We start from the raw sequence: 72,089 nt of genomic DNA, 5'->3' as shown, positions 1-72,089 counted from the left end.
TTTGGAAGGGAATGTGCAAAGGAATGGAATGGAATGTGGAATGGAATGTGGAATAGTATGGAATGGACCTTGGAATGGAATGTGGAATGGAAGGGAATGGAATGTGGAATGGAATTGAACGGAATGGGAATTGGAATGTTGATAGAAGGTGGAATGGACCGTGGAATGGAATGGATTGGAATGGGGAAAGCAATGGAATAGAATGAGGAATGGAATGGAATGGAATGTGTAATTGAATAGAAGAAAAAGTGAAATGGAATGGAATGGAATGTGGAATGGAATGTGGGATGGATTAGAAATTAATGTGGAATGCAATGAGGAATGGAATGGAATGCAGTGGAATGAAATGTGGAATAGAATGGAATGGAATATGGAATGGAAAGGAATGGACTGCAGAATGGAATCGAATGGAATACGGAATGGAAAGGAATGTAAGGTGGAATGAAATTGAATGGAATGAGAAATGGAATATGGAATGGATTGGAATGGAAAGTGGAATGGAATGTGGAATCGAATGGAATGGAAATTGGAATGGAATGTGGAATGGAATGGAATGGAAAGTGGAATGGAATGGCATGGAATGTGAAACGGAAGGGAATGGAATGTGGAACGGAACGTAGAATGGAATGGAATGGAATATAATGCAGACTGGAATGGAATGGAATGGAATGTGCAATAGAATGTGTAATGGAATGGATCATGGAATGGAATCTGGAATGGAAAGGAGTGGAATGTGGAATGGAATGTGGAAGGCAGTGTGGAATGGAATGGAATGGAATGTGGAATGGAATGGAATGTAATGTGGAATGGAATGTGGAATGGAATGGAAATGAATGTGGATTTGAATGTAGAATGGAATGCAGTGGAATGCAATGACTAATGGAATGGAATGCAGTGGAATGCAATGTCTATTGGAATTGAATGGAAAGCGGAACTGAATGGAACGGAATGTGGAATGCAATGGAATCAAATAGAATGCAATGTAATGCAATGTGGAAAGGAGTGGAATGGAATGCAAACTGGAAATTAATGGAATGCAATGTGGAAGGGAATGGAATGGAATGTGGAAGGGAATGTGAAATGTAAAGTGAAATGGAATGGAATGGAATGTGGAATGGAATGTTCAATGGAAAGGAATGGAATGTGGAATGGAATGGATTGGAATGTGGAATGTAATGAGGAATCGAATGGAATGAATAGTGGAATGGAATGTTGAAAGGAATGTTCAACGGAATGTGGAATGGAATGTGGAATGTAATGTCGAATGGAATGTGGAATGGAACGGAATGTAATGTGGAATGGAATGTGGAATGGCATGTGGAAAGGAAAGTGGAATGTAATGGAATGGAATATGGAATGAAACGAGGATTGGAATAGAATGGAAGGTGGAATTTAATGTGGAATGGAACGTGAAATGGAAAGTGTAAAGTAATGTGGAATGAAATGCAATGGAATATGGAATGGAATAGAATGGAATGCGGAAAGGAATGTAGAATGGAATGTTGAATGGAACGGAATGGAATGTGGAATGAAATGCAGAAAGGAATGTGGAACGGAATGTGAAGTTGAATTTGGAATGGAACGCAATGGAACGTCGAAAGGAATGCGGAATAGAATGTGGAAGGGAATTTGAAATGGAATGGAATGCAGTGTGGAATGGTATGTGGAATGGAATGGAGTGGAACATTGAATGGAATGTAGAATGGAATGGAATGGAACGTGCAATGGAATGTGGAAAGGAATGTGAAAAGGAATGGGATGTGGAAAGGAATGGAATGGAATGCAATGGAATGTGGAATGGAATGGAATGGTTTGTGAAATTTAATGTGGAATGGAATGTGGTATGGAATGGAGTGGAAAGTGTAATGGAATGGAATGGAACGTGGAATGGAACGTGGAATGGAATGTGGAATGGAATTGAATGGATTCTGGATTGGAATGTGGAACGGAATGGAATGGAAAGGAATGGAATGTGGAATGGAATGGAATGGAATGGAACGTGGAATGGAAAGTGGAATGGACTGTGGAATGGAAAGGAAGGTTGGATGGAATGGAATGGAATGTGGATTGGAATTGAATGGAATGTGGAATGGAATGTGGAATGGAATATGGAATGGAATGGAATGGTATTTGTAATGGATGGAAAGGAATATGGAATGGAATGGGAATGTAATGGAATAGAAAGTTGAATGGAATTCAGTGGAATGGTATGGAAAGTGGAAAGGAATGGAATGGAATCTCTAACAGAATGTGGAATGGGACGTAGAATGGAACATGGAAAGGAACGTGGAATGGAATCTGGAAGGGAATGGAAAGGGATGTGGAATGGCTTGTGGAATGCAATGGATTGGAATGCGGAACGGAAATTATTGGAACGTGGAAAGGAGTGGGATGCTATGGAATGTGGAATATAATGGAATGGAATTAAATGGAATGTGGAATGGAATGGAATGGAATTTGGAATGGAACAGAATGGAATGTGCAATGGTATGAAATGCAATGTGGAATGGAATTGAATGATATGGAATATGGAATGAATTGGAATGGAATGGAATGGAATGCGGAATGGAATGGAATGAAATATGGAATGCAATGGAATGGAATGGAAAGTGGAATGGAATGGAATGGAATGTGAAATAGAGTGGAATGGAATGTGGATTGGAATCGGGAATGCAATGGTATGGCATGTGGAATGGAATGTGGATTGCAATGGAAAGGAATGTGGAATGCAATCTGTAATGGAAGGTGGAACGGAAAGTAGTGGAATGTGGAATGGAATGTGGAATGCAATGTGGAATTGATAGGAAAGTAATGTGGAATGTAATGTGGAATGGAAAGTGTAATGGATTGAATGGAATGTGGAATGCAATGTGGAATGGAAGGAAATGGAACATGGAATCGAATGTTGATTGGAAAGTGGAACAAAACCTTGAATGGAAATGAATGGAATGGAATGGAATGTGCAATGGAAGGGCATGGAATATGGAATGGAATGTAGAATGGAATGGAATGCAGCGGGATGTGGAATGGAATGGAATGGGATGTGGAATGGAAAGAATGGAATGAGGAATGCAATGGAATTGTAAGGAATGTGGAATGGAATGTAATGATATGGAATATGGGATTGAATGTGATGGAATGTGGAATGGAATGGAATGGAACATGGAATGCAATGGAATGGAAAGTGGAATGGAACGTGGAATGGAATGTGGAGTGAATGTGGAATGAAATGGAATGGAATGTGTAATGGAATGTGGAATGCAATGCAATGGACAGTGGAATGGAATGAGGAATGGAATGGAATGTGGAATGGCATGTGGAATGGAATGTCGAAGGGATTGTGTAATGGAATGGAATGGAATGTGGAATGGAAAGTGGAAAGGAATGTGGAACGTAACGTGGAGTGGAATGGAAAGGAATGTGGAATGGAATGTGGAGTGGAAAGGAATGGAATGTGGAATGGTATGGAAGGGAATGTGGAATGAAATGTGGAGTGGAATGGAATGGAATGTGGAATAGAATAATATGGAATGAGGAATGGAATGTGGAACGCAATGGAATGGAACACGGAATGGAATGTTGAATGGAATGTGGAATGGAATGTAATGGAATATGCAAAGAAAAGTGGAATGGAACGCGGAATGGAACGTGGAATGGAATGTGGAGTGGAATGCAAAGGAATGTGGAATGGAATAAGGAATGAAATGTGGAATGGAATGGAATGCAATATGGAATGGAATGTCGAATGGAATGTGGATTGGAATGTGGAATGGAATGGAATGGAACGTGCATGGAATAGTGGAATAGAACGCGGAATGGAATGTGGAATGCAATGGAATGTGGAATGGAATGGAATGGAATGTGGACTGGAATTGAATGGAGAGTGGAATGCAATGTGGAATGTAATGGAATGGAAAGTGTAATGGAATGGAATGGAATGTGGAATGGAATGTGTACTGGAATGCAATGCAATGAGGAATGGAATGTGGAATGGAATGTGGAATGGAATGGAATGTGGAATGCAATGGAATGGAATGTGGAATGAAATGTGGTCAGGAATGGAATGCAATTTGGAAACTAATGTGGAATGGAATGGAATGGAATGTGGAATTGAATGTCGAAAGGAATGTAATGGAATGTGGAATGGAACGGAATGGAATGTGGAATGCAATGTGAAATGCAATATGGAATGGAAAGTGGAATGCAATGGAATGCAAAGTGGAATGGAACGTGAAATGAAATGGAATGGAACGTGGAGTGGAACTTGGAATAGAATGTGGAATCAACGTGGAATGGAATGTGAAATGAAGCGTGGAATGTAATCTGGAATGCAATGTGGAATGGAACGTGGAACAGAATGGAATGGAACGTGGAATGGAAAGTGGATTGTAATGGAGTGGAACCTGGAATGTAACATGGAATGGGCTGTGGAGGGGAAATTGGAATGGATTCTGGAATGGAATGTGGAATGGACAGGAATGGATAGTGGAATGGAATGGAAAGGAATTTAGAATGGAATTTTGAATGGAATGGAATAGTATGAATTTATAAAATGTGGAATTGAATGGAATGGAATCCAGTATGGAATGGAATGGAGCGGTAAGGAATGAGGAATCGAATGGAATGCAACGTGGAAAGAAACGTGGAATGGAACGTGGAATGGAATGTGGAATGCAAAGTGTAATGGAAATTATAATGGAAGGGAATGGAATGCAGAATGGAATGGAATGGACTGTTGAATGCAATTTGGAATGGAATGGAATGGAATGTTGAATGGAATGGAATGTGGAATGGAATGTGGAATGGACTGTGCAATGAAATGGAATGTGGAATGGAATGTGGAATGGAATGGAATGGAATGTGATATGGAACGTGGAATGGAAGGTGGAGTCAAACGTGGAATGGAATGGAATGGAACGTGGAATGGAATGTGGAATGGAAAGGAATGGAATGTGGAAAAGAATGTAATCGAATGTGGAATGGAACGTGGAATTGAATGGATTGGAATGTGGAATGGAATGTGGAATGGAATGGATTGGAATGTGGAAGGGAATGTGGAATGGAATGTGGAATGTAATGCAGAATGGAATGGAATGAAATGTGGAATGGAATGGAATGGAATGTGGAAAGGAATGTGGAATTCAATGTGGAATAAAAGGTGGAATGGAATGAAATGGAATGTGGAATGGAATGTGGATTGGAACATCGAATGGAATGGAAAGGAACGTGTATTGGAATGTGGAATGGAAGGCAATGGAATGTGGAAGGGAATGTCTAATGGTAGGTGAAATGGAATGGAATGGAATGTGCATTGGAATGTGGAATGGAATGGAATGGAATGTGGCAGGGAATATGTAATGGAAAGCTGAGTAGAATGGAGGGGAATGTGGAATGAAATTTCGAATGTAATGGAATGGAATGTGGTATGAAAAGTGGAATGCAATGGAATGGAAAGTGGTATGGAAAGTGTAATGGAATGCAATGGAAAGTGGAATGCAATGTGGAATTGATTGGAATGGAATGTAGAATGGAATGTGGAATGCAATGGTATGGAATGTGGAAAGCAATGTGGAATGGAATGGAACGTTTAAACGAATGTGGAATGCCATTGAATGGAATGTGGAATGAAATGTGGAATGCCGTGGAATGTTATGTGGAATTGAATGAAAAGGAAAGGGAAATGGAACGTAGAATGGAAGGGAGTGGAACGCGGAATGAAACGTGGAATGGAACGTGGAACGTAATGGGCAATGGAATGTGAAATGCAACATGGAATGGAATGCAATGTAAGGTGGAATGTGATGTGGAAAGAAATGTAAAGGAATGGAATGGAATGTGGAAGGGAAGGTGGAATGGAATGTGGAGTGGAAGAGAATGAAATATGGAATGAAATGTAGAATTGAATTTGCAAAGGAAAGTGGAATGGAGTGGAATGGATTGAGGAATGGAACGTGCAATTGAATGGAATGGAACGTGGAATGGAACGTGGAATGGAATGTGGAATGGAATGTGGAATAGAATGGAGTGGAACGTGGAATGGAACGTGGAATGCAATGTGGAATGGAATGTGGAATAGAATGGAATGGAACGTGGAATGGAACATGGAATGCAATGGAATGGTTCGTGGAAGAGAACGTGGAATGGAACTTGAAATGGAAAGTGGAATGGAACGTGGAATGGAATGGGCAATGGAATGTGGAATGTAATGTGGAATGTAATGGAAAGGAAAGTGGAATGGAATGTGGAATGAAATGGAATGGAACGTGAATGGAACCTGGAATGTAATGTGGAATATAACCTGGAATGAAATGTGGAATTTAACCTGAAATGAAAAGTGGAATGGAATGGAATGGAATGTGGAATGGAATGTGGAATGGAATGGAATGGGATATGGAATGAAATATGGATTGGAATGTGTAAGGGAATGTAATGTAATGTGGAATGGGATGTGGACTGGAACGGAATGCAATGTGGAATGGAATGTGGAATGTAATGGAAAGGAATGTGGAATGGAATGGAATGGAATGTGGAATGGAATGGAATGAAATGTGGAATCGAATGGAATGGAATGTGGAACGGAATGTGTAATAGAATGTGAAATGGAAGGTTGAATTGAATAGATTGGAATGTGGAATGGGATGTGGAATAGAATGTGGAATGGAAGGTGGAACTGAATGGATTGGAATGTGGAATGGAATGGAATGGGATGTGGAAGATAATGTGGAATGGAAGGTGGAACTGAATGGATTGGAATGTGGAATGGAATGTGGAATGGAATGGAATCGAATGCATGAGGAATGCAATGTGGACTGGAATGGAACTGAACTTGGAACGGAACGTGGAATGGAACATGGAATGGAACGTGGAATGGAATGTGGAATGGAATCTGGAATGAAAAGGAATGGAATGTGGTATGAAATGTGGAATGGAATGAAATGGAATTTGAAATGGAATGTGGAATGGAATGCAATGGAATGACACTGGAATGTGAAATGGAATGGAATGGAATGTAATATGGAATGGAATGTGGAATGGAATGTGGAATGGAATGGAATGGAATGTGGAATGGAATGGAATGGAATGTGGAACAGAATGTGTAATAGAATGTGGAATGGAAGGTGGAATTGAATGTATTAGAATGTGGAATGGGATGTGGAATAGAATGTGGAATGGAAGGTGGAACTGAATGGATTGGAATGTGGAACGGAATGGAATGGAACGTGGAATGGAATGGAATCGAATGCAATGTGGAATGCAATGTGGAATGGAATGGAATGGAATGTGGAATGGAATGGAATGGAATGTGGAATGGAATTTGGAATGGAATGAAATGGAATGTGGAATGGAACATGGAGTGGAACATGCAATGGATCGTGGAATGGAAAGTGGAAAGGATCGTGGAATGGAAAGTGGATTGGAATCTGGAATGGATTGTGGAATGGAATATGGTATACGAAATTGAATGGAATGGAATATTGAATGGAAAGTGGAATGGAATGGAATGGAAAGTGGAATGGAATCAAATTGAATGTGGAATGAAATGTGGAATGGAATCGAATGTGGTATGCATTATGAAATGGAATGGAATGGAATGTGGAATGCAATGTGGAATGGAATGGAATGGAATGTGGAATGGAATGGAATGTGGAATGGAATGGAAAGTGGAATAGAAGGGAATTGAAAATGGATTGGAATGGAATGGAATGTGGAATGTAATGGAATGGAAAGGAATGGAATGTAAAATGGAATTCAGAATGGAATTTGAAATGAAATGAAACGGAATGTAGAATGGAATCAAATGGAACGTGGAATGGAATAGAATGTAAAGTGGATAGGAATGTAATGGAATGGGGAATGGTACGTGGAATGTAGCGTGGAATGGAATAGAATGGAATGAGGAATGGCATGGAATGGAATGTGGACTGCAATGGAATGGAATGGAATGTGGAATGCAATGTGGAATGGAATGGAATGGAATGTGGAATGGAATGGAATGGAATGTGGAATGGAATGGAATGGAATGCGGAATGGAATGTAAAGTGGAATGGATTGGAATTGAAATTGGATTGGAATGGAATGGAATGTGGAATGCAATGGAATGGAATGGAATGGAATGTAAAATGGAATTCAGAATTGAATTTGAAATGGAATGAAATGGAATGTGGAATGGAATGAAATAGAACATGGAATGGAATAGAATGTAAAGTGGATAGGAATGAAATGGAATGTGGAATGGTACGTGGAATGTAACGTGGAATAGAATAGAATGGAATGAGGAATGGCATGGAATGGAATGTGGAATGGAATGGAATGGAATGGAATGGAATGGAATGGAATGTGGAATGGAAGGTGGATTGGAACATGGAATGGAATGGAATGGAAGATGGAATGAAATGTGGAATGGAATGTGGAATGGAATGTGGAAAGAAATGGAATGGAACGTGGAATGGAATGTGGAATGGAATGGAATGGAATGGGAAGGGAATGAGGAATGGAATGTGGTATGTAATGGAGAATGGAATGGGATGGAAGGTGCAATGGAATTTGGACTGGAATGGAAAGGAATGTGGAATGGGACATGCAATGGAATGGAATGGAATGTGGAAGATGAATGTTGACAGGAACGGAATGGAATGGAATGTGTACTTGAATTGAATTAAACGGAATACGGAATGGAACGGAATGTGGAATGTAATGTGGAATGCAATGGAATAGAATGAGGAATGGAATGGAATGCAATGGAATGTGGAATGGAATGTAGAATGGAATGGAGTGGAATGTGAAATGGAATGTGTAATGGAATGCAATGGAATATGGGTTTGAATGTGAATTGGAATGGAATGGAAAGTGGAATGGAATGTTGTCGGGAATGGGATGGAATTGAATGTGGAAAGGAATGGAATGCAATGTGGAATGGAATGGAATGCAACGTGGAATGGAACGTGGAATGGAACGTGGAATGGAAAGTGGAATGGAATGTGGAATGGAACGTGGAATGGAACGTGGAATGCAATGTGGAAAGCAACATGGAATAGAACGAGGAAAGGAATGGAATGGAATTGTATGTGGAATAGAATGGAATAGAATTTGGAGTGGAATGTAAAGGAATGTAAAATGGAATGGAATGGAAAGAGGAATGTAATGGAATGGATTGGAATATGGTCTGGAATGGAAAGGAATAGAATGTGAAATGGAATGGAATGGATTGTGACACGGAATGTCGAAAGGAATGGAATGGAATGGAATGTGGAATGGAATGGAATGGAAAGGAATGGAACGTGGAATCGGATGGATGGAAGGTGGAATGGAATGTGAAATAGAATGGGATGGAATGTGGAATGGAATCTGGAATTGAACGTGGAATGGAATGTCGAATGGAAAGCAATGGAATGTGGAATGGAATGTGGAATGAAATGTAGAATGGAATGGAATGGAATGGAAAGGAATGTGAAATGGAATGGAATGGAATGTGGAATGGAATGGAATTGGATTGAAGGGAATCTGGAATGGAGTGGAGTGGAATGGAATGGAATACAATATGGAATGGAATGGAATGGAAAGTGGAATGGAAAGTGGAATGATATGGAATGGAATGTGGAATGGAATGGAATTGGATTGAAGGGAATCTGGAATGGAGTGGAATGGAATGGAATGGAATACAATATGGAATGGAATGGAATGGAAAGTGGAATGGAAAGTGGAATGATATGGAATGGAATGTGGAATGTAATGGAATGGAACTGAATGTGGAATGGAATGGAATGGAACGTGGAATGGAAAAGAATGGAATCTGGAATGGAAGGTGGAATAAAGTATAATGTAAAGTGAAATGGAATGGGATGGAATGTGGATTGGAAGAGAATGTGGAATGCAATGGAATGGAAAGTGGAATGGAAAGTGGAATACAACGTGGAATGGAATTTGGAATGCAAATTGGAATGGAACGTGGCATGGAATTTGGAATGGAACGTGGAATGGAACATGGAATGGATCGAGGAATGGAAAGTGAATTCAAATGTAATGGAACGTGGAATGGAAAGTGTAAAGGAAAGTGGCATGGAACTTGGAATGAAAGGTGGAATAGAATGGAATGGAACGTGGAATGGAAACTAGAATGGAATGTGGAATTTAATGGAATGGAATCTGTAATCACATGGAATGGAAGGTTTATTGGAATGGAATGGAAAGGGGAATGGAAAGTGGAATGGAGCATGGAATGGAACGTGCAATGAAACTTGGAATGGAATGGAATGGAACGTGGAATGGAACGTGGAATGGAATGTTGAATGGAATGGAATGGAATGTTCAATGGAATGGAATGGAATGTTGATAGGAATTGAATGGAATGGAATGTGGAATGGAATAGAATGGAATGGAATGTGGAATGGAATAGAATGGAATGGAATGCAGACTTTAATTGAATGGAATTTAATGGAAGGTGGAACTGAATGGAGCGGAATGTGGAATGGAATGTGGAAGGGAATGGAATGGAATGTTTAATGGAATGGAATGGAATGTGGAATAGAATGTGGCATGGAATGGAATTTTAAATGGAATGTGGAATGGAAACAGGAATAGAAAGTGGAATTGAACGTGAAACGGAATGGAATGGAAGGTGGAAAGGAACGTGGAATGGAATGGAATGGAACTTGGAAAGGAATGGAATGGAATGGAACGGAATGCGGAATGGTATGGAATAGAATGAAATCGAATGAAACATGGAATGGAACGTGGAATGGAATGTGGAATGGAATGGAACGGAATGTGGAATGTAATGTTGAATGTAATGTGGAATGGAACATGAAATGGAACGTGGATTGGAACGTGGAATGGGATGGAATGGAATGTGGAATAGAATGGAATGGAATGTGGAATGGCAAGGAGTGCAAAGTGGAATGGAATGTGGAGAGGAAAGAAATGAAAAGGAACGTGTTATGGAATGGAATGGAACAGAATGGCATGTGGAATGGAACGGAAAGTGGAATGGAATGGAATGGAATGTGAACTGGAATGTGGAATGGAATGGAACGTGAAACGGAATGGATTGTGGAATGGAACAGAATGGAACGTGAAATGGAATGTGGAATGGCATTTAATGGAATGTGAAGAGGAATGGAATGGAATGGGGAAAGCAATGGAATGGAATGTATAATGGAATGTGTAATGGAATGGAATGGAATGTGGAATGGAATGTGCAATGGAATGGAATGAAAAGTCGAATGGAATGTGGAATGACATGGAATGGAATGTGGAATGGAATGGAATGGAATGAAGAATGGAAAGTGGAAAGGAATGGAATGTGGAATGGAATGGAATGTAATGGAATGTGGAATGGAATGGAATGTGGAATGGAATGTGGAATGGATTGTGGAATGGAATGGAATGGAATGGAATGGAATGTGGAATGGAATGCAATGAGGAAGGGAATTTGGAATGGAACGTGGAATGGAATGGAATGGAATGTGTAATGCAATGGAATGCAATGTGGAAAGGAGTGGCGTGGAATGGAATGTGGAATGGCAATGTGAAATGGAATGGAATGGAATGTGAAATGGAATGGAATGGAATGTGGAAAGGAATCGTATGGAATGGGACGTGGAATGGAAACGAAAATAATGGAATGGAAATTGGAATGGAATGGAATGTGGAATGGAATGGAATGGAATGTGGAATGGAATGTAAAGAAATGTGGAATGGAATAGAATTGAACATGGAATGGAATGGAATGGAAAGAGAATGGAATGGATTGTGAAATGGAGTGGAGTTTAAAGTGGAGTGGACTGGAATGGAATGTGGAATATAATTTAATGGAATGTAATGGAATGTGGAATGGAAGGGAATGGAATGGAATGTGGAATGGCATGGAATGGAATGGAATGTTTAATGGAATATAATGGAATGGATTGGAATGTGGAATGGAATGGAATGGAGTGTAATGTGGAATGGGATGGAAAGCCATGTGAAAGGGAAACAGAATAGAATGTGAAATACAAATAGAATGGGATACGGAATGGAATGGAATGGAATGCAGAATGGAATGGAATGGAATGTGGAATGGATCGAGGAATGAAATGGAGTGCAATGTGGAACGGAATGTGAAATTGAATGGAATGGAAGGTGGTATGCAATGGAATGTCGAATGCAATGACTGGAATGGAATGTGGAATGCAATTTAATGGAATGTGGAATGGAATGGAATGCAATGTGGAATGGAAAATGGAACTGAATGGAATGGAAGAGAATGAACTGTGGAATGGAATGTGTAACGCAAGGTTGAATGGAATGGAATGGAACGTGGATTGGAAAGGAATGGAATGGAATGTGGAATGGAATTTGGAATACAACGTTGAACGGAATGGTATATAATGGAACGTGGAATGGAATGGAATAGAAGGTGGAATGCAATGTGGAATGGAACGTGGATTGGAATGGAATGGATCAGAATGGAATGTTGAATGGAACGTGGAATGGAATGGAATGGAATGGAATGGAAAGTGGAATGGAATATAACGGAATGTGCAATGAAATGGAATGGAATGGAAAGGAGTGGAAAGTGGAATGTAACGTTGAATGAAATGGAATGGAAAGTGGAATGGAATGGAATGGAATGTGCAATGGAATGGAATGGAATGTTGAATGGAATGGAATGGAATGGAGTGTGGAATGGAATGGAATGGAGTGTGGAAAGGAATGGAATTGAAAGGAATGGAATGCTGAATGCAATGAGGAAGAGAATGGAATGGGGAATGGACTGGAATACAATGTGGAATCGAATGTGGAATGGAATGGAATGGAATGTCGAATGGAAAGGGGAATGGTATGTGGAATGGAATGGAATTGTATGGAATGAGGAATGGAATGGAATGGAAAGTGGAATGGAATGTGGAATGTAACGTTGAATGGAAAGGAATGGAATGTGGCATGGAATGCAGTGGAATGTGTAATGGAATTGATGGAATGTGGAATGGAACGAGGAATGGAATGGAATGGAATGTGGAAAGGAAAGGAATCGAATCCGGAATGTAATGGAATGGAATGGAATGCAACGCGATATGCAACGTGGAATGGAACGTGGAATGGAATGTGAAATGGAATGGAAAAGAATGAGAAGGTTAGGTAATGGAATGTGGAGTGGAATGTGTAAAGGAATGGAATGCAATGTGTAATGGAATGGAAATAATGTGGAATGGAAGGTCAGGTATGTGGAATGGATTGTGGAATGGAATTGAAAATATGTGGAATGGAAGGTAAAGGAAGTGGAATGGAAGGTAAAGGAAATGGAATGGAAAGTAATGGAACGTGGAATGGAATGGAATGGAATGTAGAATGGAACGTGGAATGGAATATGGAATGGAGCGTAGAATGAAAAGTGGAATGTCATGTGGAATGGAAAGGAATGGAATGTGGAATGGAATGGAATGGAACGTGGAATGGAAAGGAATGCAATGTCGAATATAATTTGGAATGGAATGGAAAGGAATCCAGAATGGAATGGAGTGGAAAGGAAAGAAATGGAACGTGGAATGGAACGTGGAATTGAAGGTGGAATGGAATGTGAAATGGAATGGATGGAATGTGGAATGGAAGCGAATGGAAAGTGGAAAGGAATGTGGAATGTAATCGAATGCAATGGAATGGAATGGAATGTGGAATGGAATGGAATATAATGTCGAATGGAATGTGGAATGGAATGGAACGGTTTGGAATGTGGAATGGAATGGAATGGAATGGAATTGATTGAGGAATGGAATGGAATGGGATGTGGAATGGAATGCAGTAGAAAGTGGAAAGGAATGGAATGAAAAGGGATGCAATGAAATGTGGAATGGAGTGGAATGGAATGGAAAGGAATGTGGAATGGAATGTGGAATGGATTGGCGTGGAATATGGATTGGAATGTGAAATGCAATGGAATGGAATGTGGAATTGAATGTAAAGTTGAGGATCGGAGGGAATGGAAAGGGAAGTGGAATGGAATGTGGAATTGAAAGGAATGGACACTAGAATGGAAAGCGGAATGGAATGGAATGGAATGTGGATTGCAACGTGGAATCGAACATGGAATGGACTGGAATGGAATGTGGAATTGAAAGTGGAATGGAACGAGGAGTAGAAAGTGGCATGGAATGTGGAATGGAATGGAATGTGGAATGGAATGTGGAATGGAATGGAATGGAATATGGAATGGAATGGAATGGAACGTGGAATGGAATGTGGAAAGTAATGTGGAATGGAATGGAATGCAGCGTGGAATCGAATGTGGAATGAATTATGGAATGGAATGGAATGTAAAGTGAAATGGAATTTAATGGAATGTGGAATGGTTTATGGAATGGAATCTGGAATAGAGTGGAATGGAATGGAATGGAATGTGGAATGGAATGTGGAATGGATTGGTGTGGAATATGGAATGGAATGTGGAATGCAATGGAATGGAGTGTGGAATTGAATATAGAGTGGAGGGTCGGATGGAATGGAAAGGGAAGTGGAATGGAACTTGGAATTGAAAGGAATGGACACTAGAAAGGAAAGTGGAATGGAATTGAATGGAATGTGGATTGGAATGTGGAATCGAACATGGAATGGACTGGAATGGAACGTGGAATTGAAAGTGGAATGGAACGAGTAGTAGAAAGTGGAATGGAATGTGGAATGGAATGGAATGTGGAATGGAATGTGGAATGGAATGGAATGGAATGTGGAATGGAATGGAATGGAACGTGGAATGGAATGTGGAAAGGAATGTGGAATGGAATGGAATGCAGCGTGGAATCGAAAGTGGAATGAATTATGGAATGGAATGGAATGTAAAGTGAAATGGAATGGAATGGAATGTGGAATGGATTGTGGAATGGAATCTGGAATGGAATGGAATGGAATGTGGAAAGGAATGAAATCGAATATGGAATTGAATTGAATAGAATGTGGAATGGAATAGAATAGAATGGAGTGGCATGTGAAATGGAATGTGGAATGGAAAGTGGAATGGATTGTGGAAAGGATCGTGGAATGGAATGTGGAAAGGAAAGTGGAATGGAACATGGAATGGAGGGGAATGGAAAGTGGAAAGCAACTTGAAGGGAATGGAACATGGAATGCAATCTGGAATGCAACATGCAATGGAATGTGGAATAGAAATTGGAATGGAATGTTCAACGGAATATGGAATGGAATGTGGAATGGAATGGAATGGAAAGTGGAATCGAACGTGGAATCGAATGCAATGCAACGTGGAATGGAACGTGGAATGGAATGTGGAATGGAACGTAGAATGGAATGTGGAATGGAATGTGGAACGTAAGGTGGAATGGAACGTGGAACGGAATGGAATGGAACTTGGAATGGAACGTGAAATGGAAAGTGAAATGAAATGTGGCATGGGACTTGGAATGGCATGGGCAATGATGTGTGGAATGGAACGTGGAATGTAATGGAATGGAAAGTAGAATGGAACGTGGAATGGAATGGAATGGAAAGAGGGAAGGAATTGTGGAATAGAATATGGAATGGAAAGTGGAATGGAACATGGAATGGAATGTGGAATGGAATGGAATGGAATGTTCAAGGGAATGTGGTATGGAGAAAGGAATCGAATGGAATGGAATTTGGAATCGAATGGAATCGACATTGGAATGGAAGGTGAAATGGAATGTGGATTGTAACGTGGAATGGAAAGGAATGGAATGTGGAATGGAATGGAGTGGAAGGTGGAATGGAATGGCAAGGAATGTGCAATGGAACGTGGAATGGAATTGAATGGAATGTGGAATAGAAAGTGGAATGGAATGGAATGGAATCCGAAATGGAATGGAAGGGAATGGAAGGCAACGAGAAATGGAACGTGGAATGGAACGTGGAATGGAATGGAAAAGAATGTGGAATGAAAGGTAATGGAATGTGGAATGGAATTTGGAATGGAATGGAATGAAATGGAGTGGAATGTCGAATGTTATGGAATGGAACATGGAATGTAACGTGGAATAGAATGGAATGGAAAATGAAATGGAACATGGGATGGAATGTGGAATGCAAAGTGGAGTGGAATGTAATGTGGAACGGAACTTGGAATGGAATGCAACGGAACGTGGAAAGGAACGTGGAATGGAAAGTGGACTGGAATCTGGAATTGAACTTGGAATGTAAAGTACATTGGAATGTGGAATGGAACGTGGAATGGAGTGGAATGGCAAATAGAACGCAACGGGGAATGCATTGGAATGGAAAGTGGAATGGAACGTGGAATGGAATGTGGAGTGGAAAGTGGAATGAAAAGTGGAATGGAATGGAATGGAAAGTGGAATGGAATGGAATGGAAAGTGGAATGGAATGTGGAATGGAATCTGGAAAGGAAAGCGGAATGTTGAATGGAATGTGGAATGCAATGGAATGGAATCTGGAATGGAATGTAGAATGGAATGGAATGGAATGTGGAATGGAATGTGGAACATAATGTGTAATGGCACGTGTAATGGCACGTGTAATGGAACGTAGTGCAATGTGGAATGGAATGTGGAATGGAATCTGAAATGGATCGCGGAAGGGAAAGCAAGTTGGAATGGAACGTGGAATGGCATGGAATGGAACATGGAATGGAACATGGAATGGAACGTGGAATGGAATGTGGAATCAAACGTGGAATGGAATGGAATGGAAAGTGGAATGCAACGTTGAATGGAACGTGGAGTGGAATTTGTAATGGAACATGGAATGGAATGTGCAATGGAATGTGGAATGGAATGTGGAATGGAATGGAATGGAAACTGGAATGGAACGTGGAATGGAATGGAATGGAGTGTGGAATGGTATGTGGAATGAAAGGAGGAAAGGAATGGAATGGAATGCGGAATGGGATGTGGAATGGAATGTGGAATGTATTGTGGAAAGGAATGTGGAATGGAATGTGGAACGGAATGGAATGCAATGGAAAGGATTGTGGAATGGAGAGTGGAAAGGAATGTGGAATGGAACGGAATTGAATAAGGAATCGAATGTGGTAGGGAATGTGGAATGGAACGTGGAAAGGTACGTGGAATGTAATGGAAAGGAATGTTGAATGGAAAGTGGAATGGAATTGAATGGAATTTGGAATAGAACATGGAATGGAACTTGGAATGGAATGTGGTATGGAACGTGGAACGGAATCTACAATGGAATGCGTAAAGGAATGTGTAATGGAAAGGAATGGAAAGTGGACTGGAACATGGAATGGAATGGAATGGAACGTGGAATGGAATGTGGAATTGACAGTGGAATGCAACTTGAAATGGAATGTGGAATGGATTGGAATGAATTGTGGAATGGAATGGGGAATGGAATGTGGAATGGAATGGAATGGAATGTGGAATGGAACGTTATGGAATGTGGAAAGGAAAGTGGAATGGAATGTAATGGAATATGGAATGGAATGGAATGGAATTTGGAATGCAATGTGCAACGGAAGTTGGAATTTAATGGAATGGAATGTGGAATGGAATGGAATGGAATGTTGAATGGAATGTGGATTTGAATGGAATGGAATGTGGAATAGAATGTGGTATCGAATGGAATGGAATGCGGAATATAATAGAATGGAATGGTACGGAATGTGGAATGGAATGGAATGGAGTGTGGAATGGAATAGTATCGAATGTGGAATGGAATGGAATGTAATGGAATGTAGAATGGAATGTAATGGAATATGGAATTGAATGTAAAGGAAAGTGGAATGGAAAGCGGAATGGAATGGAATGGAATGGAATGGAATGGAATGGAATGGAAGAAGGAATGGAATGTGAAATGGAATGTGGAATGGAAAGTGGAATGGAAAGAAATGGAACGTGGAGTGGAATGGAATGGAAATTGTAATGGAATGGAACAGAACGTCGAATGGTATGTGGAATGCAATGGAATAGAACGTGGAAAAGAACATGGAATGGAATGCGGAATGGAACATGGAATGGAATGTGGAATGGAATGCGCAATGTAATGTTGAAGGGAATGGAATGGAATGTGGAATGGAATGGAATGGAATATGGAATGTAACGTGGAATGGAATGGAATGGAAAGTGGAATGTAATGTGGAATGGAAAGTGGAATGTAATGTGGAATGGAACCACTAAAGGAATGTAGAATGGAACGTGGAATGGGATGGAGGGTAAAGTCTAATGGAAAGTAGAATGGAACGTGGAATGGAATGGAATGGAACGTGGAATGGAATGGAATGGAATGTAGATTGGAAATGGGAATGGAACGTAGAATGGAACGTGGAATGGAAGGTGGAGTGGAACGTGGAATGGAAAGAGGAATGTAACGTGGTATGGAAAAGAATTGAATGTGGAATGAAATGGAATGGAATGTGGAATGGAAAGGAACGGAATGTCGCATAAAATTTGGAATGGAATGGAAAGGATTTCAGAATGGAATGGAATGGTGTGGAATGGAATGGAATGGAATGGAATGGAATGGATGGTAGAATGCAACGTCGAATGGAACAGGGAATGGAATATGGAATGGAACTTCCATTGGAATGTACAATTGAATGTGGAAAGGAACGAGCAATGGAATGCAAATGAAAGTGGAATCAAATGTAGAATGGAATGGAATGGAACGTGGAATGGAATGTGGAATGGAACGTGGAATGGAAAGTGGCATGGAGTGGAATGGAATGTGGAATGGAATGTGGAATGGAAGGTGGAATGCAATGAAATAGAATGTGGAATCGAATATGGAATGGAATGTGGAATGGAATGTGGCATTGAGTGTGGAATGGAACGTGGAAAGAAAAGTGGAATTGAATGGAAAGCAATGTGGCATGGAATGTGAAATGGTATGGAATGGAATGTGGAATGCATTGGATGGTGGAATGGAATGTGGAATGTAATTAAATGGAATGTTTAAATGGAATGGAATGGAATGTGGAATGGAATGTGGACTGCAATGGAATGCAAAGTGGAAAGGAATGGAATGGAATGTGGAATGGAATGTTTAATGGAAAGTGGAATGAAATGTGAGGTGGAACATGGAATGGAAAGTGGAATGCAATAGAGTGGATCTTGGAATGGAAAGTGGAATGGAACGAGGTATGGACGTTGGAATGGAGAATTGAATGAAATGGAATGGAAAGTGGAATGGAACGTAGAGTGGAATGTGGAATGGAACAAGGAATGGAATGTACAACGGAATGTGGAATGGAACGTGGAATGGAATGGAATGGAAAGTGGAATGGAACGTGGAATGGAATGGAATGGAAAGTGGAAAGTAACGTGGAATGGATTGTGGTATTGAACGTGCAATGGAACGTGGAATGGAAGGGAATGGAATGTGAAATTCAATGTGGAATGGAATGTGGAATGCAATGGAGTGGAATATGGAATGGAAAGTGGAATGGAATTGAAAGGAACGTGGAATGGAATGTGGAATTGAATGTGGAATGGAACATGGAATGGAAAGTGGAATGGAATGGAACGGAATGTGGAATGCAATGTGGAATGGTAAGGAACTGAATGTGGAATGGAATGTGGAATGGAATGGTGAATGGAATGATGAATGGATTGACGAATCGATTGTAGAATGGAATGGAATGGAATGGAATGCGGAAAGGTATGATATGGAATGTGGAATGGAATGGAATGGAATGGAATGTGGAATTGAATGTGTAATGGAATGTGGAATGGAAAGTGGAATGGAATGTGGAATTGAATGTGGAATGGAATGTGGAATGCATTGGAATGGAAAGTAGAACGGAAAGTGGAATGGAAAGGAATGGAATGTGGAATGGAATGTGCAATTCAATGTGCAATGGAACGTGGAATGGAACGTAGAATGGAATGGAACGGAATGTGGAATGGAATGTGGAATGATATGGAATGGAATGTGGAATGGTATGTAATGGAATGTGGAGTGGAATGTGGAATGGAATGTGGAGTGGAATGATGAATGGAATGTGGAATGGAATGTAGAATGGAATGGAAGGTGGAATGGAATGTGGAGTGGAATGGAATGGAATGTTTACATAGAATGAAAAGGAATGTGGGGTGGAATGTTGAATGGAATGTGGAAAGGAATGGAATGTGGAATGGACGGGAATGAAATGTGGAATGGAATGTGTAATGAAATGGAATGGAAAGGAATAGAATGGAATGGAATAGAATGTGGAATGGAATGTGGAATGGAATCTGGAATTTAATGGTATGTTATGGAATGTGGAATGTAATGGAATGGAATGCAATGAAGTGTGGAATGGAATGGAATGCCATTAGGAAAGGAATGGAATCGAAGGTAGAATGGAATGGAATGGAATGTGGAATGGTATGATATGGAATGTGGAAGGAAATGGAATGGAATGGAAAGGAATGGAATGTGGAATTGAATGGAATGCCAGATGGATTGTAATGCAATGGACTGTGGAATGGAATGGAAGGTGGAAAGGAATGTGAAATGGAATGTGGACGGCAAAGTGGAATGGAATGAAATGGAACATGGAATGGAATGCAATGGGTCGTGGAATGGAATGGAATATAACGTGGAATGCGACATGGAATGGAATGCAATACAACGTGGAATGGTACGTGAAATTGAACGCGGAATGGAATGTGGAAAAGAACGTGGAATGGAATGGAATGGAAAGCTGAATGGAATGGAATGGAATGTTCAATGCAAAGGAATGGATTATGGAATGTAACCTGTAATGCAGTGGAATGGAATGTGTAATGGATCATGGAATGGAAGTTTTAATGGAAGTTAGAGTGGAACGTGGAATAGAACGTAATGGAACGTCTAATGGAAAGTAGAATGGAAAGTGGCATTTAATAGAATGGAACGTGGAATGGAATGGAATAGAACATAGAATGGAAGGTGGAATGAAAAGTAGAATGGAACTTGGAATGGAATGTGGAATGGAAAGTGGAATGCAATGTGGAATGGAAAGAAATGGAATGTGGAATGGAACGGAATGGAATGTGGAATGGAATGAAATGGATCATTGAATGAAGTGGAATGGAATGTCAAACACAATTCGGAATGGAATGGAAAGGAATTCAGAATGGAATGGAATGGAATGGAAAGGAATGTAATGGAATGGAACGTAGCGGAACGTGGAACAGAATGTGTAATGGAATGTGTAATGGAATGCAATGAAATGTGGAATGGAAGGGAATGGATTGTGGAAAGGAAAGTGGAACGTAATTGAATGGAAAGGAATGAAATGTGGAATGAAAAGGAATGGGATGTGGAAAGGAATGTGGAATGGAATGTGGAATGGAATGTAGAAAGAAATGTGAAATGAAATGGAATGGTATGGAAAGTGGTATGGAATGTGGAATTCAATGGAATGTGCAAAGGAATGGAAAAGAATGTGAAATGGAATGGCATGGAATGGAATGTGGAATGGTATCAAATGGAAAGTGGAAAGGAATGGAATGGAATGGAATGTGGAAATGAATGGAATGGAAAGTGGAACGGAATGGAATGGGATGTGGAATGGAATGGAATGGAATTGGAATGGAATGTGAAATGGAATGTGGAATGGAAAGTGGAATAGAAAGAAATGGAAAGTGGCATGGAATGGAATGGAATGTGGAATGGAATGTCGAATGGAAAGGAATGGAATGTAGAATGGAATGCGGAATGGAATGTGGAAGGAAATGGAATGGAATGTTGAATGGAATGTGGAATGGAATGCAATGGAATGTGGAATGGAATGTGGAATGGAATGAGGAATGGAATGTAATGGAATCAAATGGAATGTAGAATAGGAATAGAATACGGAATGGAATGTGGAATGGAATGGAATGGAAAGTGGAATGGAACGCGGAATGGAATGGAATGGAACGTGGAAGGGAAAGTGGAATGGAATGGAATGGAACGTCGAGTGGAATGGAATGGAATGTGGAATACAAAGTGGAATGGAATGGAATGTGGAATGCCATGTGGAATGGAATGGAAATCAACGTGGAATGGAACATGGAATGGGAACTGGAATGGAACTTGTAATGGAACGTGGAAAGGAACGTGGAATGGAACGTGGAATGGATCGTGGAATGGAATGTGGAATGGAATGGAAAGGAATGTGGTTTGAAAGGGAAAGAAATGGAATGGAATGGAATGGAACGTGGAATTGATTGTGGAATGGAAAGTGGCATGGAACAAGGAATGTAATGTGGAATGGAATGGAATGGAAAGTGGAAGGGAATGGAATGGAACACAGCATGGAAAGGAATGGGACGTGGCATGCAATGGAATGGAACAAGGAATGGAATGGAATGTAGAATGGAAAGGAATGTGAAGTAGAATGGAAAGGCATGGAGTGGAGTGTGGAATGGAATGGAACTGATTGTCGAATGGAATGTGCAATGGAACGGAGTAGAATGTTGAATGGAATGTAGAATGATATGGAGTGTAATGTGGAATGCAGTGGAATGGAAAGTGGAATGCAATGGAATGGAAGGTGGAATGGAATGGGAAATTGAAAGGAATGGATTGTGAAATGGACTGTGGAATTGAATGTGGAATGGAATGGAAAGGAACGTGGAATGGAAAGTGGAATAGAACGTGAATTGAAATGTGGCATGGAACGTGGAATGGTATGGGCAATGGAATGTGGAATGGAACGTGGAATGCAAGGCAATGGAAAGTGGAATGGAATGTGGAATTCAATGGAACGGAAGGTGGAATGGAATGTGGAATGGAATGTGGAATGGAACGTGGAATGGAACACGGAATGGAATGCAATGGAATGTGGAATTGAATGGAATGGAATGTGGAACTGAACGTGGAATGGAATGCGGAATGGAAAGTGGAATGGAATGGAATGGAAAGTGGAATGGAATGTGGAATTGAATGCCATGGAATGTGGAACTGAATGTGGAATGGAATGTGGAAAGGAATGGAATGGACTGTGGAATGGAATGAGGTATGGAATGGAAAGGAATGAGGTAAGGAATGGAATGTAATGTGGAATGACACGTGGAACGGAATGTTGAATGGAATGTGGATTGGTATGTGGAATGGAACGGATTGGAATTTGGAATGGAATGTGGAATGGAATGGTATGTGGAATGGAATGTGGAAAGGAATGTGAAATGGAAAGGAATGGAATGTGGAATGGAATGTGAAATGGAATGTGGAATGTAACGTGGAATTGAATGGAATGAGACGGAATGGATTGTGGAATGGAATGTGGAATGGGATATGGAACGGAACGTGGAATGGAAAGGAGTGGAAAGTGGAGTGGAACGTGAAATGGAATTGAATGGAACATGGAATCAAATGTGGTACGGACTGTGGAATTGAACGAGAAATGGAACTTCGAATGGATTGTAATGGAATGTTTAATGGAATGTGGAATGGAATGCAAGGCAATGTGGAATTGAATGAGGAATGGAATCTTAGGAATGAGGAATGGAATGTGGAATGGAATGTGGAATAGAAACTGGAAAAGAATGGAATGGAATGTGCAATGTAACGTGGAATGGAATGGAATGGAACATGGAATGGAACGTGGAATTCAAAGTGGAAAGGAACGTGAAAAGGAATGTGGTATGCAAGCTGGAATGGAATCTGGAAAGATATGTGGAATGGAATGGAATAGAATGTGGAATGGAATGGAATTGTATGTGGAATGGAAACTGGAATGGATTGTAGAATAGAATGTGGAACGGAACGGAGTGGTATGTGGAATGCAATTCGGAATGGAACGTGGAAAGGAATGGAATTGATTGTGGAATGGAACGTGGAATGAAATGGAATGGACATTGTAATGGAACGTGGAATGGAACGTGAATTGAAATGTGGCATGGAACGTGGAATGGCATGGGCAATGGAATGTGGAATGGAACGTGGAATGCAAGGCAATGGAAAGTGGAATGGAATGTGGAATTCAATGGAATGGAATGTGGAATGGAATGTGGAATGGAACGTGGAATGGAACGTGGAATGGAATGCAATGGAATGTGGAATTGAATGGAATGGAATGTGGAACTGAACGTGGAATGGAATGTGGAATGGAAAGTGGAATGGAATGGAATGGAAAGTGGAATGGAATGTGGAATTGAATGGAATAGAATGTGGAACTGAATGTGGAATGGAATGTGGAATGGAATGGAATGGACTGTGGAATGGAATGAGGTATGGAATGGAAAGGAATGAGGTATGGAATGGAATGTAATGTGGAATGACACGTGGAACGGAATGTTGAATGGAATGTGGATTGGTATGTGGAATGGAACGGATTGGAATTTGGAATGGAATGTGGAATGGAATGTGGAATGGAATGGAATGTGGAATGGAATGTGGAAAGGAATGTGAAATGGAAAGGAATGGAATGTGGAATGGAATGTGAAATGGAATGTGGAATGTAACGTGGAATGTAATGGAATGAAACGGAATGGATTGTGGAATGGAATGTGGAATGGGATATGGAACGGAACGTGGAATGGAAAGGAGTGGAAAGTGGAGTGGAACGTGAAATGGAATTGAATGGAACATGGAATCGAATGTGGTACGGACTGTGGAATTGAACGTGAAATGGAACTTGGAATGGATTGTAATGGAATGTGGAATGGAATGTGGAATGGAATGGAAGGATATGTGGAATGGAATGTGGAATGGTATGGAATGGAATGTGGAATGGAATGTGGAATAGAAACTGGAAAGGAATGGAACGGAATGTACAATGGAACGTGGAAAGGAATGGAATGGAACATGGAATGGAACTTGGAATTGAAAGTGGAAAGGAACGTGGAAAGGAATGTGGCATGCAAGCTGGAATGGAATCTGGAAAGGTATGAGGAATGGAATGTAATAGAATGTGGAATGGAATAGTATTGTTTGTGGAATGGAAACTGGAATGGATTGTAGAATACAATGTGGAATGGAACGGAATGGCATGTGGGATGGAATGCGGAATGGAACGTGGAAAGGAATGGAATTGATTGTGGAATGGAACGTGGAATGAAATGGAATGGACCTTGTAATGAAACGTGGAATGGAACGTGAATTGGAAAGTGGCATGGAACGTGGAATGGCATGGAAAATGGAATGTGGAATGGAACGTGGAATGTAAGGCAATGGAAAGTGGATTGGAATGTGGAATGCAATGGAATGGAACGTGGAATTGAATATGGAATGTAATGTGGAATGGAACGTGGAATGGAATGGAATGGAATGTGGAATTGAATGGAATGGAATGTGGAACAGAACGTAGAATGGAATGTGGAATGGAAAGTGGAATGGAATGGAATGGAACTTAGAATGGAAAGTGGAACATAACCTGGAATTAATGGAATGGAAGGTGGAGTGGAATGGAATTGAATGTGGAATGGAATGTGGAACGGAATGGAAGGCAATGCAATGTAAAATGGAATGTGGAATGGAATGTGGAATGGAAAGCGGAATGGAATGTTATGTGCAATTCAACGTGGGACAGAATGTGGAATGGAATGACATGGAAAGTGGAATGCAATGTGGAATGGAATGTGGAATGGAACGTGGAATGGAAAGCGATATGGAATGGAATGGAATGTGGAAAGGAATGGATTGGAATGTGGACTAGAATGGCATTGAATGTGGTATGGAATGTGGACTGCAATGGAATGCAATGTGGAATGGAATGTGGAAAGGAATGGAATGGAATGTGGAATTGATTCTGGAAAGGAATGTGGAATGGAACTTGGAATGGAATGGAATGGAAGGTGGAAGGGAATGTGAAATGCAATGTGGAATGCAATGTGGAATTTAATGGAATGGAAAGTAGAATGGAATGGCATGTCGATTAGAATGTGGACTGGAATGAAATGGAATGTGGAATGGAATGTGGAATGGAAACGAATGGAATGTGGAATGCAATGTGGAATGGAATGGAGTGGAATGTGGAATGGATTGTGGAATGCAATGTGGAATAGAACGGAATGGAATGCGGAATGGAATGTGGGAGGGAAAGTGGAATGCATCATGGAGTGGAACGTGGAATGGAATAGAATGGAACGTGGAATGGAACTTGGAATGGAATCTGGAATGGAACGTGGAATGCAATGTGGAATGGAGCGTAGAATGGAAAGCGTAATGGAATGTGGAAACAAACGTGGAATGGAACGGAATGTAATGTAGTCTGGAACGTGAAATGGAATGAAATGGAAAGTGGACTGGAATTTGGAATGGAACATGGAATGCAAAGTGGAACGGAAAGGAATCTCTCCTGGAATGGAATGTTGAATGAAATATGCAAGGCAAAGAATTGCAATGTGGAATGGAATGGAATGGAATGTGGAATGGAATGTGGAATGGAAAGTGGAATTGAGTGTGGAAAGGAACGTGGAATGGAATGGAATGGAATGTTTAATGGAATTTAATGGAAATTGAAATGGAATTTGGAATGGAATGAAATGGAATGGAATGGAATGTGGAATAGGATATGGAAAGGAATGTGGAATGAAATGTGGAATGGAATGGAATGAAATGTGGAATGGAATGTGGAGTGGAATGGAATGGAAAATGGAATGGAATTTAATGGAAATTGGAATGGAATGTGGAAAGCAATGGAATGGAATGGAATGGAACGGAATGTGGAATGGAATGTGGAAAGGAATGGAATGAATTGTGGAATTGAATGTGTATTGGAATGGAGTGAAATGTGGAATGGAATGGAATGGACTGCGGAATGTGGAATGGAACGTAGAACGGAATATGGAATGGAATGTGGAATGGAATGAAATGGTAAGTGGAGTGGAATGCGGAATGGAATGTGCAATGAAATGCAGAATGTAATCGAATTTCATGTGGAATGGAATGTGTAATGGAATGCACTGGAATGTGGAATGCAGTGTGGAATGGAATGTGCAATGGAATGGAATGCAAAGGAATGGCATGGAATGCAGAATGGAATGTGGAAAGGAATGTAATGGAACGTGGAATGGGAAGTGAAATGGAATGTGGAATGAAATGTGGAATGGAATGGAATGGAATGTGGAAAGGAATGTGGAATGTAATGGATTGGAATGTGGATTGGAATGTGGAATGGAATGTGGAAAGAAAGGTGGAATGGAACGGAATGTAACGTGGAATAGAATGTGGAATGGAATGTGGAATGGAATGTGTAATGGAATTTGCAGTGGAAGGGAATGGAATGTGGAAACGAATGGAATAGAATTTGGAAAGGAATGTGGAGTGGAATGGAATGGAATGTTTAACGGAATAGAATAGAAAGTGGAATGAAATGTGGAATGGAACGGAATGTAATTTAGAATGGAATGTGCAATGGAATGTTGAATGGAAAGTTGAACGGAATGGAATGAAAGTTTAATGAAATGGAATGGAATGAAAGTTTAATGGAATGGAATGGAATGTAAAATGGAACGTGGATTGGAACGGAATGGAATGCGGAATGGAATGTGGAATTGAGTGTGGAATGGAACGTGGAATGGAATGGAATGGAATGTGGAATGGAAAGGGGAATGGAACGTCGAATGGAATGCAATGGAACGTTGAATGAAAAGTAGAATGGAATGGAATGGATTGTGGAATGAAATGGAATGGAATGGAATTTGGAATTGAATGTGTAATGGAAAGTAGAATGGAAAGTGAAACGGAATGTGAAATGGAATGGAATGGAATGTGGAATGGAATGTGGAATGAACTTTAATGGAATGCAGAATGGAAAGAGGAATGGAATGTGGAATGGATTGTGGAATGGAATGTGGAATGGAACGGAAGGCAATTGGAATGGAAGGGGGAATGGAGTGTGGAATGGAACTTGGAATGGAAAGCAATGGAATGTGCAATGCAACGTGGAATTTCATGGACTGGAACGTGAAAGGTAACATGGAATGGAACGTGTAATGGAATGTAGTGGAACGCGGAATGGAACGTGGAATGTAAATTGGAATGTTATGGAAGGTGGAATGGAACGCGAAATGCAATGGAATGGAATGAGGAATGTAACATGGAGTGGAACGTGGAATAGAATGTGGAATTGAACGTGGCATGGAATGTGGAATGGAAAGGAATGGAATGTGGAATGGAACGTGGAATTGTGTGAAGAATGGAAAGTGGAATGGAAGGGAATGTGGAATGGAACGTGGAATGGAACATGAATGGAATTGAATTGAATATTGAATGGAATGTGGAATGCAAAGGAATGGAATGGAAAGGAATGTGGAATGGAATGGAATGGAATGGGGAATGGAATGAGGAATGGAATTGAATGGAATGTGGAAGGGAATGTGGAATGGAATGTGGAATGTAATGTTGAATGGAATGGAATGAAATGTGGAATGAAATGTGGATTGGAAAGGAATGGAACGTGGAATATAATTTAATGGAAAGTGGAATGGAACGTGGAATGGAATGGAATGGAATGGAACATGGGATGGAATGTGGAATGGAATAGGGAATGGAATGTGGAATGGAATAGGGAATGGAATGTGGAATGGAATGTAATGAAATGAGGAATGGAATGTGGAATCAAAAGCGGAATGGAATTTAGAATGGTATGTGGAATGGAACAGAATGGAATGTGGAATTGAATGTGGAATGGAAAGGAATGGAATGTGGAATGGAAAGTGGAATGGAACGTGGAATGGAATGAAATGAAATGCGGAATGGAACATAGAATGGAATGCAATGGAATGGATTGGAAAGGAATGTGGAATGGATTGGAATGGAATGTGGAAAGGAATGTGGAATGGAATGGAATGTAACGTGGTAGGAAATGTGGAATGGAATGTGGACTGTAATGAGGAATGGAATGGAATGAAAAGTGGAATGAAATGTGGATTGGAATGTAGTGTAATGTGGAATGGAATGGACTGAAATGTGGAACAGAAGGTGGAAAAGTATTTAATGCAAATTTGAGTGGAATGTGGAATGGAATGGAACGCAATGGAATGGAATGTGGAATAAAATGGAATTGAATGCAGAATGGAATGGAATGGAATGTGGACTTTAATGTTGATTGGAATGCAATGGAATGTGGAATGCAATGGAATGGACTTCCGAATGGAATGTGAAATGGAATGTGGATTATAATTGAATGGAACTTGTAATAGATTGTGAAATGGCATGTGCATTGGAATGCAATGGAATGTGGAATGGAATGTGGAATGAAATGCAATGGAATGAAAATTTAATGTGGAATGGAATGTGGAATGCAAAGTACAATGGACTGTGGAATGGAATGTGGAATGGAATGTGGCATGGAATGAGGAATGGAATGGAATGGAATGGAAACTCTAATGGAATGTGGAAAGGAATGTGGAATGGAATGTGGAATAGAACGGAATGGAATGTAGAAAGGAATGTGAAATGGAAAGTGGAATGGACTGCAATGCAATGTGGAATGGAACATGAAAGGAATGTGTAATGGAATGTGTAATGGAATGTGGATTGTATTGTGGAATGGAAAGTGTAAAGGAGTGGAAAGGAATGCGGAATGGAACGTGGAATGGAATGGAATTGAACGTGGAGTGGTACTTGTAATGAAACGTGGAATGGAACTTGGAATGGAAAGTAGAATTGACTGTGGAATGTAATGTGGATTGGAAAGTGGAATGGAATGGAATGGAACGTGGAATGGAACAGATAATGTAATGTAATGGGACGTGCAGTGGAATGTGGAATGGATCGTGGAATGCAAAGTGGAATGTAATGGAATGGAATGTGGATTGGAATGTGGAAGGAAATGTGGAATAGGAAGTGGAAAGTAATGTGGAATGGAATGTGTAATGGAAAGGAATGGAAAGTGGAGCGGAATGGAACATTATGTGGAATGAAATGGAATGGAATGTGGAATGGAATGAAATGGAATGTGGAATTTAACAGAATGCAATGTGGCATGGAACGTGGAATGGAATGGATTGGAAAGTGGAGAAGAAAATGGAATGGAATGGAATGAATTGCGGAATGGAATGGAATGCAATTTAAGGGATATGGAATGGAATGAAATGGAACCTGGAATGAAATGTGGAAAGGAATGCGGAAGGGAACGTGGAGGGGAATGGAACGTGGCATGGAATGGAATGGAAAGTGGAATGGAACGTAAAATGTAGTGGGGAATGGAACGTGGAATGGAATATGGAATGGAATGTGCAATGGAAATGAATGGAATGTGCAATGGAATGAAATGGAATGTAGAATGGTATGGACAAGAATTTGGAATTGAATGTGGAATGGAACGGAATGGAATGAGGAATAGAATGTGGAATGCAATGAAATGGAATGCAGAATGGAGTGTGGATTTGACCGTGGAATGGAACGTGGAATGGAAATGAATGGAATGTGTAATGGAAAGTGGAATGGAACGTGGGATGGAATGGAATGGAATGCGGAATGAAACGTGGAATGGAATGCAATGGAATAGAATGGAATGTGGAATGGAATGGAATGGAATGTGGAAAGGAATGTGTTAAAGAAAGGAATGGAATGTGGAAGGGAATGTGGAATGGAATGTGGAATGTAAGGAGGAATGGAATTGAATGGAAGGTGGAATGAAATGTGGATTGGAATGGAATGCAATGTGGAATGGATTGGACCGGAGTGTGGAATGGAATGTCTAATAGAATTTAATGGAAAGTGGAATGGAACGTGGAATGGAATGCAATGGAATGAAATGGAATGTGGAATGGAAAAGAATGGAATGTTGAATGCAATGTGGAATGGAATCGAATGAAATGTGGAAAGGAATGCTGATTGGAATGGAATGGAAAGGGGAATGGAATGCAATGGTCTGCGGAATGGAAAGTGGAATGGATTGTGGAATATATTGGAATGGAACTTGGAATAAAAAGTGAAACGGCCTGTGAATTGGAATGCAATGGAATTTGGAATTTAATGTGGAATGAAAAGCAATGAAATGAGAATTTAATGTGGAATGGAATGTGGAAAGTAATATAGAATGGAATGCAGAATGGAATTTGGAATGAAATGTGGCATGGAATGTGGAATGGAATGGAATGGCATGGTTTCTGTAAAGGAATGTTTAAAAGAATGTGGAATGGAATCTGGAATAGAACTGAATGGAATGTGGATTGGAACGTGAAATGGAATGTGGAAAGGACTGTAATGGAATATGGAATGGAATGCGAAATGGAATGTGTAATGGAATGTGGAATGGAATGTGGAATAGATTGTGGAATGGAAAGTGTAATGGAATAGAAAGGATTGTGGAATGGAAAGTGGAATGGATAGGAATGGCACGTGGAATGCAACTTGTAATGAAACGTGGAATGGAACGTGTAATGGAAAGTGGAATGCAATGTGGAATGGAATGTAGATTCCAACGTGGAATAGAATGGAATGGAACGTGGAATGGAACATGGAATGGAATGGAAAGGGACGTGGAGTGCAATGTGGAATGGATCGTGGAACGGAAAGTGGAATGAAATGTAGTGGAACGTGGATTGGAATGTGGAACGAAATGTGGAATAGGAAGTGGAAAGGAATGTGGAATGGAATGTGTAATGGAAAGGAATGGAATGTGGAATGGAATGGAATGTTATGTGGAATGGAATGGAATGGAATGTGGAATGGAATGAAATGGAATGTGGAATGGAATGGAATGGAATGTGGCATGGTATGTGGAATGGAATGCAGTGGAATGTGGAGAAGAAAGTGGAATGGAATGGAAAGGAATACAGAATGGAATGGAATGGAATGTGGAAAGTAATGTGGAATGGATTGTGGAATGGAATGTGGAATGCAAGGTGTAATGGAATGGAATGGAAAGTGGAATGGAATATGGAATGGAATGTGGAATAAAACTTGGATTGGAATGTGGAATGGAGTGTAGAATGGAAATGAATGGAAAGTGCAATGGAATGGAATGGAATGTGGAATGGATTGGAAAGGAATGTGGAATTGAATGTGGAATGGAATGGAATGGAATGAGGAATAGCATGTAGAATGCAAGGAAATGGAATGCAGAATGGAGTGGAACGGAATGGAACGTGGAATGCAATGCGGAACTGAGTGTGGAATGGAACGTGGAATGGAAAGGAGTGGAATGCAACGTGGAATCGAAAGTGGAATTGAATGGAATGGAATGCGGAATAGAACGTGGAATGGAATGCAATGGAATGGAATGGAATGTGGAATGGAACGGAAAGTGGAATTGAATGTGGAATGGAAAGGAATGGAATATGGAAGGGAATGCGGAATGTAATGTGGAATGTACTGTGGAATAGTATTGAATGAAATGTGGAATGAAATGTGGATTGGAATGTAATGGAACGTAATGGAATGTGGAATGGAATGGAATGGAATGTGGAATGCAATAAGGAATGGAATGTGTAATGGAATGTGGAAGGAAACGTAACGGAATGTGAAATGGAATGTGGATTGGAATGTGGAATGGAAAGTGTAATGGAATGGTAAGTAATGTGGAATGGAACGCAGAATGGAATGGAATGGAACTTCGAATGGAACTTGTAATGAATCGTGGAATGGATCATGGAATGGAAAGTGGAATGGAATGTGAAAAGGAATGTGGAATGGAACGTGGAATGGAATGGAATGGAACGTGGAATGCAACATGGAATGGAATGGAATGGAATGGAATGTGCAGTGGAATGTGGAATGGATCGGGGAATGGAAAGTGGAATAGATTTCATTGGAATCTGGCATGGAATGTGGAATAGAATGGAGTGGAATGTGGAGTAGAATTTGGAATGGAATGGAATGGAATGCGGAATGGAATGGAATGCAATGGTAACGAATATGCAATGGAATGGAATGGAACATGGAATGGAATGTGAAATGGAACGTGGAATGAAGGTGGAATTGAATGGAATGGAAAGTGGGATGGAATGTGGAATGGAATGTGGAAAGGAACGTGGAATGGAATGTGGAATGTAATGTGGAATGGAAATGAATGGAATGTAAAATGGAATGCAATGGAAAGTGTATTTGAACGAGGAATGGAATGGAATGGAAGAGGAATAGAATGTGGAATTCAATGGAATGGAATGTGGAATGGAATAGAATGGAATGGAAGGTGGAATGGAATGGAATGGAATGTGTAATTGAATGTGGAATGGAGTGGAGAGGAATCTGGAATAGAATACGGAATGGAATGGAATGGAATGCGAAATGGACCGAAATGGAATGGAATGCAGAATGGAACGAAATAGAATGCTATGGAATGTGGAATGGAATGGAATGCAATGTGGAATGGAACATGGAATGGAACGTGTAACGGAAAGGAATGGAATGTGGAATGGAAAGGAACGGAACATGGAATAGTATGTGGAATGCACAGGAATAGAATGGAATGGAATGCAGAATGGAATGTGCAATGGAATGGGATGGAATGTGGAATGAAATGAGGAATGGATTGGAATGGAATGTGGAATGGAATGTAGAATGGAATGGATTGGAATGTGGAATGAAGTGTGGAATGGAATGGAATGAAATGCAATGGAATGGAATGCGGAATGGAATGTGGAATGGAATGGAGTAGAATGTGGAATGGAATGTGGAAAGAAATGTGGAATTAAATGTTTAATGGAATATAATGGAATGTGGAAAGAATGTGGAATGTAATGGATTGGAATGTGGAATGGAGTGTGGAATGGAATCTGCAATGGAACGCAATGGAATGTGGAATGGAATGTGGAAGGCAATGTGGAATGAAACGTGGAAAAGATCCTGGAATTGAAGGGAATGGAACGTGGAAGTGAATGTGGAATGGAATGGAAGGGAATGTGGAACGGAATGTGGAGTGGAATGGAATGGAATGTGGAATGGAATGGAATGGAATGTGGAACGGAATGAAATGAAATGTGGAATGGAATACGGAAAAGAATGTGGAATGGAATGGAATTTGATGTGGAATGGAATGTGGATAGGAACGGAACATATTGTGGAATGGAATGTGGAATTGAGTGAGGAAAGGAACGTGGAATGGAAAGGAATGGAATGTGGAATGGAAAGTGGAATGGAATGTGGAATGGAATGCAATGGAATGTGGAATGGAAAGTGGAATGGAATGGAATGAAATGGAATGGAATGTGGAATGAAATGGAATGGAATGTGGAATGGTATGTCCAATGGAAAGTGGAATTGAAAGTGAAATGGAATTTTGAAAGAAATGGAATGGAACGTGGAATGGAATGTGGAATGGAGTGTGGAATGCAATGGAATAGATTGTGGAATGGAATGTGGAATGGACTTTAATGGAATGTGGAATGGAATGTGGAACGGATTGTGGAATGGAATGTGGAATTAACGGAGTGGAATTTGGAATGGAATGTGGAATGGAGTCTGGAATGGAACTAGGAATGGAATGCAATGGAATGTGGAATGCAACGTGGAATGGCATGGAATTTAACTTGGAATGGAACGTGGAATGGTACTTGGAATGGAATGGTGTGGAAAGTGGAATGGAATGTGGAATGGAACTTGGAATGGAATGGAATGGATCGTTTATTGTAACGTGTAATGGAACGTGGAATGGAATGTGGAATTGAACGTAGCATGCAACGTGGAATGTAATGTGGAATGGAACGTGGAATGCAATGGAGTGGAAAGTGGAATAGAACTTAGAATGGAACGTCTATTGGACAGGAATGGAACGAGGAATGGATCGTGGGATGGAATGGAATGGAATGGAATGGAATGTGGAATGGAATGGAATTTTGAATGGAATGTGGGATGGATTGGAATGGAATGTGGAAGGTAATGTGGAAGGTAATGTGGAATGGAATGTGGAATGGAATGGAATGAATTGTGGAATGAAACGTGCATTGGAATGCAATGTAATGTGGAATGGAATGGACGGGAATGTGGAATGGAATGTGGAATGGAATGGAAAGAAACGTGGAATGAAACGTGCATTGGAATACAAAGTAATGTGGAATGGAATGGACTGGAATGTGGAATGGAATGTGGAAGGAATTTACTGGAAAGTGGCATGGAACATAGAATGGAATGGACTGGAATGCAATGGAAAGTGGAATCGAATGGAATGGAATGTGGTATGCAATGTGGAATGGAATGGATGGAAATGTGGAATGGAATGTTGATTGGAATGGAATGGAATGCGGAATGGAGTGGAATGGACTGCGAATGGAATGTATAATGGAATGCGGTATGGAATGTGGAATGTAATGGGATGGAACATGGAATAGAAGGTGGAATGGCATGTGAATTTTAATGCATTGGAATGTGGAAAGGAATGTGGAACGAAATAAAATGGAATGAACATGGAATGTGGAATGGAATATGGAATGGAATGTGGAATGGACTGCGGCATGGGATGCAGCATGGAATGTGGAATGGAATGGAATTGAATGGAATGTATAATGGAATGTGAATTGGAATGCCTTGGAATGTGGAATGGAATGTGGAATAAATTGCAATGGTATGAGAATGGAATGTGGAATGGAATGTGGAACAGGATGGAATGGAATGAGGAATGGAATGTGGAATGGAAAGAGGAATGGAATGAAATGGAATGTGGAATGCAATGTGGAATGGAATATGTAATGGAATGGAAGGGAATGTGGAATGGAATGTTGAATGGATTGTTTAATGGAATGGAATTGAATGTGGAATAGAATGGAATGGAATGGAATGTGGAATGGAATGTGGGAAGTAATGCGAAATGGAATGGAATGGAATGGAATGGAAAGTGAAATAGAAAGTGGAACGGAATGTGAAATGGAATGTGGAATGGAATGTGGAACGGAATGGAATGGATGGTGGAATGGAACGGAATGGAACGTGGAATGGAACGTAGAATGGAACGTGGAATGGAACGTGGAATGGATCATGGAATGGAAAGTGGAATGGAATGTGGAATGGAAGGTGGAATGCAAAGGAATGCAATGTGGTATGAAATGCGAAATGTAATGGAATGGAATGTGGAATGGAATGTGGAATGTAATGCAATGGAATGAGAATGGAATGCGGAACGGAATGAAATTGAATATAGAATGGTAAGTGGAATGGACTGGATTGGAATGGGGAATGGAATGTGGAATGGAATGTGGAATGGAATGCGGAATGGAAGGGAATGGAATATGGAATTCAATGTGGAATGGAAAGTGGTATGAAACATGGAATTGAATGTGAAATTGAATAGAATGGAACATGGAATAGAATGTGGAATGGAATGGAATGGAATGTGGAATGGAATGTGGAATGCAACGGAATGCAATGTGGTATGAAATGCGAAATGGAATGGAATGGAATGTGGAATGGAATGTGGAATTTAATGCAATAGAATGAGAATGGAATGCGGAATGGAATGAAATTTAATATGGAATGGAAAGTGGAATGGACGCGATTGGAATGTGGCATCGAATGTGTAATGGAATGCGGAATGTAAAGGAATGGAATATGGAATTCAATGTAGAATGGGAAGTGGAAAGATACATAGAATGGAACGTGAAATTGAATAGAATGGAACTTGGAATAGAATGTGGAATGGAATGGAATGGAATGTGGAATGAAATGTGCAGTGTAATCGAATGGAATGTGCAGCGGAATGGAATGGAATGAGGAATGGAATGTAGAATGGAAAGGAATGTAATGTGGAATGGACTTTAATGGAATGTTTAATGGAAAGTGGAATGGAATATGGAATGGATTGCGGAATGGAATGTGGAATGGAATGGAATGCAAGGTGGAATGGAATGTGGAATGCAGTGTGGAATGGAACATGGAAAGGAATGTAATGGAATGTCGAATGGAACGTGGAATGAAACGGAATAGAAGGTGGAATGGAATGTGGAATGGAGTGTGGATTGAAACTTGGAAAGGAATGCAATGGAATGTCGAATGGAATGTGGAATGGAACGGAATGGAAAGTTGAATGGAACGTGGAGTGGAAAGTGGAATGAAATGGAATGGAATGTGGAATGGAACGTGGAATGGAACGTGGAAAGGAATGTGGAATTGAACGTTGCATGGTATGTGGAATTGAATGTGGAATGTAACTTGTAATGGAATGGAATGGAATGTGGAAAGGAACGTGAAATGCAACGGAATTGAACGTGGAATGTAACATTGAACGGAACATGCAATGGAATGTGTAATTATTCGTGGGATAGAATGTGGAATGAAATGTGGAATGGAACGGAATTGAATGTGGAATGGAACGTGGAATTGATTGTGGAATGGAACGTGTAATGGAATGCAATGGAATGTGGAATGGAACGTGGAATGGAATGGAATGGAATGGAATGGAATGGAATGGAATGGAATGTGGAATGTGATGGAATGGAATGAGGAATGGAATGTGGAATGGAATGGAATAAAATGCGAAATGAAACGTGGATTGGAATGGAATGGAATGGAATGGAATGTGGAATGGAAATTAATGGAAAGTGGAAAGGAATGTTTATTGGAATGGAATGGAAAGTGGAATGGAATGGAATGGACTGCAGAATGGAATGTGGAATGGAATGTGTGATGGAATGTGGAATGGAATGGAATGTGGAATGGCATGTGAATTGGAATGGAATGGATTGTGGAATGGCATTTGAATTGGAATGAAATGGATTGTGGAACGGAATGTGGAACGAAATGCAATGGAATGACAATGGAAAGTAGAATGGAATGTGCAATGGAATCTGGAATGGACTGCGGAATGGACAGCTGAATAGAATGTGGAATGGAATGTGGAATGGAATGGAATGGAGTGGAATGTGGAAAGGAATCTGAATTGGAATGCAATGGAATGAGGAATGGGATGTGGAGTGAAATGCAATGGAATGAGAATGGAATGTTGAATGGAATGTGGAATTTAATGGAATGGAGACTGGAATGGAATCTGGAATTGAATGGAATGGAATGTGGAATGGAATGGAATGGAATGTGGAAAGGAATGCGGAAATGAATGTGGAACACAATGTGGAAAGGAATTTTATGGGATGCGGAATAAAATGTGGAATGGAATGTGTAATGGAATTGAAAGGAATGTGGAATGGAATGTGGAAGAGAAAGGAATGGAATTTGGAATGGAATGTGGAATGGAATGTGGAATGGAGCACAATGGAATGTGGAATAGAATGTGGAATGGAATATGGAAAGGAACAGAATGGAATGTGGAGTGGAATGCGTAGTGTATTGTGGAAAGTAATGTGGAATGTATTGGAATGGAATGTGGAATGAAACGAGGGACCGAATGGAATGGAAGGTGGAACGGAATGTGGAATGTAACGTGGAATGGAATGTGGAATGGAATGTAATGGAATCTGGAATGCAAAGTGGAAAAGAATGTGTAGTGGAATGTGGAAGAGAATGTGGAATGGAATGGAATTGAATGTGCAATGAAATGTGGAATGGAAAGTGGAATGAACTGTTGAATGGAATGTTGAGTGGAGTGTGGAATGCAATGTGTAATATCATACAATGGAAAGTCTAATGGAATGTGGAATGGAATGTGGAAGCGAACTTGAAATGGAATGGAATGGATTTTGGAATTGAAAGTGGAATTGAATGGAGTAGAACATGGAATAGAAGGTGGAGTGGACCGTGGAATGGAATGGAATGGAAAATGGAACATAATGTGGAATGGAATGTGGAACGGAATGGAATGTGGAAAGGAATGGAATGGAATGTGCAATGAAATACAGTGGAATGTGGAATGGAATGGAATGGTATGTGAAATGATACTTGGAAAGGAATGTGGAATTGAATGGAAGGGAAAGTGGAATGGAATGGAATGGAAAGTGGAATGGAATGTGGAATGGAATGGAATGGAATGTGGAATGCAATCTGGAAAGGAAAGTGGAAATGTAAGTGGAATGGAATGGAATGGAACGTGAAATGGAACGTGGAATTCAATGGGATGGAATGTGGAATGGAATGGAATGGCATCTGGAATGTAATGTGTAATGTTATGAAATGGAATGTGGAATGGAATGTGGAATGGAAAGGAATGGAATGTGGAAAGGAACCTGGAATGGAATGGATTGGAAAGTGGAATGGAATGTGGAGTAGAATGTGGAATGCAACGTGTAATAGAATGGAAAGGAAAGTGGAATGGAATGGAGGAGAATGTGGACAGGAATATGGAATGGAAAGCAATGGAATGAGGAATGGAACGGAATGGAATATGGAATGGAATGTGGAATGGAATGTGGAATGAAATGTGGAATGGAACGGAATGGAATGTCAAATGGAGTGTGGAATGGAATTGAATGGAATGTGGAAAGGAATGGAATGGAAAGTAGAAAGTAATGTGGAGTGGAATGGAATGGAACGTGGAATGGAATGAAATGGATTGAGGAATGGAAAGTGGAACGGAATGGAATGCAATGTGAAATGGAATGGTGAAAGGATTGTGGAATGGAATGTGGAATAGAATGTGAAAAGGAATGTGGAATGGAAAGTGGAATGGAATGGATTGGAATGTGCATTGAAAGGTGGAATGGAACGTGGAATGGAACGTGGAATGGAATGGAATGGAATGTGGGATGGAATGGAATGGAATGGAATGGAAAGTGAAATGGAATGTGGAATGGAATTTGAAACGGAATGAAAAGGAACACAGAAAGAAATGAGATGGAACATGGAATGCAACGGAACGGAAAGTGGAATGGAACGTGGAATGGAAATTTGAATGTGGAATGTGGAATGGAAGGTGGAATGGAAAGTGGAATGGAATGGATTGGAATGTGCATTGAAAAGTGGAATGGAACGCGGAATGTAACATGGAATGAAAAGTGGAATGGAACGTGGAATGGAATATGGAGGAAAAGTGGAATGGAAAGTAATGGAATGTGGAATGGAATGGACTGTGGAATGGAATGAGGTATGGAATGGAATGGAATGAGGTACAGAATGGAATGAAATGTGGAATGGCATGTGGAATGGAATGTGGAATGGAATGTGGAATAGAATGGAATGGAATGTGGAATGGAACGTGGAAGGGAATGCGGAATGGAATGCAATGGAATGTGCAATGGAATTTTGAATGGAATGTGGAATGGAGTCGAATGCAATGTGCTATGGAATGTGGAGTTGAATGGAATGGAATGTGGAATGGAATGAAATGGAATGAGGAATGGAATGTGGAACGGAATGCAATGGAATGTGGAATGGAATTTTGAATAGAAAGTGGAATGGAATGGAATGGAATGTGGAATGGAATGGAATGGAATATGGAATGGAATGGAATGGAATATGCAATGGAATGCGGAATGAAAGGCAATGTGGAATGTAACGTGGAATGGAATGTGGAATGGAATAGAATGGAATGTGGAATGGAATGGAATGCAGAGTGGAATGCCATGTGGACTGGAGTGGAATACAAAGTGGAATGGAATGGGAATGGAATGTGGAATGGTGTGGAAGGTGGAATGGAATGGAATGGAATGTGCATTGGAATAGAACGCAATGTGGAATGAAATGAAGAACGGAATGCAATGGAATGTGGAATTCAATCTGGAATGGAAAGTGGAATGGAATGCAATGGAATGTGGAATGGAATGTGGAATGGAAAGTGGAATGGAATGTGGAATGGAACGGAATGCATTGTTTAAAGCAATGTGGAATAAAATGTGGAATTGAAAGTGGAATGGAATGGAATGCAATGTGGAGTGGTACATGCAATGGAATGGAATGGAACGTAGAATGAAACTTGGAATACAACATGGAATGGAACGTGGAATGCAATGTGGAATGGAGTGTGGAATGGAATGTGAAATGGAATGTGGAATGGAACGTGGAATGGAATGGAATGGAACGTGGAGTGGAACGTGGAAAGGAATGGAATGAAACAGGGAATGAAATCTGGAAAGGATTGTGGATTGGAACGTGGAATGGAAGGTGGATTGGAATGGAATGGAATATGGAATAGATCATGGAATGGGATGTGGAGTGGAAAGTGGAATGGAATGTGGAATGGACAGGAATGTAATGTGGAATGGACAGGAATGTAATGTGGAATGGAATGCAATGGAATGTGCAATGGAATGTGGAATGGAATGGAATTGTATGATTAATATAATGTGGAATGGAATGGAATGGAATAAAGTATAGAATGGAATGGAATGGTAAGGAATGACGAACCGAATGGAATGCAATTTAAAGCTATGGAATGAGGAATCGAATGGAATAGAACATAGAATATAACATGGAATGGAACGTGGAATGGAATGTGGATTGGGATGTGTAATGCAATTTGGAATGGAATGGAATAGAATGTGGAGTGGAATGGAAAGTGGAATGGAACGTGGAATGGAATATGGAATGGAATGTGCAATGGAATGTATTGTGGAATGGAATGGAATGTGTATTGGAATGTTAAATGGAATGTGGAATTGAATGGACTGGAATGTGGTATGGAATGAGAAATTGAATGGAATGAAATGTGGAATGGAATGGATTGGAATGTGGAATGGTAAGTGGAATGGAATGGAATGGAATGGAATGTGGAATGGAATGGAATGCAATCTGGAATTCAGTGGAATGGAATGGAATGCGGAATGCAATGGAAACGATTGTGGAACAGAATATGGAATGGAATGGGATGCAATGTGGAATGCAATGTGGAATGGAATGGAATGGAATATGGAATGGAATGTGGAATGGAAAGAGAAATTGAATGGAATAGAAAGCCGAATGAAACGTGGAATGGAATGGATTGGAATGTGGAATGGAATGTGGAATGGAATGGAAGGGAATTGAAAGTGGAACGGAATGTGGAATTCAATGGAATGGAATGGAATATGAAATGGAATGGAATGGAATAGAACATGGAATGGTAGGGAAAGGATTGTGGAATGCAATATGGAATGGAATGGAATGTGGAATGGAATGTGGAAAGGAATGGAATAGAATGTGGAATGGATTGTTGAATGGAATGGAACGGAATGTGGTATGGAATGTGAAGTGAAATGGAATGTGGAATGCAATGGAATTGACTGTGGAATGGAATGGAATGGAATGGAATTTAATGTGGAATGTGATGTCAAATGGAATAGAATGGAAATTGGAATGGAATGGAATGGAATGTAGAATGGAATGGAATGGAATATGGAATGGAATGGAATATGGAATGGAATGCGGAATGGAATGCAACAGAATGCGGAATGCAATGTTGAATAAATTGGAATGGAATGATTAATGGAATGCCATGGAACGTGGAAAGGAATTGATAGGAATATGTAATGGAATGGAGTGGAATGTGGAATGGCAGGCAATGGAATTAAATGGAATGTGTAATAGAAAGTGGAGCAGAATGGAATGGAATGTGGAATGGAATGGAATGGAATGTGAAATGCAATGAAATGGAATGTGATGGAATGTGGAATGGAACGGAATGGAATGCAGAATAAATTTGAATGGAATGTTGATTGGAATGGAATGCAATGTGTTATGGAATGGAACGGTATATGGAATTAAATGAGGAATGAAATGGAATGGAATGGAATGGAATGTGGAATGGAATGGAATGGAATGCAATGTGGAATGGAATGGAATGGAAAGGAATATGGAATGCAATGGAATCGAAAGTGGAATGGAATGGAATCGAGTGGAATGAAATATGGAATGGAATGGAATGGAATGTGGGATGGAATTGTTTGTGGAATGGAAAGGAATGGAATGTGGAATGGAATGGAATGAAATGTGTAATGGAATGTAATGAAATTTGGAATGGAATGGAATGTGGCCTCTAAAGGAATGGAATGTGAAATGGAATGGAGTGGAATCTGGCATGTAATGGAAAGGAGTGTGGAATTTAATGCAATGGAATGTGGAATGGAATGGAATAGAATGTGGAATAGAATGGAATGGTATGTGTAATGGAACGTGAAATGGAATGGAATGGGTAAAGCAATGCAATTGAATGGAAAGTGGAATGAAATGGAATGTGAAATGGAATGGAATGGGATGGAATGTGGAATGGAAAGAAATGGAATGTGGATAGGAATGGAATGTAATTTGGAATGGAAGGGAATGGGATGTGGAATGGAATGTAATGGAATGTGGAATGGAATGGAATGTCGAATGGAATGGATTGGAAAGGAATGGAATGCATAATGGAATCGAATGAAATGTTGAATGGAATGGAATGGAATGTGGAATGCAATGTGGAATGAAACGTGGAATGAGATGGAATGGAACTTGGGAAGGAACGTGGAATGGAAAGTGGAATGGAACATGGAATGGAATGTGGAATGTGGAATGGAAAGGAATGGAATGGGGATTGGAATGGAATTGAATGTGGAATGGAATGGAATGCAATGGAATACGGAATGGCATGGAATGAAATGTGAAATGGAATGGAATGGAATGGAAAGTGGAATGGAATGGAATGGAAAGTGGAATAGAATGTGGAATGTAATGTGCAATGGAATGAAATGGAATATGGAATGGAATGTTGAATGAAATGACGAATGGGATATGGAATGGAATGTGGAATGGAAGGTGAAATGGAATGGAAAGGAATTTAGAATGGAAGGTGGAGTGGAACGTGGAATGAAACGTCGAATGGAACTTGGAATGGAACGTGGAATGGAACGTGGAATGTGGAATGCAGTGGAATGGAATGTGGAAAGGAATGGAATGGAATGTGAAATGGAATGTGGAATGGAATTTGGAATGGAATGTGGAATGGAATGGAATGGAATGTGGAATGGAATGGAATGGAATGTGGAATGGAATGGAATGGAATGTGGAATGGAATGGAATAGAAAGTGTAATAGAGGAATGGAAAGGAATAAAAAGTGGAATGGAACGGAAAGCGCAATATATTCGAATGGAACGTGTAAAGGAAAGTGGAATGGAATGGAATGCAATGTGGAATGGAATGACTTGGAATATGGATTGTAATGGAATGCAAGGTGGAATGGAATGGAATTCAACCTGTAATGGAATGGAATGGAATGCGGAATGGAATGGAATAGAACGGAATGTGGAAGGGTAAGTGTAATGGAATGTGTAATGGAATGTGTAGTGGAATGCAATGGAATATGGAATGGATTGTGGAAAGGAATGGAATGGTATGTGCAATGGAAAGGAATGGAATGTGGAATGGAATGGAATTGAATGTGAAATTGAGGAATTGAATGGAATACAAAGTGGAATGGAAAAGAATGGGGAATGGAAAGGGATGTGGAATGCAATGTGGAAATGTAAGGAATGGAATGGGATCTGGAATGGAATGCAATGGAATGTGCAATGGAATGGAATGGAATGTGGAACGAAATGTGGAACAGAAAGGAATGGAATATGCAATGGAATGTGGAATAGAATGGAATACGGAATGGGAAGTGGAATGAAATGGAAAGGAAAGTGGCATGGAATGGAATGCTTTGTGGAATGGAAAGGAATGGAGTGTAATGGAATGTGGAACGGAATGTAATGGAATATGGAATAGAATGTGAAATTCAAAGTGTAATGAAATGTGGAATGGAATATAATGGACTGTGGAATGGAATGTGGATTGGAATGTGGAATGGAAAGTGGAAAGGAATGTAATGGAACCTGGAATGGAACTTGTAATGAAATGTGGAATGGAACGTAGAATGGAAAGTGGAATGGAATGTGTAATGGAAGGTGGAATGGAACGTGGAATTGAACGGAACAGAATGTGGAATGCATTATGGAATGGAATGAAATGGAACGTGCAGTGAAATGTTAAATGGATCATGCAATGGAAAGTGGAATGGAATGGAATGGAATGTAACATGGAATGTGGAATGGAATGGAGTTGAATATGGATTAGAATGTCGAATGGAATGGAATGGAATGCGGTATGGAAAGGAATGCAATGGTAAGGAATATGGAATGGAATGGAACTGAACGTGGAATGGAATGTGGAAAGGAATGTGGAATGGAACATGGAATGGAAGGAGGAGTGGAATGGAATGGAAAGTGGAATGAAATGTGGAATGGAATGTGGAAAGGAACATGGAATGGAATGTGGAATGGAATGTGCAACGGAAGTGAATGAAATGTGCAATGGAAAGGAATGGAATGTGGAATGGAACGGAATGGAATGAGGATTAGACTGTTGAATCAAATTGCATGGAATGCGGAATGGAATGGTAAGATATGGAATGTGGAATAGAATGGAATGGAATGTGGAATTGAATGTGGAATGGAATGGAATGGAATCTGGAATAGAATACGGAATGGAATGTAATGGAATGCGGAATGGAACGGAATGGAATGCTATGGAATGTGGAATGGAATGGAATGCAATGTGGAATGGAACGTGGAATGGAATGTGGAATGGAAAGGAAAGGAATGTGGAAAGGACTGCGGAATGGACAGGAATGGAATGGAATGGAATGCAGAATGGAATGTGGAATGGATTGGAATGTGAAATGGAATGTGGAATGGAATGGAATGGAATGTGAAATGTAATGTGGAATGGAATTGAAAGGAATGTGGAATGAAATGTTGAATGGTACGGATTGGAATGTGGAATGCAGTGTGGAATGGAAAGTGGGATGGAATGGAATGAAATGGAACGGAATGGAATGCGGAATGGAATGTGGAATGGAATGTGGAATTAAATGTTGAATGGAATGGAATGTAATGTGGAAAGAATGTGGAATGCAATGGATTGGAATGTAGAATGGAATGCGGAATGGAATGTGCAATGGAACGCAAAGGAATGTAGAATGGAATGTGGAATGAAACGTGTAATGGATCATGGAATTGAATTGAATGCAATGTGGAAGAGAATGTGCAATGGACTGGAAGGGAATGTAGAATGGAATGTGGTGTGGAATGGAATGGAATGTGGAACAGATTGGAATGGAATGTGGAACAGAAAAGAATGTAATGCCTAATGGAATGTGGAATGGAATGTGGAATGGTACGTGGAATGGAACGGAATGGAAAGTGGAATGAAAGGTGGATTGGAACAGAATGGAATGTGGAATGGAATGCGGAATGGACTGTGGAATGGAACTTGGAATGTAATGCAATGGAATGTCGAATGGAACGTGGAATGCAATGGAAAGGAATTTGGAATGGAACATGGAATGTAACGTGGAAATGAATGTGGAAATGAAGGCGGTATGGAAAGTGGAATGCAATGCGCAAAGGAACGGAATGTAATGTGGAATTGAATGTGGAATTCAGTGTGGAAAGAAAAGTGGAATGAAATAAAATGGAATGTTGAATGCAACATGGAATGGAATGGAATGGAATGTGCAATGGAATGGACTGGAATGTGGAATGGAATGTGGAATAGAATTTAATGGAAAGTGCAATGGAAGTATGAATGGAATGGAATGGAATGGAATGGAATGTGCAATGGAATGGAATGAAATGTACAATGGAATGTTGAATGGTATGTGTAATTTAATGGAACGGACTGCGGAATGGAATGTGGAATATAATGGAATGGACTGTGGAATGGAATGTGGAATGGAATGGAACGGAAAGTGGAATGGAATGTGGAATGAAATGGAATGGAATGTGGAATGGATTGTGGAATGGAATGGAATGGAATGTGGAAAGGAATGTGGAATGAAATGTGGAATGGAATGGAATGGTCTGTGGAATGAAATGTGCAATGGAATGCGTAATGGATTTGGATGGAATGTGGAAAGGAATGGAAAGGAACGTGGAATGGTATGTGGACACAAGTGGAATGTGGTAAGTAATGGAATGGAACGTGGAATGGGATGTGGACTCGAATGGAATGCAATGTAGAATGGAACATGGAATGGAATGAGATGGAATGTGAAATGCAATGTTTAATAGAATGGAATGGAATGTGGAATGGAATGTGTCATGGAATGTAAAGGAATGTAGAATGCAATGTGGAATGGAAAGTGGAATTCAGCGCAATGCAACGTGCAATGGAATGTGGAATAGAATATGGAATGGAACGGAATTGAATTTCTAATAGAATGTGGAATGGAATGCGGAATGGAACGTGGAATGTAATGGAATGCAAAGTGGAATGGAACGTGGAATGGAATGGAATGGAAAGTGTAATGGAATGTGGAATGGAAAGGAACGGAATGCGGAATGGAATGATTAATGGAATGTCGAATGGAATGGAGTGGAATGTGGAAAGTAATGCCGAATCGAATGGAATGGAATGTGGAAGCCAATTGTGAATGGAATCTGCAACGGAATGTTCAATGGAATGGAATGAAATGGAATGTGCAACGGAATGTGGAATGGAATGGAATGTAACGTGCAATAGAGTGTGGAATGGAATGTGGAAAGGAAAATGGAATGTAATGGAATGGAATGTGGAATGAAACGAGGAATGGAAGGGAATGGAAGATGAAATGGAATGTGGAATTGAACGTGCAATGGAATATGGAATGGAATGTGGAATGGAATGGAATGGAATCTGGAATGGAATGTGTAATGGAATGCGTAATGGAATGTGGAATAGAATGTGGAATGGAATGGAATTGAAGGTGGAATGAAATGTGGAATGGAATGTGGAATGGAATATGGGTTGGAATATCGAGTGGAGTGTGGAATGCAAAGTGTAATGGAACGCAATGGAAATCATATTGGAATGTCGAATGGAATGTTGAAGGGAACTTGGAATGGAATGGAATGTGGAATGGAACGTGGAATGGAATGGAGTAGAACATGGTATGGAATGTGGAATGGAATGGGGAATGTAGTGGAATGCAACATGCAACATAATATGGAATGGAATGTGGAAAGAAATGGAAAGTGGAAAGGAATGGAATGGAATGTGGAATGGAATGCAATGGAAGGTGGAATGGAATGGAATGGTATGTGAAATGGAAAGTGGAAAGGAATGTGGAATGCAATGGAATTTAAAGTGGAATGGAATGGTATGGAAAGTGGAATGGAATGTGGAATGGAATAGAGTGGAATGTGGAAAGAAATGTGGAATGGAATGTGGAATGGAATATGGAATGGGAAGTGGAATGGAACGGAATGTAATGTGGAATTGAATTTGGAATGGAATGAGGAAATGTATGTGGAATTGAATGTAATAGAACATGGAATGGAACGTGAATTAGAATGTGGAATGGAATGCAATGGAATGTGGAATGGAATGTGGAACGGAATGGAATTCAATGTGGAAAGGAACCTGGAATGGAATGGAATGCAAGGTGGAATGGAATGAGGAATAGAATGTGCAATGTAATGTGAAATGGAATGGAAAGGAACGTGGAAAGGAATGGAGTAGAATATGGAAAGAAATGTGAAATGGAATGCAATGGAATGAAAAATGTAACGGAATGGAATGTGGAATGGAATGTGGAATGGAACGGAATGAAATGTCGAATGGAGTGTGGAATGCAATGGAATGGAATCTGGAGTGGAATGGAATGGAATGTGGAATAGAATGGAAAGGAACGTGGAATGGAAAGGAGTAGAATGTGCAAAGGAATGCGGAATGCAGTGGAACGGAATGAGTAATGGACCGGAATGCAACGTGGAATGGAATGTGCAATGGAACGGAATGGAACGTGGAATGGAGTGTGGAATGGAATGGAATGGAATGTGGAATGGAATGAAATGGAATGTGGAATGGAACATGGAATGCAATGTAGAATGGAAAGGAATGTAATGTGGTATGGAATGTGGAAAGTAAAGTGGAATAGAATGGAATGAAATGTGGAAAGGAATGTGGAATGGATTGGAATGGAATGCACAATGGAATGTGGAAAGGAATGTGGAAAGGAATGTGGAATTGAGTGGAATGGTTTGTGGAATGGAATGGAATGGCATGTGAAATGAAATGGAATGGAGGGTGGGATAGAATGTGGAATGGAATGTAGCATATAACGTGGAATGGAATGGAATATGGAATGGAATGGAATGGAATGGAATTGGAATGGAATGGAATGGAATGGAATTGGAATGGAATGGAATGGAATGGAATTGGAATGGAATGGAATGGAAAGTGGAATTCAATGGGATAGAAAGAAGTAAGCAATTGAAAGGAATGCAATGTGGAATGAAATGGAAGGAAATATGAATGGAATGTGGAATGGAATGGAATGGAATGTGGCATGCAATGTAGAATGGAATGGAATTTGGAATGGAAAGTGCAATGCAATGGAACGGAATATGGAATGGAATGTGGAATTGGAGGTGGAATGGAATGGAATTGAATGTGAAATTTAGTGTGGAATGGAACAGAAGGGAATGAAAAGTGGAAATGAACGTGGAATGGAGTGGAATGGAGAGTGGAAAGGAAAGTGCAATGGAATGTGGAATGGTACCTTGAATGGAACTTGTTATGGAATATAATGGAATGTGGAATGGAAAGTGGAGTGGAATGGAATGGAATATGGAATGGAATGCAATGAAAGATTGAATGGATTGTGGAATGGAATGGAATGGAATGTGGAATGGAATGTGTAATGGAAAGTGCAATAGAAAGTGGGATGGAATGGAAAGGAATGTGGAATGGAACGTGTAATGGAATGGAATGGAAAGTGGAATGCAATGTGTAATTCAACGAGGAATGGAATGGAACTGAATGTGGAATTTAGCGTGGAATGGAATGGAATGGAATGAAAAGTGGAATGGAACGTGGAATGGAGTGGAATGGATAGTGGAATGGATCGTGGAATGGAATGAGGAATGAAATGTGGAATTGAAAGTGGAATGGAATGTGGAATGGAATGTGGAAAGGAAAGTGCAATAGAATGTGGAATGGTACGTGGAATGGAATATGGAATGGAATGTGGAAAGGAAAGTGCAATGGACTGTGGAATGGTACGTGGAATGGAATTTCTTATGGAATGTAATGGAATGTGGAATGGAAAGTGGAGTGGAATGGAATGAAATATGGAATGGAATTCAATGGAAGTTTGAATGTAATTTGGAATAGAATGGAATGGATTGTGGAATGGAATGTGGAATTAAAGAAGAAAGGAATGTGGAATGGAATGTGGAATGGAAAGAAATGTAATGTGGAAAGGAATGTGGAATGGAAAGTGCAATAGAAAGTGGAATGGAATGGAAAGCAATGTGGAATGGAACGTGTAATGGAATGGAATGGAATGTGGAATGGAATGGAATGGAATGGAATGGAATGTGGAATTGAATGGAATGTGGAATGGAATGGAATGGAATCGAATGTGGAATAGAATGTGGATGGAATGAAATGGAAGGGGAATAGAATGGAATGGAATGCAATGTGGAATGCAATGTGTAATGGATTGTGGAATGGAACGGAAAGTGGAAGGAAATGGAATGGAATGTGGATGGAATGGAAAGGAATGTGTAATGGAATGGAATGTTTAATGGAATGGAATGGAATGTGGAATGGAATGGAAGGGAATGTGGAAAGGAATGGAATGGAACGTGGAATGGAATGTGGAATGGAATCTGAAATGTAATGTGCAATGGAATGTGGAATGCAATGTGGAGTGGAAAAAAATGGAATATGGAACAGAACGGAATGGGTAGTGCAAAGGAATGTGGAATGGAATGTGCAATGGAAAGTAAAATGGAATGGAATGAAATGTGGAATGGAAAATGGAATGGAATGTGGAAAATTTTGGAATGTGGAAAGGAGTGGAATGGAATGTGGAATGGAATGGAATGGAATGTTGAATGGAATGGGATGGAATGTGCAATGGAATCTGGAATGGAATGTGCAATGTAATGTGGAATGGAATGGAATGAAATGTGCAATGGAATGTGGAAAGGAATGGAATGAAATGTGGAAAGGAATGTGCAATGGAATGGAATTGAATGCGGATTGCAACGTGGAATGGAACATCAAATGGAATGGAATGGAATATGGAATGGAATATAATGGAATGTGGAAGGAAATAGTATGGAATGGAATGTGGTATTGAATGGAATGGAACGTGGAATGGGATGTGAAATGCAATGTGGAATTTAATGTGGAATGGAATGTGAAATAGAATGTCGAATGTAATGTGGAATGGAATGGAAAGGAATGTGGAATGGAATGTGGAATGGAATGTAATGGAATGTGGAATGGTAGGTGAAATGGAATGTGGAATGGAATGTGGAGTGGAAGGTGGAATGGAATGTGGAATGGAATGTGGAATATAATGTAATGGAGTGGAATTTAATGAGGAATGGAATGAGGAATGGAAAGCGGAAAGCAAAGCATTAGAATGTGGAGTGGAATTTGGAATGGTAGGGAATAGAATGCGCAATGGAACATGGAATGACAAGTGGAAAGGAACAAGGAATGGAATGTGGAAGGGAGTATGGAATGGAAAGTGGAATGGAATGGAATGGAACGTGGGATGATATGGGATGGAATGTGGAATGGAATGGAATGGAATGTGGAAGGGAATGGAAAGAATGTGGAAGGGAATGGAATGGAACGTGTAATGGAATGTGGAAAGGAATGTGTAATGGAATCTGGAATGTAATTTAATGGAATATGGAATGGTATGGAATGGGATGTGGAATAGAATGGGTTGGAATGGAATGTGGAATAGAATGGAATGGAATCGAATGTGGAATAAAATTGAATGGAATGGAATTTAATGCGGAATGTAATGGAATGGAATGTGGAATGCAATATAGAGGAATTGAATGCGGAATTGAATGGAATGTTTTGTGGAACGGAATTGAATGGAATGTGGAAAGTAATGGAATGCAATGTGGAATGGAATGGAATGGAATGTGTAATGGAATGGAATGGAATCTGCAATAGAATGTGTAATGGAATGGAATGGAATGTGGAATAGAATGTGGAAAGGAAGGGAATGTAATGTGGAATGGAATGAAATGGAATGGTTTGGAAAGTGGAATATAATGGAATGGAATGTGGAATGGAAAGTGGAATGGAATTTAATGGAAAGTGAACTGGAATGTGGAATGGAATGTTGAATGAAACGTGGAATAGAACGTGAAATGGAATGGAATGGAATGTGGAATGTAATGTAATGGAATGTGGAATGGAATGTCTAATGAAACATGGAATGGAATGGATTGGAATGGAACGTGGAATGCAATGGAAAGGAATGTGGAATTAAATGGAATGGAATGGAATGTCGAATGGAATGGAAATGAATATCGAATGGAATGGATTGGAATGGAATGTGGAATGGAATGGAAAGGATAGTGGAATGGAATAAGGAATTGAATGGGATGCAACGTGGAAAGGAGTGTGGAATGGAATGGAATGGAATGTGGAATGGAATGGACTGGAACGTGGAACGGGTTGCAATGAAATGGAATGTGGAATGGAATTGAATGGAAAGGAACGGAATGTGGAATGTAAAGGAGTGGAACGTGGAACGGATTGCAATGGAATGGAATGTGGAAAGTAATGGAATGGAATAGAATGGAATGTGGAATGTAATGTGGAAGGGAATGGAATAGAATCTTGAATGGAAGGGAAAGGAGTGGAGTGTGGAATGGATTGAAACGGAACGTGGAATGGAATGGAATGGAATGTGGAATGGAATGTGAAATAGAATGTCAAATGTAATGTGGAATGGAATGGAAAGGAAGGTGGAATGGAATGTGGAATGGAATCGAATGGAGTGTGGAATGGAATGTGGAAACGAAAGTGGACTAGAAAGTGGAATGGAATGGAACGGAAGGGAATGTGGAGTGGAAAGTGGAATCTAATGAAGTGGCATGAGAAATGGAATGTGGAGTGGAAAGGAAAGGAATGGAATGTGGGATGGAATGTAGAATGGAATGGAATGGAGTGTGGAAAGGAACTTGGAAAGGAAAGTGGGCTAGAACGTGGAGTGGAACGTGGAATGGAATGGAATTGAAGGGAATGTGGAATGGAAAGTGGAATGGAATGTAGTGGTATGAGAAATGGAATGTGTAATGGAATGGAATGTGGAATGGAATTTAAAGGAATGGTATGTGGAATGGAATTTAATGGAATGGAATATGGAATGGAATGTGGAATGGAATGGAATGGAATATGGAATGGAATGTGGAATGAAATGGAAATGAATGTGGAAAGGAATGTGGAAGTAGTTGAATGCAATGTGGAATGGAGTGGAATGGATGCTGGAATGGAAAGTGGAACGGAACGTGGAATGGAATTGAATGAAATGTGGAGCGGTATGTGGAATGGAATTGAATGAAATGTGGAATAGAAAGTGGAAGGGAATTGAATCTGCAATGGAATGGAATGGAATGTGGAATGGAATGTGGAACGGATTGGAATGGAATGTGGCATGGAATTTGGAATGGAATATGGAATAGAATGTGGAATGGAATGGAATGGAATGTGGAATGGTATGTGAAATGGAATGTGGAATGGAATGGAATAGAGTATGTAATGGAAGGGAAAGGAATGTCGAATGGAATGTAGAATAGAATGGAATGTAATGTGGAATCGAACGGAATGGAATGTGGAATGGAAAGTGTAACGGAAGGGAATGGAATGGTATGGAATGTGGAATGGAATGGAATGTAACATGGAATGAATGTGGAATGAAATGCAAAGGAACATGGAATGACAAATGGAATGGAACATGGAATGTAACGTGGAATGGAATGAGTAATGTAATGGAATGGAATGGAAAGGAAAGTGGAATGAATCATGGAATGGAACGTGGAATATAACGTGGAATGGAATGACTAATGGAATGGAATGGAATGTGGAATGGAAGGGAATACAATGAGGAATGGAATGTGAAATGGAATGTGGAAAGGAATGGAATGGAATGTGGAATGAAATGGAATGGAACGTGGAATGGAATGGAATGAAACGTGAAAACGAATGGAATGGAATGTGGAAAGGAAAGGACTGGAATGCAGAAAGGAATGTGGAACGGAATACGGAATGGAAAGTGGAATGGAATAGAATGGAACGTGGAATGGAATGGAATGGAAGGTGGAATGGAATGTGGAATGGAATGGAATGGAATGGAATGTGGAATGGATCGGAAAGGAATGTGGAATTCAATGGAATGGAATGGAATGTTGAATGGAATGGAATTGAATGGAATTTGGAATGGAATGTAAATGATAGTGGAATGGAAGAGAATGGAGAGGAGTGTGAAATGGAATGGAATGGAACGTGGAATGGAAAGGAATGGAACGCGGAATGGAATTTAATGGAATGGAATGTGGAATGGATTGTAACTTGGAATGGAATTGAATAGAACGTGGAATGGAAAGGAAGGGAATGTGCAATGGAATGCAACGTAACGTGGAATGGAATGGTTGGTGGCATGGAATGGAATGGAAAGCGGAATGGAATGGAATGGAATGTGGAATGGAATGGAATGGAATGTGGAATGGAATGTGGAATGCAATTTGAAATGGAATGTTGAATGAAATGGAATGGAATGTCGAGTTGAATGTAGAATGGAATGGAATGGATTGTGCAATAGAATCTGGAAGGGAATGGATAGGAACACGCAATGGAATGGAAAGGTGTGGAATGTGGAATGGAATGGAATGGAATCTGGAATGGAATGTGCAATGGAATGGAATGGAAAATGAAATGGACCATGGAATGGAATGTGGAATGGAATGCGGAAGGGAATGGAATGTAATCTGGAATGGAAGAGAATGTATGTGGAATGGAATGTGGAATGGAAAGGAATGCAATGTGGAATGAAATTCAATGGAATGTGGACTGGAAAGGAATGGAAAGTGGAATCTAATTGAATGGAATGTGGAATGAAATTGTATTGAATGTGGAATGGAAAGGAATGGAATGTGGAATGCAATAGAATGCAATGGAACATGGAATGGAATGGAATTGAATGTGGAATGGAATCAAATGGAATTTGGAATGGAATGTGGAATGCAATGGAATGGAATGTGGAATGGAATGTTGAATGCAATGGAATGGAAAGTGGAGTGGAATGTGGAATGCAATGGAATGGAATGGAACTTGGAATGGACTGTGGAATGCAATGTGGAATGCAATGGAAAGTAAAGTGGAATGGAATGTGGAATGGAAAGTGTAATGGAATGGAATGGAATGTGGAATGGAAGGTGCAATGGAATGGAATGTAAAGTGGAATGGAACGTGGAATGGAAAGTGGAAGTCAAGGTGGAATACAACATGGAATGAACCTGAAATGGAAAGGAATGGTATGGAATGGAATTTGGAATTGAAGGGAAAGGAATATGTAATGGAATGTGGAATGGAATGCAATGCAATGGAAAGTGGAAAGGAATGGAAACGAATGCGGAATTGAAAGAATGGAATATGGAATGGAATGGAATGTTATGGAATGTGGAATGGAAATTTATGGAATGTGGAATGGAAAAGAATGGAATGGAATGGAATGTGGAATGGAATGGAATGGAATGTGGAGTGGAATGGAATGCTATGGAATGTGCAATGGACTGTGCAATGGAATGTGAAACGGAATGGAATGGAACATGGAATTTAATTGAATGGAACATAGAATGTGATGTGGAAGGAGAGTGGAATGGAATGGAATGGAATGTGGAATGGAATGTGGAATGGAATGAAATGGAATGAGGAATGGAATGTGGTATGGAATGGAATGGAAAGTAGGATGGAATGTTGAATAGAATGCGGAATGGAATGTGGAATGGAGAGTAATGGAAGATGGAAGGGAATGTTAAATGGAAAGCGCAATGGATTGTAATGGAAAGTGGAATGGAAAGTGGAATGGAATGGAATGGAAAGTGTAATGGAAAGATGAATGGGAAGAGGAATGTAAGGTGGAACGGAATGTGGAATGGAATCGAATGGAATATGGAATGGAATTGAATGGAAAGTGGAATGGAAATTGGAATAGAATGGAATGGAATGGGGAATGGACTGTGGAATGGAATGGGGAGTGGAAGCTGGAGCGCAATGCAATGCAAAGCGGATTGGAATGTGGAATGTAATGGGGAATGGAATTTGGAATTGAATGGAATGGAATGTGGAATGGAATGTGGCATGGAATGGAAAGTAGAATGGAATTTAATGGAATGTAATGTGGAATAGAATGGAGTGGAATGGAATGGAATGTTGAAAGGAAAGTGGAATGGAATTTGGATATCAATGGTTTGGAAAGGAATGGAATGTGGAATAGAATGGAAAGTGGAATGGATTGGAATGTGGAATGGAAAGAAATAGAATGTAGAATGGAATGTGGAAAGGAATGTGCAATGGAATGGAATGGGATGGAATGAAATGTGGAATGCAATGGAATTGAAAGCAATGTGGAACGGAATGGAATACAATGTGGATTAGAACGGAATGGAATGCAATTTGGAATGGAATGAAATGAAATGCAATGTGGAAAGTAATGGAATGGAATGTGGATTAGAACAGAATGGAATGCAAATTGGAATGGAATGGAATGAAATGCAATGTGGAAAGTAATGGAATGGAATGTGGATTAGAACAGAATGGAATGCAAATTGGAATGGAATGGAATGAAATGCAATGCGGAAAGTAATGGAATGGAATGTGGAATGGAATGGAATGGAACTTGGAACGGAATGTGTAATAGAATGGAATGGAATGTGAAATGGAATGTGGTATGGAAACGAATTGAATATGGAATGGAATTGAGTGGATTGCATTGGAGTGTGGAATGGAATGGACTTTAATGTGGAATGGAATGGAATGCAATGTGGAATGGAATGGAAAGAATATAATGTGGAATGGAGTCGAATGGAATGTTGAATGGATTGGAATGGAATGGAATGTGGAATGGAATGTAATGGAATGGAATGTGGAATGGAATGTAATGGAATGGAATGTGGAACGGAATGGAATGGAAAGTGGATTGGAATGGAATGTGTAATGGATTGGAATGGAATGGAATGTGGAATTGAATTGAATGGAATGTGGAATGGATTGTGTATTGGAATGTAATTGTATGTGGCATGGAATGTGGAATGGAATGGATCGTGGATTGGAATGTGGAATGGAATGGGGTGGAATTTGTAATGGAATGTGGCATGGAATGGATTGGGATGTGCAATGGAATGTGGAATGGAATGGAATGGAATGGAATTGGGAATGGAATGTGGAATGGAATATGGCATAGAAAGGAAATGAATGTGGAATGGAATGTGGAATGGAATGGAATGGAAAGCAATGTGGAAAGGAATGGAATGGAATTTGGAAGGGAATGGAGAACGGAACTTGGAGTTGAATGGAATGGAATGCGGAAAGGAATGTGGAATGAAATGGAAAGTGGAATGGAATTTAATGCAATGGAAAGTGGAATGGAATGGAAAGGAATATAGAATGGAATGTTAAATGGAATTTGGAATTCAATGGCAAGGAATAGAAAGGAATGTGGAATGGAATGGAAACTGGAATGTAATGAAATGTGTAGTGGAATGGAATGGAATGTAGAATGTAATGTAACGGCATATGGAATGGAATGTGCATTGGAATGGAATGGGATGGAATGAAATACGGAATGGAATGGAATTGAAAGCAATGTGGAATGGAAAGGAAAGTAATGTAGAATGGAATGGAATGGAATGAGGAATGAAGTGGAATGGAATGAAAGGTGGAATGGGATCGAATGGAATGCAAAGTGGAATGGAATCGAATGGAAAGTGGAATGGAATGCAATGGAATGTGGAATGGAACGGAATGGAATTAGGAATGGAATGTGGAATGGAATGGAATGGAATGGAATGGAATGGAAAGGAATGTGTGATGTAATGGAATGGAATGGAATGGAATGTGGGATGGAATGGATAGGAAGATGGAAAGGAATGGAATGGAATGGAATGGAATGGAATGGGATGTGGAATGGAATGGAATATAATGTGGAATGGAATGTAATGGAATGGGGAATGAATCCTGGAATGTAACGGAGAATGGAAAGTGGAATGGAATGTGGAATGGAATGCAGAATGGAATGTGGAAGGGAACACGCAATGGAACGTGAAATGGAATGTGGAATGGAGCGAGCAATGTAACGTGGAATGGAACGGAATGGAAAGTGGAATGAGATGAGGAATGGAATGTAAATTGTAATGGAATTGAAACGAATGCTTAAAGGAATGCAAAGGAAGGCAATGTGGAAATGAATGAAATTGAATGTGGAATGGAATGAAAGGAATGTGGAATAGAATGGAATGGAATGTGGTATGGATTCTGGAATGGAAAGAAATGGAATGGAAAGGAATGTGGAATGGAATGGAATGGAATATGGAATGGAATGGAATGGAAAGCAATGTGGAATAGAATGGAATTGAATGGAATTGAATGCAATGTGGAATGGAAAGGAATGCGAAGTGGAATACAATGGAATGCAATATGGAATGGAATGGAATGGAATGCGGAATTGAAAGGAATGTAACGAAGTGTGGAATGTAATGGAATGTAATACAATGTGTAATGGAATGGAATGGAATGCTGAATTGAATGAAATGGAACGTGGAATGCAATGGAATGGAATGTGGAATGGAACTTGGATTTGAATGGAAAGGAATGGAATGGAATATATAACGGAAAGGAATGGAATGTGGAATAGAATTGAATAGAATGTGGAACGGAATGGAATGGAATGTGGTATTGAATGTAATGAAATATGAAATGGAATGTGCAATGGAATTGAATTGATTGGAATCGAATGTGGAATGCAATGCAATGGAATTCACTGTGGAATGGAATGCAATGTAATATTGTAAGGAATGTCAAGGAATGCAATGTGTAATGGAATGGAATGAAAGGCAATGTGGAATGGAATGTAGTGGAATATGGAACGGAAGGGAATGGAATGTGGAATGGAATGTGGAATTCGATGGAATGGGATGGAATGGAATGTGGAATGCAATGTAATGGAATATGGAAAGGAATGGAATGGAGTGAAATGTGGAATGGAATGGAACTGAATGCGGAATGGAATGGAATAGAATGTGGAATGGAATGGAATGGAATTTGGAATGGAATGGAGTGGAATATGGAATGGAATGGAGTGGTAAGGAAAGTGGAATGGAATGGAATTGAATGTGGATTGGAATGGAATGGAAATGTGAATGGAATTTGGAATTGAATGGAAAGGAATGGAATGGAATGTGAAACATAATGGAATTTGGAAAGGAACGGAATGTGGAATGGAATGAAATGTGGAACGGAATGGAATGTGGAATGGAAAGGAATGGAATTTGGAAGGGAATGGAATGCAAGTTTGGATGGAATTTGGAATTGAATGGAAATGAATGGAATGGAAGATGAAATATAATGCAATGTGGAATGGAACGGAATGTAGAATGGAACAGAGTGGAATGTGGAATGGAATGGAATGGAAGGTGGAATGGATTGTGGAAAAGAGATCAGTGGAATGGAATGGAATGTGGAATGGAATGGAATGGAATGGAATGGAATGTGGAATTGAATGGAATGGAATGGAATTCAATGTGGAATGGAATGGAATGGAATGTGGAATGGAATGGAATGGAATGTGGAATGGAATGGAATGTGGAATGGGATGGAATGGAATGTGGAATGGAATGTTGAATGGAATTCAATGGAATGGAATGAAATGTGGAATGGAATGGAATGGAATGCAAAATGTAATAGAACGGACTGAAATTTGGCATGGAACGGAATGGAATGTGGAATGGAATTGAATGGAATACAATGTGGAATGGAATGAAATGGAATGGAATGCAATGTGGAAAGGAATGGAATGCAAGGCAATGTGGAATTTAATAGAAAGAAATGTGGAGAGGAATGTAATTGAACGTGGAATGGAATTCAAGGTGGAATGGAGTGGAATCGAATGGAATGTGAAATGGAATAGAATGGAATGCGGAATGGAATGACAAATGTAATGGAATGCAATGGAATGGAATGCAGAATGGAAAGGAATGGAATATGGACAGGAATTTAGAATGGAATAGAATACAAAGTGGAATAGAATGGAATGGAATATAGAAAGGAATGGAAAGGATTGTCAAATGAAAGGAAAAGGAATATGTAATGGAATGTGGAATGCAATGTGGAATGGAATCGAAAGGAATGTGGAATGGAATGGAATGCAATGTGTAATGGAATGGAATGGAATGTGGAATGGAATGGAATGGAATGTGGAATGGAATGGAATGGAATGTGGAATAGAATGCAATGGAATGCAAAGTGGAATGGAAAGGAAAGGAAAGTGGAATGGAAAGGAATGGAATATGGAAAGGAATGGAGTGGAATGCAATGTGGAATGGAATGGAATGGAATGTGGAATGGAATTGAATGCAATGGATTGGGGAAAGGAATGGAATCGAATGTGGAATGGAATGGAATGGAACGTGTAATTCAATGGAAAGAATCATGGAATGGAACGTGGAATGGAACGTGGAATGGAATTGAATGGAACTAGGAAAGGAACGTGGAATGGAAAGTGGAATGGAATGGAATGGAATGGAATGGAATATGGGGTGGAATGGAATGGAACCTGGAATGAAATTTGGAATGGAGTGGAATGCAATGAATAGGAATGTGGAATGGAATGGAATGGAATGGAATGGAATTCACTGTGGAATGGAATGCAATGGAATATTGTAAGGAATGTCATGGAATTGAACATGTAATGGAATGGAATGAAATGCAATGTGGAATGGAATGCAATGGAATATGTAATGGAAGGGAATGGAATGTGGAAATCAATGGAATGGGATGGAATGGAATGTGGAATGCAATGGAATGGAATATGGAATGGAATGTGGACTAGAGTGGAAAGGGATGGAATGGAATGTCCTATGGAATATGGAATGGAATGGAATAGAACGGAATGTGGAATGGAATGGACTTGAATGTGGAAAGGAATGGTATGGAAAATGGAATGAAATGGATGGAATGTGGAAATGAATGGAATGCGGAATGGAATGTGGAATGCAATTGAACGGAATGGAATGTGGAATGCAGTGTAATGGAATATGGAAAGGAATGAAATGGAGTGAAATGTGGAATGGAATGGAATTGAATGCAGTATGGAATAGAATGGAATGTGGAATGGAATGGAATGGAATTTGGAATGGAATGGAGTGGAATACGGAATTTAATGGAGTGGTATGCAACGTGTAATTGAATGGAATTGAATGTGGAGTGGAATGGAATGGAATTTGGAATGGAATGGAATGGAAATTTGAGTGGGATTTGGAATTGAATGGAAAGGAGTGGAATGGAATGTGAAATATAATGGAATGTGGAATGGAACGGAATGTTGAATGGAATAGAATGGAATGTGGAATGGAATGGAATGGAATATTGAATGGAATGGATTGGAAATTTGAATGGAATTTGGAATTGAATGGAAAGGAACGTGGAATTGAATAGAATGGAATGTGGAATGGAATGGAATGGAATGTGAAATGGAATGCAATGAAATGTGGAATGGAATGTGTAATGGTATGCGGAAAGTACTATGGAATGGAATGTAATGGAATGTGGAATGCAAAGGAATGGAATGTGGGATGGAATGTAACGTGGAATGGAAAGGAATGGAAGGTGGATTGGAATGGAATGGAATGTGGATTGTAATGGAATGTAATGGTATGGAATATGAAATAGGATGTGACTTGGACTTTGGAATGGAATGTGAAACGCAAAGTGGAATTCATTGAGGAACGGATTGAAATGCAATGTGGAATGGAATGGAATGCAACGTGTAATGGAACATAGAAACGAAAGAGGAATTGATTGGAATGGAATGTGGTGTGGAATGCGGAATGCAATGGATTGGAAAGTGGATTGGAATGTGGAATGGAATGGAATGGAATAGAATGTCAAATGGAATGTGGAAAGGAATGTGAAGTGGAATGTGAAATGTAATGTGGAATGGAATGTGAAGTGGAATGTGGAATTCAAGCGGAATTTAATGATATGGAAAGAGGAATGGCATGGAACGGAATGCAATGTAACGTGGAATGGAACGTCGAATTTAATGGATTGGAATGAGGAATGGAATGTGGAATGTAAAGGAAAGGAATGTGGAATGGAATGGAATGGAATGGAATTGAATGTGGAATGGAATTTAAAGGAATGTGGAATGAAAATGAATGGAATGGAATGGAATGTGGAATGGAAATGTGGAATGGAATCAAATGGAATGTGGAGTGGAATGGAAAGAATGTGCAATGGAATGGAACGGAAAGGAATTCAATATGGAATGGAATTTAATGGAATGGAATGTGAAATGAAATAGAATAGAGTTCAATGGAATGGAAAGTGGAATGGAATGGAATGTAACTTGGAATGGATTGCAATAGAATGGAACGTGAAATGGAATGATAGGGAATGTGGAATGAAATGAAATGGAATGAGGAATAAAACGGAATGTGTAATGGAATTGAATGGAATGTGGCGTGGAATGGAATGGAATTTGGAAGGCAATGGAAAGGAATATGAAATGGAATGGGATGGAGTGTGGAATGGAATGGAATGCAATGTGGAATGAAACGTGGAGTGGAATGTAACGGAAGGTGGAATGGAACCTGGAACGGAATGGAATGGAATGGAATGTGGAATGTTACGGAATGTAATGTGGAATGGAATGTGGATTGGAATGTGGAATTTAATTTGTAATGGAATGTGGAATGGAATGGAATGGAATGTGGAATGGAATGGAATGGAATTGTATAGAATGTGGAAAGGAATAGAATGGAATGTGGAATGGAATGGAATGGAATGTGGAATGGAATGAGGAATGGAATGCAGAATGGAATGTGGAAAGGAAAGTGGAATGGATTGTGGAATGGAATGTGGAATGGAACGTGGAATGGAAATAATTGGAATGTGTAATAGAATATGGAATGGAATGAAATGTGGAATGGAGTGGAATGGAAAGTGGAATGGAACGGGATGGAATGTGGAATGTAATGTGGAATGGAATGGAGTGAAATCTGGAATGGAATGTCGAATGAAATGTGGAATGCAATGTGAAATGCACTCAAATGTGATATGGAATGTGGAATGAAATGTGGAATGTAATGTGGAATGGAATGGGCTAGAAGGTGGAATTGAAATTGGAATGGAATGTGGAATGGAATGGAATGATATTGTAAGGAATGCAGAAAGGAATAGAATGCAAAGTGGAATGGAATGGAATTGAATGTGGAATTGAATGAGGAATGGAATGTGGAAAGGAATGAGGAAAGGAATGGAATGGAATGTGGAATGGATTGGAAAGGAATGGAATGGAATGTGGAATGGTATGTGGAATGGAATGTGGAATGGAATGTGGAATACAATGGAATGGAGAGTGGAATGGAACGTGGCATGGAACGTGGAAAGGAACGTGGTATGGAGCGTACAATGGAACGTAGAATGTAATGTGGAAGGGAATTCAGAATGGAATGTGGAATGGAAAGTGGAATGGATTGGGGAATGGAATGGAATGATGAATGGATAGTGCAATGCAAACGAATGGAATGTGGAATGGAATAGAGTGGAATGTGGAATGGAATGGAAAGCAACGTGGAATGGAATGGAATAGAAAGGAATAGATTGTGGAATGCAACGGAATGGAATATAGAATGGAATGGAATGGAATGGATTGTAGAATGGAATTGAACGGAATTGAATTTAATGGAAAGTGGAATGGAATGGAATGCAATGGAATGTCTAATGGAATGTGGAGTGGAAAGTTGTTTATAATGTGGAATAGAATGGAATGGAATAAAATGTGAAAAGGAATGTAGAATGGAATGTAATGGAAGGTGGACTGGAACGTTGAATGGTACGTGGAATGGAACGTGGAATGGCACCTGTTATGGAATGGAATGGAATGTGGAGTGGGAGGGAATGGAATGTTGAATGGAATGGAATGGAATGTGGAATGGAATGGAATGTGAAATGGAATGGAATGAAATGTGGAATGGAATGGAATGGAATGTGAAATTTAATATGGAAAGGAAAGTGGAATGGAATATGGAACGGATTGTTGAATGGAATGGAATGGAATGGAATCTCCACTGGAAAGTGGAATGAAACGTGGCATAGAATGGAAAGTGGAATGCAATGGAACGGAATATGGAATTGAATGGAATGGAATGGAATGGAATGTGGAATCCAATAGAATGGAATGGAATGTGGAATGGAATGTGGAATGCAATGCCGAATGGAATGTGAAATGGAATGGAAGGGAATGTGGAATGGAATGCATTTGAATGTGGAATGGAATGTGGAATGGAATGGAATGGAATGGAATGTGGAATGGAATGTAACGGAATGTGAAATGGAATATGGAATGAAATGGGATGCAATGTGGAATGGAATGAGGAATAGAATGGAATGGAATGTAGAAACCAATGTGAAATGGAATGCAATGTGGATTGGAATGGAAAGAATGTGGAATGCAATGCAATGGAATCGAATGTGGACTGGAATAGAATGGAATGGAGTGGAATGTGGAATGGAATGGAAGGGAATGGTATGGAATGTGGAGTGGAACATGGAACGGATTGGAAAGGAATGGTATGGAATGTGGAATGGAATGGAATGGAATGGAGTTTGGAATGGAATGTGGATTGGAATGGAATGGAATGTGGAATGGACTGTGGAATGCAATGGAATGGAATGAGGAATGGAAAGGAATGGAATGCGGAATGGAATTGAATGGACTTGAATGTGGGATTGAGTGGAATGGAAAGTGGAATGGAACTGGATGGAATGTGGAATGTAATGTTTAATGGAATGGAATGAAAGCTGGAATGGAATGTGGAATGATATGTGGAATGCAATGTGAAATGCAATGAAATGTGTTATGGAAGGTGGAATGAAATGTGGAATGGAATGGGCTAGAAAGTGGAATGGAAATTGGAATGGAAGGTGCAATCGAATGGAATGGAATGTGGAAGGGAATAGAATGGAATGTGGTATCGAATGGAATGCAATGTGGAATTCAATGGATGGGAATAGAATAAGGAATGCAATGGCATGCAATGGCATGGAATGGAATGTGGAATGGAAAGGAACGGAATGTGGAATGCAATATGGAATCTAATGGGATGCAATGTGGAATGGAATGTGGAATAGAAAGGAATGGAATGTGGAATTGAATGTGGAATTTAACGCAATGTGGAGTGGAATGGAATGGAATGTGGAATGGAATGGAATGGAATGGAATATGGAATGGAATATAATGGAATACAGTGGAATGTGGAGTGGAATGGAATGGAATGGTATGGAATGTGAAATGGAATGTGGATTGGAATGGAATGGAATGTGGAATGGAATGTGGAATGGAATGGAATGGAATGGAATGGATTGGAATGTGGAATGGAAGGAAATATGGATTGGAATGGGCAATGGAATGGAATGGGGAATTGAATTGAATATGGAATAGAATATGAAATGGAACGTGGAATGGAAAGTGGAATCGAATGGAATGGAACGTTGAATGGAATGTGTAATGGAATGTAGAATGGAAAGTGGAATGGATTGGAATGGAAAGTGGAATGGAATGTGGAATGGAATGAAATGGAACGTGGAATGGAATGGAATGGAATGTGGTAAGCAACGTGGAATGGAATGGAATGGAACGGGGAATGGAAAGTGGAATGGAAAGTCCAATGGAAAGTGCAATAAAACCTGGAATGGAATGGAATGCCACGTGGAATGGAATGTTGAATGGAATGTGGAATGCAATGAAATGGATTGAGGAATGGAAGGGAATGGAATGTGGTTTGGAATGTGGAATAGAAAGTGGAAAGGAAGGAAATGGAATGTGGAAGGGGATGTTAAATGGAATATGGGATGGAATATGGAATGGAATGTGGAATGAAATGTGGAATGGAAACGAATTGAATGTGGAATAGAATGGAATAGAAATTAGAATGGAATGGAAAGGAATGTGGAATAGAAAGTGGAGTTTAATTGAATGGAATCCAGAATGGAATGGAATACAATGGTATGGAATGTGAAATGCAATGGACTGGATCGTGGAATGGAACGTGGAAAGGAAACTGGAATGGAATGAAGAATGGAATGGAATGGAATGTGGAATGGAATGGAATGGAATGTGGTAGTGAATGTGGAATGGAATGGAATTGACAGTGGATTGAATGTGGAATGGAATGGAATGGAATGTGGAATGGAAAGGAAAGGAATGTGTTACGGAATTTGGAATGGAATGTAATGGACAGAGGATGGAATGTGGAATGGAATGGAATGGAATGTGCAACGGAATGGAATGGAATGTGGAAAGGAATGTGAAATGGAATTAAACGGAATGTGGAATGGATTGTGGTGTGGAATATGGTATCGAATGGAAAGAAATGGAATGTAGAATGGAATGTGGATTGGAATGGAAAGGAAAGGAACGTGGAATGGAAGGGAATGGAATGCGCAACGGAATGGAATGCTGTATGGAATGCATTCAAGTGGAATGGAATTTGGAATGGAAGGGAATGGAACGTGGAATTTAATGTGCAATAGAATGCAATGCATTGCGGCATGGAATGTGCTTTGGAATGGAATGGAATGGAAAGGAATGTGGAATGGCATGGAATGGAAAGTGAAATGAAATGAAATGGAATGTGAAATTGAATTTAATGTGGAGTGGAATGGAATGGTAGGTGGAATGGAATGGAATGGAATGTGGAATGGAATGGAATGGAATGTGGAATGGAATGCGGAAAGGAATGGAATGTGCAAAGGAATGTGGAATGTAATGGAATGGAATTACAAAAGGAATCTGGAATGGAATGTGGAATGGAATGTAGAATGGAATGGAATGGAATGTGGAATGGAACGTAGAATGTGGAGTGGAATTGAATGGAATGTTTTATGGAATGGAATGGAATGGAATGTGGAATGGAATGTTGAATGGAATGTGGAATAGATTGGAATGGAACATGAAACGGAACATTGAACAGAACGTGGAACTCAATGTGGAAAGGAATGTAATGGAATGTGGAATGGAATGCAATGGATCATGGAGTGGAAAGTGGAATGGAATGTGGAATGCAATGTGGAATGGAATGGAATGGATAGTGTAATGGAATGGAATGGAATGTGGAATAGAATCGAAAGGAATTGAATGTGGAATAGAATGGAATTGAATGGAAGGGAATGTGGAATGGAATTTAACGGAATGCGGACTGGATTAGAATGGAAGGTTTAATGGAATGGAATGGAATGTGGAATGGAATGGAAGGAAATGTGGAATGGAATCTGGAATGGAATGGAATGGAATGGAATGCGAAATGGAATGTGGAATGTATTGGAAAGGAATGTGGAATTGAATTTAATGGAATGGAAGGTGGAATAGAATGTGGAATGGAAAGGAATGGAATGTGGAATGAAATGGAATGGAATTGAATGTGGAATGCAATGGAATGGAATCTGGAATGGAATGGAACGTGGAATGGAATGGAATAGAATGTGGAATGCAGTGGAATGGAGTGGAATGAAATTTGAAATGGAAAGCGGAATGGAATTTGAAAATGAATGAAATGGAACGTGGTATGGATTGAAATGGAAAGTGGAATGGAAAGGAATGGAACGTGGATAGGAATGTAAAGGAATGCGGAATGGTATGAGGAAACTAACGTGGAATGGAACAGAAAGAAACGTGGAATGGATTGGAATGGAAAGTGGACTGGAAGGGAATGGAATGGAACGGAAAGGAATGTGGAATGGAAGGTGGAATGGCCGGTGGAATGTAATGGAATGGAACGTGGAACAGAACGTGGAATGGAACCTGGAATGGAAGGTGGAATGGAAGATGTAATGGAACGGAATGGAATGTGGAAAGGAATGTAATCAAATGTGGGGTGCAATGTGGAATGGAATGGATTGGAATGTGGAATGGAATGTGGAATGGAATGGAATGGAATGTGGAAGGGACGAAGGAAGGGAACGTGGAAGGTAATGTGGAATGGAATGGAATGGAATGGGGAATGGAATGTGGAATGGAATGGAATGGAATGTGGAAGAGAATGTGGAATGGAATGTGGAATGCAATGGAAAGGAAAGTGGAATGGAATTGAATGGAAAGTTGAATGGAAGTTGGAACGGAAATGAATGGAATGGGGAATGAAATGTGGAATGGAATGGGGAGTGGAATTTGCAAAGCAATGCTGTGGAAAGGGGAATGGAATGCGGAATGGAGTGGGGAATGGAATGTGGAATGGAATTGAAAGCGGAATGGAAATTAATGGAATGGAATACGGAATGGAATGGAGTGCAATGGAATGGAATGTTGAATGGAATGTGGAATGGTATTTCAAAACCAATGGAATGGAATGGAATGGAATGTGGAATGGAATGGAAAGTGGAATTGAACGGAATGTGGAATGGAATGAAATAGAATCTAGAATGGAATCTGGAAAGGAATGTGCAATGGAATGGAATGGGATGGAATGAAATGTGGAAAGGAATGGAATTGAATGCAATGTGGAATGGAATGCAATGTAATGTGGAATAGAAAAGAATGGAATGTGGATTAGAACGGAATGGAATGCAATGTGCAATGCAATGGAATGAAATGCAATGTGGAATGGAATTAAATGCAATGTGGAATGGAATGTAATTGAATGTGGAATGGAATGGAATGGAATGTGGAATGGAATGTGGAATGGAATGGAATGGAATATGGAACGGAAAGTGGAATGGAATGCAATGGAATGTGAAATGAAATGTGGTATGGAAACGAATATAATATGGAATGGAATTCAATGGAATGGAATAGAGTGTGGAATGGAATGGAAATTAATATGGAATGGAATGGAATGCAATGTGGAATGGAATGGAATGGAATATAATGTGCAAAGGAATCAAATGGAACGTTGAATGGATTGGAATTGAATGGAATGTGGAATGGAATGTAATGGAATGGAATGTGGAACGGAATGCAATAGAATTTGAAATGGAATGGAATGGAATGTGGAATGGAATGGAACGGATTGGAATGTGGAATGGAATGGAATGGAATGTGGAATGGAATGTGGAATGGAATGGAATGGTATGTGGAATGGAATGTGGAATGGAATGGAACATGGAATGGAATGTGGAAAGGAATGGGGTGGAATTTGGAATGGAATGTGGCATGGAATGGATTGCAAGGTGCAATGGAATGGGGAATGGAATGGAATGGAATTGAATGTGGAATGGAATATGGAATCAAACGGAAATGAATGTGGAATGGAATGTGCAATGGAATGGAATGGAAAGCAATGTGTAATGGAATGGAATGGAATGTGGAATGTAATGGGGAATGGAATTTGGAATTGAATGGAATGGAATGTGGAAAGGAATGTGGAATGGAATGGAAAGTGGAATGGAATTTAATGTAATGGAATGTGGAACGGAATGTAATGGAATGTAGAATGGAATGTGGTATTGAATTTGAAATTCATTGGAAAGGAATGGAAAGGAATGTGGAATGGAATGGAAAGTGGAATAGAAAAGAATGTGTAGTGGAATGGAATGGAATGTAGAATGGAATGGAATTGAATGTGGAATGGAATGTACAACAGCATGGAATGGGATGGAATGAAATGTGGAATGGAATGGAATTGAAAACAATGTGGAATGGAATCGAATGTAAAGCAATGTGGAGTGGAATGGAATCGAATGTAAAGCAATGTGGAATGGAATGGAATGGAATGTAGAATGCAATGGAATGAGGAATGGAGTGGAATGGAATGCAATGTGTAATGGAATCGAATGGAATGCCAAGTGGAATGGAATGGAATGGAAAGTGGAATGGAATGCAATGGAATGTGGAATGGCATGGAATGGAATTTGGAATTTAATGTGGAATGGAATGGAACGGAATGTATTGTAATGGAATGTGGAATGCATTGGAATAGAATATGGAACAGAATGGAATGGAATGGAATGGAATATGGAACGGAATTGAAAGGAATGTGGAATGGAATGGAATGAGGAATGGAACATGGAATGGAACGCAGAATGGAAAGTGGAATGGAACATCTAATGGAACGCGGAATGGAACGTGGAATGGAATGCACAATGGAACGTGAAAAAGAATGTGGAATGGTACGTGCTATAGAAAGTGGAATGGAATGGACTGGAATGTGGAATATAGTGTGGAATGGAAAGTAAATTGTAATGGAATTGAATGGAATGTTTAAAAGAATGGGATGGAAAGGAATGTGGAACTGAATGGAATTGAATGTGGTATGGAATTTAAAGGAATGTGGTATGGAATGGAATGGAATGTGGAATGAAAAGAGGAGTGGAATGGAATGCAATGGAATGGAAATTGGAATGGAATGGAATGGAATGAGGAATTCAAATGAAAGGAATGTGTAATGGAATGGAATGGAATGCAATGTGGAATGGAATGGAATGAAATGGAATGTGAAATGGAATGTAGAATGGAATGCAGTGGAATGGAATTCAGATTGGAAAGGAATGTGGAGTGGAATGCAATGGAAAGGAAAGTGAAACGGAATGGAATGGAACATGGAATGGAATGGAATGGAAAATGGCATGGAATTGAAAGGAACGTGGAAAGGAATGGAACGGAAAGTGGAATTGAATGGATTGTAATGGAATTTGGAATGGAATGGAACGTGCAATGGAATGGAATGAAACGTGGAATGGAATTGAATGGAATGTGGAATGGAATGGAACTGAATGGAATGTGGAACGCAATGAACCGTGCTATGGAATGGAATGGAATGGAATGTGGAATGGAATTGAATGGAATGTGGATTGGAATGGAATGGAATGTGGAGTGGACTGTGGAACGGAATGCAATGGAATGGAGTGTGGAATGGAATGGAAAGTGTAATGCAATGGAATGGAAAGTGGAATGGAATGTGGAAGGGAATGGAACGTGGAAAGGAATGTTGAATGGAATGGAATTTAAGGTGGAATGTAACGTGGAATGGAACGTAATGGACTGTGGAACGGAAGGTGGAATGGCACATGGACTAGAAAGTGGAATTATAATTTGGAATGTAATGTGGAATGGAATCTGGAATGGAATTGAATAGAATTTGGAATGGAATGTGGAATGGAATGGAATGGAATGCGTAATGGAATGGAATAGAATGGAATGGGGAGTGGAATGGAATGGAATGTCGAATGGAATGGAATGGAATCTGGAATGGAAAGGAATGGAATGGAATTGAATGGAATGCAATGTGGAATGGAATGTGGAAATGAATGTGAAATTGAACGGAATGTGGAATGGAATGAAATATAATGGAGTGTGGAATGTAATGTAATGGAATTGAATGGACTTAAATGGAACGTGGAATGTAATGGTATGTGAAATGGAATGGAATGGAAAGGGGAAAGTAAAGTAATGAAATGTGGAATGAAATTAATAGAAAGTGCAATGGAATTTGGAATGGAAAGATGAAAGGATTGTAATGAAATGTGGAATGAAATGGAATAGAAAGTGCAATGGAATTTGGAAAGGCATGTAATGAAATGTGGAATGAAATGGAATAGAAAGTGCAATGGAATTTGGAAAGGCATGCAAAGGAATGTGGAATGGTATGGAATGGAATGTGGAATGGAATGTGGAATGGAATGTGAAATGGAAAGGAATGTAATGAGAATTGGAAAGTAATGGAATGTGGAATGGAATATAACGGAATGTGGAATGCACTGGAAAGCAATGTGGAGTGGAATGTGGAATGGAATGGAATGGAATGCGAAATGGAATTTAGAATGGAAAGGAAAGGAAGGTGGAGTGGAATGGAATCTAGAATGGAATGGAATGGATTGTGGAATGGAATGTGGAATGGAATGGAATGGAACTTGGAATGGAATGGAATGTATAATGGAATGGAATGTAATGGAATGGAACGTGGAATGGAATGTGGAATGGAACGGAATGAAATGTGGAATGCAATGTGGAATGGAATGGAATGGAGTGTGAAATGAAATGGAATGGAATGTCGAATGGAGTGTGGAATGGATTGTGGAATGGAACGTGGAATGGAATCAGGAATTGAACGTGGAATGGAATGTGGAAAGGAATGGAATGGAATGTGCAATGGAATGTGGAATGGAATGGAATGTGGAATGGAATGGAATGGAACGTGGAATCGAATGCAATGGAAAGAAGAATGGAATGTGGAACGGAATGGAATTTGGAAAGGAATAGAATGGAATGGAATGTGGAATGAAATGGAATAGAACGGAAGGTGGAATGGAATGTAGAATGGAAAGTGGAATGGAATGGAAAGGATTATGGAATGTTTTGTGAAATGCAATGGAATGAAATGGAATGGAATTTGGAATGCAATGGAATGGAATGGAATGTAGAATGGTATGGAATGGAATGTGCAATGGAATGAGGAAAGGAATTGAATTGAATGTGAAATGCAATGTGGAATGGAATGGAATG

This window comes from Pongo abelii, chromosome 17 (genome assembly GCF_028885655.2).
Source record: "Pongo abelii isolate AG06213 chromosome 17, NHGRI_mPonAbe1-v2.0_pri, whole genome shotgun sequence".
Classification (NCBI taxonomy): domain Eukaryota; kingdom Metazoa; phylum Chordata; class Mammalia; order Primates; family Hominidae; genus Pongo; species Pongo abelii.
Note: the sequence above shows the minus strand (reverse complement) of the source record.